We start from the raw sequence: 70,773 nt of genomic DNA on the forward strand, positions 1-70,773 counted from the left end.
TCCTGTGACCTCCCACATGAAAAGGGACAACAGGAAAAGAAAGAGCGCTTGAGGCCAAGGATCCTTTGGTCCTTTGAGGGAAGCCTTCCTTCTTAGCCAAAGCCCAAATCCACAGCCCAAGGAAAGAGGCATCTGAAACGATGGAAGCGCTGGGCTCAGGGCCAGCAGAGCTGGGTCCAGTCTTGGGGTTTCCACTTACTGGCTATTTGATCTTGGACATGTCATTTACTCTCTCTGAGCCCCAGTTTCCTAAGAAGGGGCATGTGTCTGCTTCACAGGGCGATCATGGGAAAAGCCACACCAACTTCTTCAGGTACCTGTTTAAGGCCTTGCTGAGGGTAAAATGAAATATCTGGCCGCTGTGACATCTTATACCATCTCCCTGGAAATGGCCAGTTGCTGTCTGCTATTATATGCTTCAGTCACGTCCTACTCTTTGTGACCCTGTGGACTGTAGCCTGCCAGAGGCTCCTCTGTCCATGGGATTCTCCAGGCAAGAATACTAGAGTGGGTTGCCATCTCCTTTTCCAGGGAATTTTGCCAGCCTGGGCACTGAACCCACATCTCCTGCATTGCAGGCAGATTCTCAACCCACTGAGCCACCTGGGAAACCCATCTTCTATTATTGTTACTATTATTTATGTTCCTGTTTTTAAGGTCTTGAGTTCAGCCTCTGTTCTCATGCAATCAACTTCACCTAGAGACAAGGAGGTTTATCCCGAAGCTATAGACACTGCCATTCCTTTGCACTGTTGGATAAATATTCACTTGCCTGTTCTACCCACAGAATAAACTCCTCAGAGATGAAGAATCTGCCTTTCTCAACTATTTCCAGGAACTGGTACAGTACCAAGCACACTGTAAACATTTAATAATCATGGCTATTGTTTACTGTACATTGTGCTAGTCACTTTCTTATATATCAGCTCATGTAATCCTTACAACAACTCTAAAAGGTAAAAATATCATCATTCCTATTTTGCAGATGTAGAAACTGAGGTTCAGAGAGCAAAATAACTTGTCCAGGGTAAGAAAGCTAGGAAATATCAGAATCAGGATTGGATAGAGGCTCACTAGCTTCAGAGTCTGTCTTCTTGCCATTCTTGTGGTTGACTCACTGCCATCCACCTCCACTGCTGGAAACCCCATCCTTCATAGAGCCATTTCTCTAGCTGAGAGGCAGAGGCTGGCTCTGATTCTCTTTCCTGTACTATCTGGGGATCTTACTCCTAGTTTTCCCAATAGCAGGATGAGCCACTTTTCCTCTTCCTTTCCTTATACCTGATGTCTGCAATGGTGGGGGCAAGGATTTCTTATCACAAGTGCATGGAGGCTGATGGGAAAAAAAGCTTCATCATGATTAAAATGATGAGGAAGTCAAGGGACACTTCAGGCTCCCGTCTGTCCTCAGGGAGGCCTGCATCCTAATCTGGACCAAGTCACTGACTCCCTCCCCAGGGTGACTGATGTGATTGTCTGTAAAATGATGACAATCACACTGACCCTTCTGGGAAGGAGGAGAGGAGGTAGGTGGGAGGAATTAAAGCTTGGACGTGAGGAGGTTAGAGATGAAAAAACAAGAGTTTCAGGCTGAATTTAGAGCATGATATCATTCTTTTTAGAAGCCAAGAGTCTCTTTTAACTCATGTTTATGAAACTGCTTTTTGGAGTTTCTTGAATTTCTCATTTTGTTGATTTCCTATCTCATAACAAGAGTCAAAAGGAGGGAGACTTAAGTCCAGAGGGTACTTATGATGTAAGCCTTCGCAGGAGAAACAAGAGACTCAAAAGGCTCACAAAGCCCTCCTACTGCCACCAAGGAGTGAAAGATGGTGACCACAGAAGGAGGAAGTGGTGACAGCTTGGAAGGTGGCTTTGGCTAGCTGCAGGTATAGGAGAATTTTTAGTGGGAGACAAACAGGTCTTGGGGGAGGGGGAGAGCTCACTCTGAGCTAGGGAGGGGTCCTTCAACACCCATGTATTCCCACAAGCCCACGGGTGGACCACAAAAGCTGACACTGTCGTCTGAGGGCTTGTGGGCTCAGCAAAGATAAAAATGGTACTTAACAGAAGAGAGAAAAAGGCATTGAACACTCAACCCTAGTTATGATTTAGACGCAGCCGTGGGCAGAATAGCAATGAGCTCCTTATTTTAAGCAAGTGATAAAGAGAAGAAAATAGATCAAGTGTGTTGAATCAACGCAGGTTTTTGCAATCAGTGAACTGGATCGACCACACCCTTCTTAGAGAGAGAAGAGAGAAATATGAGGAGTCTTTCTTGAAAAGGAAGAGCCTCTCTTTTCAGAGTGGAGTGTTCCAATTGCTGCCGAGTGACTTTCACCTAAATCATCACTGGAGAAGGTGTAGACCCCTGGTGCTGAACTCAGAAAGGGAAAGAGATTCTAGTCCCTCCCTTTGGGCCTCTGGATCCAAGTAACACAGTCCAAAAATAAGAGAATCCTGGACTGGATAGACCCTCCAGGTCGTGTAGCAAAAGCTATGACAGTGTTTCCCATGTATGGTTTTGGTGCCAGTTACTTTATACATATTATCGCATTCCAACATCCTCATAAAGTAGGTATTTTACTTGCATTTCCGTAAATGGAGAGACTAAAGCTCAGGGTAAGGATCTAGCCCAAGGTCACACAATTAAAAGTACAGAGCCAAGATCTGAACTTAGGCCTGTCTGACCCCCAAACCCCTGTTTTCTCTACTACACCACAGAGATCTCTATTCAACTGCCACTTCTCAGTGAGACCTTCCCTGACTCCTGAAGTAAACAAGCGCTGCCTTCTCCCTGGCACTCTCTATGCCCCTTCCCTATTTTATTTCTCATCTCAGCACTTAAAAGCATCTGGCTTGTGTTAGTCATTCAGTCATGTCCAATTCTTTGCCACCCCGTGAACTGTAGCCTGCCAGGGGCCTGTGTCCATGGGATTCTCCAGGCAAGAAAACTGGAGTGGGTTGCCTTTTCCTTCTCTAGGGTATCTTCCCAAACCAGGGATGGAACCCAGGTCTTCTGCATTGCAGGCGGATTCTTTACCATCTGAGCCATCAGCACTTAAAAGCATCTGGCTTACTCTAACTTTACTTGTTTGTTTATTGTCTGTGTTCTTCCCCTTACAACCTAGCCTCTATGAAGGCAAAGACTTTTATCCATAGTCCCAGTGTGTCAAGGAACAGTGTCTGGAAAAATGAATGAATTATTCAGTGAATAAATGAATGTGGAATAACCTCTTGCCTGACTTTCTACTGGAATGCTGGCACCAATGCCCTCCGCTTTTGATAAAAAGCAACCCAATGGTCCTTTAGGAAACCTGAAGGTTCTAGATTCTGACAGACTAAAAGAGAGAATAAACAGACAGCAGGCCTGCATTTTAAAAGAAAGGGCATTTATTTGAGGAGCTGACATCCAAGCTGTCAAAGTGGGTGAGATGCAGATACGAGGTGCTAGTTCACAAGTTAATTTGAGTGCACACAGGGATCTGTGTATGAGAAAATAAAACAGGTAATTAGAGATGCTGGGCAGACAACGGAGCTCAGTCTCTAGGAAGAATTAACAAAGCCATTCCACAGCTTTGTTTGGCATGGATCATGTGTATGTTCACTTGTTGCCAATAAATTTCTTCTTCATTTAGGAAGATAAAATGGGGGGGGTGGTGCGGTGCATATAAGACTTCCCTGCAGCACAGACATTGGCGGTACCAGAGAAGAGATTTACAGAGTCACTTTTTTCCCACCACGCCACATGGCTTGCAGGACCTTAGCTCCCCAGCCAGGACTCCAACCCAGGCCGCAGCAGTGAGAGCTCTGAGCCCTAACTACTGGACCACCAGGCAATTCAGTGAAGTCACTTTAAAGCAGTAGTTCTTTAACTTGCCAAAACTGATAACTTGGGGAAAAGTTTCTTAACCTCAGGGGGGATTATATGAAATAATGTATGTAAAACCCTCAGTACAAAGCCTGGACCCTGGGGGCCACCTGATATTTACTATTAAATTAATATCATTTCTTGATAATCCAATAAACACAGCAAACGTTCCCTCCAGAAAAATGTACATTTGACCATACACGCAAAACTTTGCATATACTTTCAGAGGGCATAGATGCCTTCCAGAGGACCACTGAATCAGGAGTTGAGGACCAGTGCCTTAAAGAAACAGATGGACTCCCAGGCCAGCAACATTTGGCTGTCACTTGCTAGAATATATTCAAACACATCAAGAGACAATGTAGTATATAGAACAGGGTTAGTAAACCTCAGGAGCTCAGAAATGGAGACCTGCAGAGGCAAATGTAGGCTGGCCCCCTTCAAGCATTACTAAGTGAAGGGTGCACTGGTCCAAACACCCATCTGTGGGACTTCCCTGGTGGTCCAGGGGTTAAGAATCTGTGCTTCCACTGTAGGGGGCATGGGTTCAATCCCTAGTTGGGGAACTAAGATCCTGCCTGTCACATGGTGCAGCAAAACAACAGCAACAACAAAAACCCATTTGTCTGTCCCTAGTAGCGATGGTTTAGCCCTAACTGTGGGGACGTGTGCGGCAGTCGTTACGCCTGATAGCTTTAACATTTGCACCATGTCACCCAATTCCCCTTGCTCTAACTGCATCCAATCACCAATCAATCTTCCAACTAGAACATGGCTTTACCTCTGGAGGGCCTATAGGGAGCGAGAGGGAGGACCTGGTCCCCTCCACTCACATTTCTCACTGTAAATTAGCGAACAGGCATTCGGGATTTGTGGAACAGTCTATGAGTATGGCTAACCCACTCCTCCTCTGCTAACACAAAGATCAATTTTCTATGCCCACAAGGCTTCTTGGGTGAGAGTCAATAAACCCCAAGGTGCTGTGATAGAGAGCTCTGAATTTTCTTAAGAGTAATTTCTCTCTTAGGAATCTACCCTAAGGAAATAACTAGGAGTTGTGATGTATACATGTACATACAAAAGAGGTCCACCGTAGTGGATTTACAGAAACTTTTTATTTCGAGTTAATTTTTTAAATTGATGTGCAGTTTTAAGAAATAACATTAAGAGATTCCATATGCCCCTATGTGTAACTGTGTCAGTCTGTTCAGGCTGCTAGAACAAAAATACCATAGACTTGGGTGGTTAAGTGTCTTAAGTGGCTAAGATGCTGAACTGTACACATGGACATCACCGAATGACCAATACTGAAATCAAATCGATTACAGTCTTTGTAGCTGAAGATGGAGAAACTGTGGTGGTGGTTTAGTTGCTCAGGCATGTCCAACTCTTACAACCCCATGAACTGTATCCCGCCAGGCTCCTTTGTCCATGGGATTCTCCAGGCAAGAATATGGGAGTGGATTGCCATTTCCTTCTCCAGGGGATCTTCCTGATCCAGGGATTGAACCCAGATCTCCTGCATTGCAGGCAGATTCTTTACTGATTGAGCTGTGAGGGAAGCCTGAGGAGAAGCTGTATACAGTCAGCAAAAACAAGACCTGGAGCTGACTGCGGTTCAGATCATCAGCTTCACTAGCAAAATTCAGGCTTAAATTAAAGAAAGAGGAGAAAACCATTAGGACAGTCTGGTATGGCTTAAACCAAATCCCCTATGAAGATGCAATGGAGGTAACAAATAGATTCAAGGAATTAGATCTGGCAGACAGAGTGCCGGAAGAACCATGGACAGAGGTCCATAATATTGTACAGGAGGCCACGAACAAAACCGTCCCAAAGAAAAAGAAAAGCAAGAAGGTAAAGTGGTTATCTGAGGAGGGCTTACAGATAGCTAAAGAAAGAAGAGAAGTGAAAAGCAAGGGAGAAAGGGAAAGGTATATCCAACTAAATGCAGGTTTCCAAAGAACAGTACGGAGAGACAAGAAGGCCTTCTTCAATGAACAGGGTGTAAACTAGAAGGAATCAACAGAAGGGGAAAGACTAGAGCTCTCTTCAGGAAAATTGGAGATATCAAGGGAACATTTTGCCCAAAGATGGGCACAATAAAGGACATAAACGGTAGAGACCTAGTAGACGCTGAAGAGATCGAGATGGAAAGAACACACAGAAGAACTGTACAAAAAAGATCCAAATAAGCCGGATTGCTATGATGGTGTGGTCAGTCATCCAGAGCCAGACATTCTGGATAGCAAAGTCAAGTGGGCCTTAGGAAGCACTGCTGTTAATAAAGCTAGTGGATACAATGGAATTCCAGTAGAACTATTCAAAACCCTAAAGGATGATGCCTTCAAGGTGTTGTATCCAATATGTCAGCACATCTGGAAGACCCAGCAGTGGCCACAGGACTGGAAAAGGTCAATCCTCATCCCAATTACCAAGAAGGGTAGTACTAAAGAATGTGCTAGCCATCAGACAATCACACTCCTCTCCCACACTAGTAAGGTCATGCTTAAAATCCTGCATGCTAGGCTTCAGCATTATGCAACCAAGAACTTCCAGATGTCAAAGCTGGGTTTAGAAAAGGAAAAGAAACCAGAGATCAAATTGCCAACATTTGCTGGGTCACAGAGAAAGCTAGGGAATTCCAGAAAAACATCTACCTCTGTTTCATCAATTATGCTAAAGCCTTTGACTGTGTGGATCATGACAAATTGTGGAAAGTTGTTAGTGATGGGAATACCGGACCATTTTACCTGTCTCCTAAGAAACCTGTACGTGGGTCAAGAAACAACAGTTAGAACTCTGTATGGAACAACTGACTGGTTCAAGATTGAGAAAGGGGTATGGCAGGGTTGTCTGCTGTCACCCTGTTTGTTTTTGTATACCCCAGTGTACTTGTATCTATATATTGAGCACATCATGAGAAATGCTGGGTTAGATGAGTTACATGCTGGAATCAAGACAGGTGGGAGAAACCTCAGATATGTTTGGATACTAGAGTGGATGAATACCATTCTAATGGCAGAAAGTGAAGAACTAAAGAGCCTCTTGATGAGGGTGAAGGAGAGTGAAAGAGCTGGTTTAAAACTAAATATTAAAAAAACTAAGATCATGGCATCCAGCCCCATGGCAAATATTTACTGCATGGCAAATAGAAGGGGAAAAGGTGAAAGCAGTGACAGATTTCCTCTTCTTGGGCTCTAAGAAGGTGTGGAAGGTGACTGCTGCCATGAAATCAGAAGACATTAGCTTCTTGGCAGGAAAGCTATGACAAACCTAGACAGTGTGTTGAAAAGCAGAGATATTACTCTGCCAACAAAGGTCTGTATAATCAAGGCTATGGTCTTCCCAGTGGTCATATATGGTTGTGAGAGCTGAACCGTAAAGAAGGTGGATAGCCAAAGAATTTTGCCTTCAAACTGTGGTGTTGGAAAAGATTTCTGAGAGTCCCTTGGACAGCAAGGAGATCAAATCAATCAATCTTACAGGAAATCAACCCTGAATACTCATTGGAAGGACTATGCTGAAGCTGAAACTAGAGTAATTTTTGTCATCTGATGTGAACAACTGACTCACTGGAAAAGTCCCTGATGCTGGGAAAGATTGAGGGTAGAAGGAAAAGAGGGTGTCAGAGGATGAGATGTCTGGATGGCATCACCGAATGCAATGGACATGAACTTCAGCAAACTTTAGGAGGTGGTGAGGGACAGGGAGGCCTGGCGTGCTGCAGTCCATGGGGTCACAAAGAGTTGGACATGACTGGGTAACTGAACAACAACAACTGTGTCAGTCTGTTCAGGCTGCTAGAACAAAAATACCATAGACTTGGGTCATTTAAAAAACACACACTTGGGACTTCCCTTGTGGTCCAGTGGCTAAGACACTGCACGCCCAATGCAGGGGACCAGGATTCTATCTCTGATCAGGTAACTAGATCCGACATGCTGCAACTAAAGAACCTGCATGTCACAGTGAAGGTCAAAGATCCCACATGCTGCAACTAAGACCTGGTGTAGTAAAATAAATAAATATTTTTTTAAAACCACATTTCTCACAGTTCTGGAGACTGGGAAGTCCAAGATCAAGGCCATTTTTCTTGATTCATAGACAGCTGTTTTCTCACTGTGTTTTCACACAATGGAAGAGGGGGAGGAACTCTCCGGTATCTTTTTATAAGGGCACTAATCCCCATCATGAGGGCCCCACCCTCCTGAGTATCCTCTTAATCATCTCCCAAAAGCCCCACCTCCAAACACCATCATATTGGGGATTAGATTCAATATGTGAATTTTGAGGAGACACAAACATCCAGTCTATGGCAATAATATCTTGTGTAACCACAATCAAGGAATTATTCAAACAATCCATACACTTTATTCAGATTTCACCATTTTGTGTGCACTCATTTGTGTTTATGGAAGCTTATCACATGTAGATCTGTGGGATCACCACCATAGTCAAGACATAAAATAGTTTCATCATAAGAAGTTACACTAATTTTTACAGTAAAAAAGTAAAAACAACTTTCAGTTCAGTTCAGTCACTCAGTCATGTCCGACTCTTTGTGACCCCATGAATCACAGCACGCCAGGCCTCTCTGTCCATCATCAACTCCCGGAGTTCACTCAAACTCATGTCCATCGAGTGGTGATTAGCATCCAGCATTAAGAGATAGATTACACAAATTGTGGTACAGTTATAGAGTAAACTATTATTCAGTCATTTAAGATGGTGAGTACATAAATATTATAAAACGTTTGTAAAGATTATTTAGTATGGGAAAATGTTTATAGGGCTTCCCAGGTGGAGCTAGTGGTAAAGAACTCACCTGCCAATGCAGGAGACTTAAGCGACATGGGTTGGATCAATGGGTCAGGGAAGATCCCTTGGAGGAGGGCATGGCAACCCACTCCAGATTCTTGCCTGGAGAATCCCATGGAGAGAGGAGCCTGGTAGGCTACAGTTCAAATAGTCGGACATGATTGAAGCGACTTAGCACTTAACACAAAGTTACAAGACACAAAGTTTTATATATGATATGTATGTATATTTTAAACTAAGTGTTGAGGAATACTTGATGGAAACATATCATAAGTTTCCAACACTATTTGCCTTTTGACAGTAGACTAGGTTATGCTTTTCCTGTTTTATTTTTGTGTATTTTTTGAATATTTCTATAATAAGCCCAATTGTGGGTTGAATGTGCTGTTCAGTCGTTAAGCCATGAGTGATTCTTCATAACCCCATGGACTGCAGCACACCAGGCTCCTCTGTCCTTCACTATTTCCCAGAGTTTGCTCAAATTCATGTCCATTGAATAGGGTGGGATGTTAGAAAACCCACGGAGGAAAATAAAAAAAGGAAACTCAAGGCAAAAAAAAAAACCAACAACTTGATAAAAATAGTGACTCAAGGCTGAGACTCTATCATGAAGAGGGACTGCTCTCAGGGGAGGCAATTGCTGTTTACATCAGGGGTCCAGGGATCCAGGGGGCTGTGGCCTCTTTTCCCAGGCACCCAGCGCAGTTTAGAGGAAATCTTACGGGCTCTGCAGCTAAACTGGGTCCAGCATTGGTGACGCTATCTAACTAGATCATCCTCTGCTGCCCTCTTCTCCTTTTGCCTTCAATCTTTCCCAGCATCAGGGTCTTTTCTAATGAGTCGGTTCTTTGTATCAGGTGGCCAAAGTATTGTAGCTTCAGCTCTAGCATCAGTCCGTCCAGTGAATATTCAAGGTTGATTTCCTTTAGAATGGACTGGATTGAATGTATCCTCCCTCCAAATTCACATGTCGAAGCCTTAACTCCCAACGTGCAAGTAGTTGGAAGTACTGCCTTTGGGAGGTAATCAGGTTTACATGGGGCCATGAGTGTGGGGTCCTCACGATGGGATTAGTGACTTTATAGGAAGAAGAAGAAGAGAGAGAGAACACAGTGAGAAAGCAACTGTCTGCAAGACAGGAAGGGTCCCTCATCCAGAATCAAACCAGCTGCCACCTTTATCCTGAACTTCCAGCCTCCAGAACTGTGAGAAATACATGTTTGTTGTTTAACCCTTTCAGTCTATAGTACTTTATTACAGCAGCCTGCTGACTAAGACAGCATCATTTAATCAGGAATAGGGTGGGGGGTGGAGTGGGATGTGGGAAAAAACATGGGGAGGGGGGAAACAAAGGAAAATCAAAGCAAAACCTGATAAAAATAGCAACTCAAGGTTGAGACTCTATGGTGAAGAGGGATTGCTCCCAGGGGAGGCAACTGCTCTGTTTATATCAGGGGTCCGGGATCCAGGGGGCTGTGGCTTCTTTTCCCAGCCACCCAGCGCAGTTTAGAGGAAGTCTTACAGGCTCTGCAGCTCCCAAGCCTAAACTGGGTCCAGCAGGAAAATGAGAAAGTGAGGGCATCCTCATATCTTATGAGGATATGGGTTTTATCAAAGACAAAAGAGGCTAAGAGCCTGAGTGGCAGGGCTCAGAGACTTGGGGCTGGGGGTGGAAGCAGCCAGCTGGTTTACCCTTGCCCAGTCCATACTCATCGTCCAGATCTGCAATGCTGGAGGGAGAGGAAGGGAGTGTGGAAAGTGAGACAAAGGATGGGTGGAGCCTCTGCTCTGGCCAACTGCTCAGGCAGAGACCTGCGGGAGACAAATGAGGGCAGAGCCTGGAATCTGTCCGGCCCTGGCCCATACCCAATTGGCCAGGACACTGTGCCCTATCTGATAAGAGTATTGGCCTGGGAGTCAGCCATCTGAGTTTCAGGCCAACTGTGCTTCAAAGCAGGGCAGTTTGGCAAAGCCAATTTGATATGGGAGATATTCTGATAGAACTGAGTCAAAATATAAAATTACCATTTAGAAAGTTATCAAGTAGCTTATAAAAGACAAATCCAATTCTTCCTTTCTCTCTGATGCTCACCCTACCCCTGACTTTCATTCACCTTGACTCCACTCCTAATTCTTATCATGTCACTGAGCCCTTCCCATCCTGGATTTCCAGAGGCAAAAGCTGGCACTGAGTGGGGCTCAGAGTGGAATTGAGGATGTCTGCTTAGCATGGACCACTTGAAAGTAAAATATACATATAAATTTAATGGTTTAATTTTACGGTAAATTTCCTCATATGAATATAGGGCTGCATCAAAGCATCCATAGTTGAATGGCTGCTGGAAAATCTGCCAAAGGGATTGGAAGTGCTTTCTAAATAAAGTGAGAGCTCTTAGGGAGGATTTCTAGGTGAAAATGCCAGAGGTCCCAGAAGAGAAAGAAAGAGATGATGCCATCTGGGAATGAAATACCCTGGAATTCTTATGAGGATATGGGTGGTCTGTCTGTCTGGAACTTTGCCCTTAGAGGGTTCCTGGCCCTTCTGCCATCCCACATGTTTCTGTAAATAGTCAATCACAGTGCCATGCCTGCCCTGGGCATCAGAGGGGGCCATGGCTCAGTTCAGTTGAGTTCAGTCGCTCAGTCGTGTCCGATTCTTTGCGACCCCATTAATCACAGCACGCCAGGCCTCCCTGTCCATCATCAACTCCCGGAGTCCACCCAAACCCATGTCCATCAAGTCAGTGATGCCATCCAACCATCTCATCCTCTGTCATCCCTTCTCCTCCCCCCTTCAATCTTTCCCAGCATCAGGGTCTTTTCCAATGAGTCAGTTCTTTGCATCAGGCGGCCATAGTATTGGAGCTTCAGCTTCAGCATCAGTCCTTCCAATGAACACCCAGGACTGATCTCCTTTAGAATGGACTGGTTGGATCTCCTTGCAGTCCAAGGGACTCGCAAGAGTCTTCTCCAGCACCACAGTTCAAAAGCATCAATTCTTCGGCGATCAGCTTTCTTCACAGTCCAACTCTCACATCCATACATGACCACGGGAAAAACCATAGCCTTGACTAGACAGACCTTTGTTGGCAAAGTAATGTCTCTGCTTTTTAATATGCTATCTAGGTTGGTCACAACTTTCCTTCCAAGGAGTAAGCGTCTTTTAATTTCATGGCTGCAATCAGCATCTGCAGTGATTTTGGAGCCCAAAAAAATAAAGTCTGACACTGTTTCCACTGTGTCCCCATCTATTTCCCATGAAGTGATGGGACCAGATGCCATGATCTTCATTTTCTGAATGTTGAGCTTCAAGCCAACATTTTCACTCTCCTCTTTCACTTTCATCAAGAGGCTTTTGAATTCCTCTTCACTTTCTGCCATAAGGGTGGTGTCATCTGCATATCTGAGGTTATTGATATTTCTCCCGGCAATCTTGATTCCAGCTTGTGCTTCCTCCAGCCCAGTGTTCCTCATGATGTACTCTGCATATAAGTTAATAAGCAGGGTGACAATATACAGCCTTGACGTACTCCTTTTCCTATTTGGAACCAGTCTGTTGTTCCATGTCCAGTTCTGACTGTTGCTTCCTGACCTGCATACAGGTTTCTCAAGAGGCAGGTCAGGTGGTCTGGTATTCCCATCTCTTTCAGAATTTCCCACAGTTTATTGTGATCCACACAGTCAAAGGCTTTGGCATAGTCAATGAAGCAGAAATGGATGTTTTTCTGGAACTCTCTTGCTTTCTCCATGATCCAGCAGATGTTGGCAATTTGATCTCTGGTTCCTCTGCCTTTTCTAAAACCTGCTTGAACATCTGGAAGTTCACGGTTCACATATTGCTGAAGCCTGGCTTGGAGAATTTTGAGCATGACTTTACTAGCGTGTGAGATGAGTGCAATTGTGCGGTAGTTTGAGCATTCTTTAAGTACTAGCTCTTGTTAATTGAGATCTCATTAGGACTTCCCTGGTGGTCCAGTGGTTACGAATCCATCTGCCAGTGCAGGGGACATGGGTTCGATCCCTGGTCTGGGAAGATCCACAACAGGAGAAGCCACTGCGATGAGAAGTCAACACACCACAAAACAGAGTTGCCTCTGCTTGTGGTGACTAGAGAAAACCTTCGCACAGCAACACAGACCAAACAGCCAAAGGTAAATTAATTTAAAAAAGATCTCATTACACCAAGTCATCCAAAATCACACAGCTGATAAGTGTGTGTCTAGGATGTGAACCAGTTCAGTTCAGTTCAGTCATTGAGTCGTGTCCTACTCTTTGCGACCCCATGGACTGCAGCACGCCAGGCTTCCCTGTCCATCGCTGAGATTCTCTGATTCCAAAGCCCAAACTCTAAACCACTGGGCTCTACCTAATAACTACCATTTACTGAGCACAGTGCTCTATACTCTGCATTCCTTATCTCATTTAAATTTCGTAACATCCCCAAGCTGGGTGTGACTATTTTACAGAAAAGGAAATTGAGGATTATTTAACCCACTTGCCCAAGCTCACAGCTCCAGTACCCTCTCCCCAGCAACACACTGGGAGTCAGGAGGCTCGGGCCCCAGTCCCAGATCTGCCACTGATTAACCTGGTATCACTGAGCCTGTTTCCTCATTTTTTTTTTAAATAACAGAAGCTAGGTTAGAGAACGGTCCCTCTGGTCCCTTTAAGCTCTACTGTTCTGGGAAGGTGGATTTAATGAAGTCAGAGAGCGGTCCAGGAAGGAGGGAGGGGTGTGTGTGTGAGCCAGACAGGATCCCCATCCCCAGCTGACAGCATGACATCCACCAACAGAGATCCAGAGGCGCCAGGGGACAAGCTCAGGTCTCCAAAGCATGAGTCATTGTCTGCTCCCACTGCCCAGGGGCCCAGCTGGGAAGCTGCTCCAATTATACCGGGATGATGAGGGACCTCTAGGATGACGACAGGGTAGGAGAGGAGATGTCAAAATACACAGTGGGGAATCTCCTCCCTTATAAGCTAGGAGAAGGGAAGACAAGAAGGGCCAGTTTTCAAGTCTCCAGTGAGTATGGGGGCTGGGTGGAAAGGTTAAGACTTGGGCTGTCTGAGACCTGGGCCCTAGTCCTGGCTCAGCCACCAGCAAGCAGTATGACTTCTGTTTGACAAGTTACTTCACCACCCAATCTTCAGTTTCCACACTAATAAGTTATGGGAATAACTTTAAAAAACACTCCACCAATTTATACCAAAAAAAAAAAAAAAGTGTAATATTACAGCCAAAAACAACTAGAAATGCTCAAATACCCTGGCAACAGAGAACACTTGTTAAGCAGGCCTGGGGGTGGGAGAGGTGTTGATGTAACAGAATGTTAAAATGCCATTTGAGACACTGAATAATAACAAACATTGATTGAACACTATTTGCTAGGTGCTAGGCAAAGGCCCTGACACACATGACCTCATCTAACTAACATCTTCAGGCATCTTCTGAGGGAGGCGTTATCACCATCTTTCAGATGAGTTAGCTGAAGCCCGGAGAGGTTAAGTCACCCAACAAGTTAATAAATGAGGTCCGCAGGACTTCAGTCCAGAGGTCTACCTGATTCAGAGGGCTGAGACTCTGACCTTTACACTCACTGCCTCATGGTATGGGAACTATGCAGAAATAGGGAAATGTATATATAAAGGTTAAGCGAAGGGGAAAAAACCCTCCAGAGTGATTATGTTAATACAAGAACGTTGTCCTCAATGTTTGGTTCGGAAGTTTATAAAAGTGGGCAATTTAGGATGCTAAGAACTTATTTAGGAGCGACTGAACTGAACTGAACTGAAGTTTAGCTATTTCTGCTTAATTTTTGGTCATAGAGACGATGAAACATATAATACCTGACAGAGCAGGTGAGCACACCCCGTGTGCCGCTACTGAGTCTGACACCCTCTCCCTCCCCAGCCACATCATACCACTTAGCACACAAGGCCTACTTGTGACTTGCCTATTTTGCCCACTGCATTCCACTCCAGGAGGAAAGCGGCAGCCACAGTGCAGGCTTCAGTAAGCACACACAGAATGAAAGAACACACATGAGAATGGCTACCTGAGTTTAGCTCAGGAGTCTTCCCTGCAGAAACCCCAAGGTACGCTGACCGGAAATCATGGATGTCATGGCAGATGGGTCCTGATGATTTCCTTAAAAATTCAACAAAACTCTGGCACCCATGGGTATATCTAAAGCACTAGACTGGAAGTCAGAAAATCTGGATTTTAATTCTAGTCTGTCAACTACCTGCTGAACTTCTCTGAGCTTTGGTTTCCTCTTGGTCCAAGAGATATAAGGGCTCTTCCAATTCTAAAATTTAACAATGCTTACTTTCAGTTAACTATTACTCCTGGTCCACAAAAGAAGACAAAATAGACTAATAGTGTTAAACCATAGCCAGGGTTTTCAAAACTCGTGTGTATCAGAAACAACCCTGGAGTTATTTTCTCTAACACACACACACACACACAGACACACACACCCTGGAGTTATTTTCTCTCTCTCTCTCTCTCACACACACACATACACCCTGGAGTTATTTTCTCTAACACACACACACCCTGGAGTTATTTTCTCTAACACACACACACACACACACACACACACACCCTGGAGTTATTTTCTCTAACACACACACACACATACACACCCTGGAGTTATTTTCTCTAACACACACACACACACACCCCTAGTTCCCACGTTAGACCTTCTGAATCAGCTTCTTTGGGTCTCTGGACCAGGGCATCTGTATTTTTATATAGTTCCAAGTGATTCTGATATGCACCTACAGCTGAAAATCATGAATATTCAAAGTGAGGGTGAGAGACTTAAAAAAAAATGTTTTTTCTGCCAACTGGTTGGCTACATTGTTTACAGAGCACAGTACTAATGAATTTGCTCCCTGAGCTGTCAACTTATTATGAGGTGGATGGATGGATGGATGGATACAGCCAGGCTACTGCTACTGCTAGGAAAGCAATTCAAGATGTGTTGTTAGGACTCAGCTAGGTCTTCAACAGAAATGACTCTTGGTGTGACCCAACTGCTTAAGACATATACTGGAGATCAAATTATTGGGTATTTTAGCTTCCACGGGGTAAAGAACTGCTTTCTTTTTGTTAGATAGGAATGAACAAATATTAAGAGCACGGACTTTGGAAACCAACGGTTTAGGTTCCTGGCTCTTGCACTTAACTTACAGGCTGGGTGACTGCGGCTGGGTTAGCAAATTTTTCTGAACTTCACTTTCCTGATCTGTTGTATGGGGTGACATGCACTTCATTATAGGAATGCTGCTGCTGCTGCTAAGTCGCTTCAGTCGTGTCCGACCCTGTGCGACCCCATACACAGCAGCCCACCAGGCTCCCCCGTCCCTGGGATTCTCCAGGCGAGAACACTGGAGTGGGTTGCCATTTCCTTCTCCAGTGTGTGCAAGTGAAAAGTGAAAGTGAAGTCGCTCAGTCTGTTAGGATTAAATGACACAATGTATGTAAAACACTTAGCACAATGTCCGGCACAAAACAAGCGCTCATTAAATAGTAGCACACTACGGCAAAACCAAAATATGGCCCTTTTATTATTAATGGCAACATATATTTGTCTAGTGCTTTATAAGTTACAAAGTGCTCTTACACCAAAACCCTCTCATCCCCCCAAATCCTGAGGCAAGGCAGACATTAGTGACCCCATTTTACAGAAAAAGAAAGGCTCTGAAGGGTTCCCTGGCTCTAGATCATATGGCAAAAAAACGTGTCAGTGTCTGAATTCAGACTTGGGTGTGATTCCATGAAAATGAATAATTATATATGCACACTTGGCAGGCTGAGCATCTAGGGACCATCTGGCTTAGCAGGCTGAGGAGGGCTGCATTTCTGAGCAGCTTCTTTTTTTAGATGAAAGCAAGATGGAAAAATAAGCTGTCAAACTACTTTCCCTCATTTTCCACATCGGTGAGATGTGTGCTCAGTTTTGCCCTCTTTTAACTCTAATACTACACGTCTGTGAATCTCAGTTCACTCCACCTGTCTTTCGCTACTTGGTCACTGACTCTGCCCTGGGCCCCACAGCTGGGATCTGGGAAACCCCTCTCCCCCTCAAAACAAGGAAGCAGGGGCAGCTGGACACATCTGAGGGTGGGCGCGCATCAGCTGTTCCCAAGTCTGGATGGGGAACAAGAAGCCTGCTGATGGGGGGATTCTGAGGGGGGACAGTGATCCTTGCTCCCCGTGTCAGTCAACAGGCAGATGCTTTTCCATCCAACAGATGGGTCCTGCTCCAGGAATAATGTAGCAAAGTGTAATACTAACTACCGCCCAGAATCTGGAGCAGGAGGCCAAGAGATCAGATGTTAACAGAATCTAATCAAGAAGGCTCTTGCAGGCAAAGTGGAACTCAAAATGAGCCTCAAGGAAGAGCGGGTGTTTGGATATACAGATGGGAGACTCGGAAGGCCCTGCAAGCAAGAAAACATTGTGAGAAAGGGCACACATGTTTGTTTGGGGGATGGGTAGGCATATTAAGGGAACGGAGGAAAAAGAAGGCACAGCAAAAAGCAGAGAACCCAAGAGGTGGGGCAGGAGTAGCGAGGGGAGGAGATGCAATTCTACAGAGAAAAAGGAGTCCCAAAGATTCTTGACAACCCAAGCGATGGAGACTCGACCACCAGCCCGTATTCCAACCGACAGGGAGACTGAAGTCATGAAAGGAAGGCACGCACACGGGTCACAGAGGGAGAGGGGGACAGGAACCTGGGGCTCTGGGCAGTCAGTTTGCCACCTCTCCGTTAGACCGCCCTCGCAGGCTGCTGTTGTGCTCAAGTGGTGTTTCAGGCAGATCTGGCAGCAGAATGCAAAGGAAGAGAGAGGTTTGAGTCCGGGAGACTGTAAAAATTGCTCCTGGGTGAGTTGATGGAGTGACGAGATCAAGTGAAGTGGGGAAGATGTGCTGGGTGCGAGGATCATGGCAGAGAGAAACAGGAGGACCTGGCAGGAATCAGACCTGGCTGTAAGGGTGAGAGCCGTGGACAGGTCATTTGTGGCAATCCTCAGGCCTGGGAGTTTCTCCTGAGGAGGTCACAGGACACTTTAACTCCCTGACCTCAGTCTCAAAGGCAGCAGACAGAAATTCACCAACTAGCCTCTACAACCAACTCCCTATCCCCAGATCCTTTTCCCTTTCCCACCCTTTACACAGACCTTCTTTCTGAGTCTTCCGCTCAAGATCTCCATACCTTCGGTTTACACCTGCTGCTTAGGTGTCTGTATTCGGATGACAAGGTGTGAAACTAAAACTCAAACCAGGACCTAAGAGTGCAGACTCTCCCTAGTGGTGAAGAAAACTGCAAAACTAGAACTGCGCTGTGAACTCTTGTTTTTGAGGTGAGGAGCAGGGAGATCAGAGCGGAGAGAATGCAAAAACTCTTCACCTAGCTCCACCCTCCCATGACAGTGGGGCAGTTAGCAGGGAGCTCACTGAAACTGGAGAAGCTGGAATGAGAATTAGACAAAGACCATCTTGGGCCACTCAGCACAAGGACAGATGATCCCTAAACTTACAGGGATGTAAGAAGGACCAAATAAAACAATAGTTATGACAGCTAACTTAAAAAAATTATTTATTTGGCTGTGCAGGGTCTTAGTTGTACCATGCACTCTTAGTTGCGGCGTATGCGATCTAGTTCCCTGACCAGGGATCAAACCTGGGACCTCTGCATTGGGAGTGTGGAGTCTTAGCCACTGGATCATCAGGCAAGTCCTCATGGCTGTTATTAAGCCCTTAATATAGACACTGTGCTAAGCACTTAACATACATTATTTCATTTCTCATTTAACTATTACAAGAACCCTAAGATGTAAATACTACTGGAATTTCCATTTTACAGATGAGGAAGTTGAAGCTTGTAAAAGTTAACAGATTAGCATAAAGTCACAGGACTAATGGAGAAGGCAATGGCACCCCACTCCAGTATTCTTGCCTGGAAAACCCCATGGACGGGCTGCAGTCCATGGGGTCACTAAGAGTCGGACATGACTGAGCAACTTCACTTTCATGCATTGGAGAAGGAAATGGCAACCCACTCCAGTGTTCTTGCCTGGAGAATCCCAGGGACGGGGGAGCCTGGTGGGCTGCCGTCTATTGGGTGGCACAGAGTTGGACACGACTGAAGCGACTTAGCAGCAGCACAGGGCTAATAGTGTTGGCGCTGTCTAATTTCAAATCATGTTCTTCGACCCTGAACTGCTTTCCTCATCTGTCAAATCAACAGAGCACCTGGCCCAAAGTTCTTGGCAAAGCTCATTTCTCCTCCAAACCTGCTTCTCAGGATGTCATTAAATCTCAATGCAAGTCATATAGAAATTGCTAGGGAGTTTAACCTTCTTGATTCAATCTCATTAAATTACATTCCTTATAACCTGAGCGTTTAAGGAGAAGTTGTGTGTGTGTGCTTAGTTACGTCTGACTCTATGCGACCCCATGGACAGTTGCTTGCCAAGCTCCTCTGTCCATGGAATTTTCCAGGCAAGAATATTGGAATAGATTGCCATTTCCTACTCCAGAGGATCTTTCCGACCCAGGGAATCAAACCTGTGTCTCCTGCATCTCCTGCATTGGCAGGCAGATTCTTTACCACTGCCCTGCTGGGAAGTCCTTTTAAAGAGAAGGGTTATCTATGAGGCAAAACCAAGGTTATCTATTAGGCCATGGGGTCTAGTGATTAAGAGTTTGGATTTTGATGCCTGAATTCCAGTTTTGTCAAATTCTTTCTGTGAAAGCTGGATCAAATAATTTCTCTACATCCTGTTTCCTCACACATAAAATGAGGCTAATACCATCTGACCTCATGGGCTTACTGTGAACAGCAAATGAGATGATGATGCCCGTAAAGCCCTGGTCACAGCCTGGGACACACAGTAAGGGCCCAGTAAGTGTTGGCTATTATGATGATGATCATCATCATCGGTGCCATCAGTTTCCACACAGCTATGGCCAGGGACACTGGGCTTTTGCATCCAGCTTTGATGGGACAGAAAGTGAGCTTCCTACTGAGGCTCGGTCTCAAGTACAGGGTGGGGCCTCTTCTGTCCCTCTGTCACTTTGCAGGCCTAGGTATAAGTGGTGACCCAGAAGGAAAAGGGGACAGACAAAGGTTCCTACAAGGCCAAGACACAGAGTTGGAGTCCATCAACTGACATTACAAGAGCCCAGTGGTCTTCCTGAAGAAGGGCAAGCAGGACACATACTGGAAAAGGGCTTGGGAACCATTGAGAGCATAACAAGAACCCAGTCAGTCTAAACTGACACGTCCAGGAATGGGGAGGGATGGGGAATCTCATTCCATCCCGTATTTACTTACTGTCCTTCCTGATGCACCACCCTGCACGCAGCAATGTTATAATATACCTTACCACTAGAATGCCTCCACAGGTACGGTCCAGCGATGGGATGGGGAACAAGAACATGCAAAAGAAACTCAGGACATCTTTGCTTTTGGAAAGGATTCACTAGAATGCAATTTAGGAGCACATACCAGTTACTGTGCAGGATTACTTTACTTATCTAAAAGGCCATTTAACTGGTGCCCTTCAATTTGCTGAAAGCTAACAAAACACTGGGACAAAAGACCAAAGACCTGTGGCACCCACTCCGAACAGTCAAAGGAAGGATTCCAAAGTCTAAGCACTAAAGGCTGTGCATTCCGGTTGCAGGAGTGTCCCTGAAGCCCTCTCTCAGTGACTACTCAGTTTTACTTTGTTGTTATTGCTGTCCAGTCGCTAAGTCATGTGCGACTCTTTGGGACCCCAGGGATGGTAGCACGCCAGGCTCCTCTGTCCTCCACTCTCTCAGGGAGTTTGCGCAAACTCATGTCCATTGAATCAGTGATGCCACCCAACCACCTCATCCTCTGTCAACCCCTTCTCCTCCTGCCCTCAATCTTTCCCAGCATCAGGGTCTTTTCCAATGAGTCGGCTCTTCACATCAGGTGGCCAAAGGATTGGAGCTTCAGCAACAGTCGTTCTAATGAATAGTCAGGGTGGATTTCCTTGGACTGACTGGTTTGATCTTCCTGCAGTCCAAGGGACTCTCAAGTCTTCCCCACCACCACAGTTCAAAAGCATCAATTCTCCAGCACTCAGCCTTCTTTATGCACCAATTCTCACATTTACTTTAGATGGTTGAAAAGCAATGAAAAGAATTAAGAGGCTAGCAGCTGGGAGCCTGTAGCAAAGATGCAAACAGCTCTCCACATCTTCACAGACCAGAGGGCGCCATTGAGCCGATAACAGATCTGGACACAGGTTGTTTTGTTCTCTGGGGACTGAATGGAATGTTAGCTACAGTCAGATGACTAGCTTTGACCAATGAACTGTGAATGGAAATGATGATGGTCACTTCAGCGCAGGAGCTTTAAGGAATTAGTGGGTGCTTCTCCACTCTCTTCCTGCTCCACCACAGCCAATGGGAATACCTCCAGAGAGTGGCAGCTCGGCCCGCCTGGGTCCCCAGGTGAAGATAAAAATGACACCAAGGAGAGCCTGAGCCATCACACAGAGGACAAGTGGCGTGGGCAAGAAGTGAACTTTTATCCCTCTGGGGTCTGTTTGTTCCTACCATACCATCTAGTCTATCCTGATGGACACGTCCGAAGAAGAGGTCAGATCACAGTTAGAAGTATGACCGTTATCTTTCTGGCAAATGACTGTTCAAAATAGTCAATACGGCATTTTGTGACTTAAAGGATCATTTTCAGTGGGGAAGACTCCTCTACTCCAGTGACACCGGATCAATGAGTCATTGCCAGAACACGAAATGAATGGAGGAGATGGGTCCAGTTTCTAAACAACTTCCTTTAGGAAGTTTCAGGTCTTCACAAGATATACCCATTATCATGATGGGTCTAAGGGAGACGCTGGGTCTCAGGTGCTCATGCTGTTAGCACTGACTTCTCAGCATCTGCACAACCATCCCCAGGCTCAAGGGAAGGCTTCTGCTGGTTCTGTGAGTGCTGATGGGCTCTGGTCCCTGTTTAGGGTTTGGAAGGCACTTGTATGCGATCTCACAGAAGGAAATCCATAATGTATGCTTGAGTAAAACAGCAAGCCAAAAAAAACCTCAGAATGTACAGTGTTACTAAGCAGCCATGGAGCATTTACAAAATTGACCTCACACTGGGTCAACAAGCAAGTCTCAGGATAAAAAAACCATGTGGGTCATTTTCTCTGACCAAAAGCAGTTAAGGTAGAAAACAGCTATAGGGTAACAACAAAAATCTCCCAAGTTTGGAAAGTAGGAAACATACTTTAAATAACACATGGGTTATACATCCTTTCACTTGATTCTAAGTATGCAAAATGCAGATCCTCATTTTAGAAACGCAGGAACTGAGACTGAAAAGACACTGTGGTTTGCTCCAATGTACGCAGTGAGCAGCGGCAGAGCCTGGCTACAGGAAACCAGGTTATAGACCTCTGCAGACTGGGGCTTTCATGACATCCTCCTCACGCCATGTCTCACTGGAATCCACAGATGCTTCCCAGGTAGGTCCGCAGCCTCACTGGATGTGGCGCTTCACCTCTGAGAAAGAACAGCTGTCGACAGACGGGAGACACAGTCCCAGCTTGCTCTGGTGACACGGACCTTGGACCTGTTGTATAGAGTTGCATTTCCCTCTTTCTCTTGCCTCCTCTGGGGTCTCCCACTTGGACTGAAGTGAGAGGTCTAGAGTAGTGGAGAGGGGTGTCTGAGGTTGATGTTCCCAGACAGTTTTGAACTAAATCCCTAGGAAGACTTCCTTTCCTTTTAAAGATAGTTTTCCACACTGGCATACGCGGTAAGCAATCAAAGAAAGACAGAAGGAAAAGTGACTTCCAGATGGCTTCCCATCTTGCTGTAATGAAGATTAAATATAGAAAATACTCCAACATATCATTAGGCAAACATGAGTATTAATATCATTCACATTACAAATGGGACAAAACGGAAATGCAGTCTACAGCTTGACTTAACTCTGAGGCTAGGACCTCAGAGCCAGAAGACAGACCACCAGAGCACCCTGATTCTGAGCAAGCTGGGGGCTCACCATACCTGAGGTAAGAGGCGAAACCAGTGTTTCTAGAGATGGCTTCCTGCATTCGAACTGACCAAACTCTCTCCCTTTTGCAGGGAGGGCCTGTTCAAATGGCTACTTACCACTGTTATTCTACTTTCTCCATCAACCTACTTGTGCTGTTTCCTGTCAAGCGAGATTTTCAGCAAAACTCTGACATCCAGAGCTTATGGGGTACCCCTTGTCCCTCAGCCTCTCTCCCTGTGCTATCATGACAAGGCTATCTGCCCCTTCTACAGGCTAACAAGTATACCTTCTGACTAAATGCCCAGGGCTATGCTTCATGCGATGAGAAGGCTTGAAAAGAAACAGAAAAATCTGATGGTGGTCCAGATCCTAGAAAGCCACCTAAAGTGCTAAGAACTCACCAAGCAGCCCTGGGGAGGAGGGAATGGCAGAGAAGGAGGAAGAGACAGTGCCAAGCTGGCTAGAGGTCTGGATGGTGGGAATCTTCCCTCCGTCCTTTGGCTTCATTTCTTCCACTGCAGAAGCCACACCGGCCCAAGGTGAGGGTGTTTGCTGGCTGGGTTAATAGGGCTCATAGTGTTCAGCTTAGGGCTTAGGTCTTCCCCAGCCCCACAGCACTGCTTGTTCCCCACACCATCCAGGCTCAGTCCTCAGAATGTCCGTTTGCCCATCAGTAAGTGACCCAAGTCCCAACAGGAGTTTAAGATCGACAAGTCTGAGATTCAAGTACCCCGTTACCAATCAGCAGTGTGATTATATCCTCTCAATCAACGCAGAAGGGTCATGGCAATCACTTCTCGATAGGAGGCCAAGGGTATCCCTGGGCAGGCCCCAGGTGGGAACTCAGCTCAGTGACCTTCCACCATGACCAGCTGTGCCTACAGGCTGGACAAATGGTGTGGGGCCCCTGGGGTTAGTGATGGTCCAATGCCTTCAATGAAGTCGTTCCACTGCTCATAGTCCTCTTTCAGGTCTGAATGGGGGAAAAAATAAAACGCAGAAAGGTTAGGTAAACTTGTAAAGCTAGACCAAAGAGTGGCCACCATGGATTTGGCGGGTCATCCTAGAGACAGGAGCGCCTGGGGCACGGCAAGGACTGGCTATGGTGGCCGCGGCAGTAGGAGCAGTGATGATAACTACTGTTCTTTCAGTGCTTTTATGCATGTGCTTCTTATACAACTTGCTTAACCCATAACGACTCAGTAATGACAATAATAACAGAAGGGAGCACTGGCTCAAGGGCCGTTCATTCCAGAAACTTTGCTAAACATGCACTGTTTCATTTAATTTTCATAATATTGCTATATGTCAAGTACTGTGTGCATGCTAAGTTGCTTCAGTTGTGTCCAACTCTTTGCGACCCCATGGACTGTAGCCTACCAGGCTCCTCTGTCCATGGGATTCTCCAGGCAAGAATAATGGAATGGGTTGCCATGTCCTTTTCCAGGGGATCTTCCTAACCCAGGGATGGAACTTGCGTCTCTTAAGTCTCCTGCATTGTAGGCAGGTCCTTTACCACCAGCACCACCTGGGGAGCCCTGTGTCTTGGCCCAATTTTACAGCTGAGGAAACAGGCTCAGTGAAGCTACCAGATTCATCCTATGTCAATACAACTGGTTAAGTGGCAGAGACAGAGACAAAACTCAAACCCCAGCGAGAAAGGGTGAGAAAGTGGAAAACCCACTTCCAGGCTCATGGATGTTGCTGAGCAAGAAGAGATCCTCCACAAGCCAGCCAGTGAATATGAATGCATGGCCACCTCAGTGAAGGGCAGAAAGAACAGGACAGTAACATCATGAAGCAGCATAAAGTAGGTATGATTCCAGAGAGGGCCCTGGGACCACAGGCAGATGGAGCTAACGACACGGTGAGAACAGTCAGGAAGGGCCCAAGGCCCAGGCTTAGGGAGCAGGACACAGCTGAGCAGGCAAATGGTATTTCTGTTCAAAACAAACAAAAACCTGGGACATAGGCAGCAACCACTCTCCTTCATCTTCAGATCCCCAAGGCCCTGCCAAGGACCTGGCGGGGAATACGTCCTTGACTAACAGTGTGCCATATTCATCACTTAAAAAATGAAGAGCACACTGCTGTGTGCCACAGTTTGTTCCTGATGCCTGAAACAGAGCCACAGACAAATAGAAACCCTCATCCTCATAGAGTTCACAATCGAGGAAGTAGAGATAACAATAAACAAAACAATCTACACAGGATATGAAAAGGTGAGCAGCGCTGTGGCAAAAAAGCGAGCCAGACAGAGGCAGTGCTGGTGGCCGGGGACCAGGGGTGAGGGGAGGAAGGGATGGTACAGTATTTTTTAAAGAGGGTTGTCAATGTAAGCCTCCCTGGGAAGGTGAGATGTGAGCGAAAAAGTGAAGGAGGTGACAGTGAGTCACGAGATTACACAGGAAGATCGTTCGAGGCAGCAGGAACAGCAAGGCAAAGGCCTGAAGCAGGACTGTGCCTGGGACGTGGAGGCTGGTGGAGCGAGAGGGAAGCGGGCCTGGGGAAGAGCCACAGGAGGGATGCTGGGCGTTGACTTTGCCTCTCAGAGAAATAGGAGCCACTGTAGGATCCTGAGCAGTGGAGTGACAAGATATGGCTTCTTTTCTAAAAAGGGGCTTCCCTGGTGGCTCAGCTGGTAGAGAATCCGCCTGCAACGCGGGAGACCTGGGTTTGATCCCTGGGTGGGGAAGATCCCCTGGAGAAGGAAACAGCTACCCATTCCAGTTCTGGCCTGGAGAATTCCATGGTCTGTATAGTCCAGGGATTACAAAGTGTCGGACTCTACCGAGTGACTCACTTTCTTTCTAAAAGGATCACTCTGAAGGCTCGATAAAGAAAGGAGTGTGGGGACTTCCCTGGTGGTCTAGTGGTTAAGAATCTCCCTTCCGGGCTTCCTTGGTGGCTCAGTGGTAAAGAATCCGCCTGCCAAGGTAGGAGGCATGGGTTTGACCCCTGATCTAGGAAAACCCCACATGCCATGGAGCACCTAGGCCTGTGCACCCCAACTACTGAGCCTGTGCTCTGAGAGCCCACCAACCACAACTGCTGAAGCCTGAGAGCCCTAGAGTCTGGGTTCTGCAACAAGAGAAGCCACCGCGATGAGAAGCCCACACACTGCAACTAGAGAGTAGCCTGCATAGCAAAGAAGACCTAGCATGGTCAAAAATAAATTCTAAACATTTTTTTTTTTAATATGCAGGACTTCCCTGGTGGTACAGTGAACAAGAAGCCACCTGGCAAGGCAGGGGCATGGGTTCGATCCCTGGTCCAGGAAGATTCTACATGCCTCAGAACCACTAAGCCCGTGCACCAGAGCTACCAAGTCCGTGCTCTAGAGCCTGCAACTACTGAGCTTGCAGGCCACAACTCCCGAAGCCCATGCACCTAGAGCCCGTGCTCTGCAACAAGAGAAGCCACCACCATGAGAAGCCCGAGGACTGCAACCAGAGGAGCCCCTGCTCACTGACACTAGAGAAAGCCTGCACACAGCAATGAAGACCAAGGGCAGCCCAGAATAAAATAAATGCTTTTTTTAAGGTGCAAAATCTCAAGGCACAAAATACAAAATATTATTAGAGAAAAAAAAGAAAGAACCCACATTCCAATGCAGAGGACATGGCTTCGATTCCTGGTTAGGAACTAGGATCCCACATACCATGGGGCAACTAAGCCAGAGCACCACAGCTAGGAAGCCCATGCACTGCAGTGAAGACCCCACATACCACAACTAAGACCCGACACAGCCAAATAAATAAATAAAATAGTTTAAAAAAGAAAGGATGGACTGTGTGGGGACGCAGGGGTGGCAATAGGGACTGGGTAGCCCATCCCTTCTCCAGCAGACCTTCCCAACCCAGGAATCAAACTGGGGTCTCCTGCATTGCAGACGGATTCTTTACCAGCTTAGCTAACAGGGAAGCCCTTAAAAAAGAAAGGACTATGTGGGGAGGCAGGGGTGGCAATAGGGAGACCAGTTAGAAAGCTCTTAAGTGAGAGACGAGTTGGACAGGATGGTAGCTGTGGGGGTGGTGACAGATGATGACTTTCTATTTGTATTCTGAAGGTAGGGCCAATAGGATTTTCTGAGGGACTAGATGGGAGGTGTAAGAGATGAGACAAGAATGGGACTTTGGCTTGAGTAACTCGAAGGATGGAGTTACTATTAACTGAGAAAGGGAGGACTGCAGTTGAAAGCTGTTATTATGTGTGATTCCCCTTAGAAGGCCAAGTAGAGATGTTGAGTTAATAAATCTGATGCTCATGGGCAAGATTGAACTGGAGACGAACTGGAGACAAACTGGAGCGTTTTCAGCATGGAGATAGCATTCAAAGCCAGAAGACCAAATGGCATCAGGGGATACAGGTAGAAAAGAGGTCCCTGGAGGCAGCAAGGCAGACAGAGGAGGGGCAGACTCTGAGACGGCAGAAAATCTGCAGTGAGGCGTCCTGGAAGTAAAGACAGGGCTTCACAGAGAACGGCCTCACCAACTCTCCCAGAAGCTGCTGAGAGTTCCAGTAACATGAGGCATGAGCGGTGACCACTGGATTTAGTACTGTGAAGGTTTCACGGAGGAGTGGGATGCAAAAGGCTGACAGGCATAGGTTCAAGAGAGAAAGGGAAGAGAAGGAACAGAGAAAGTGAAGACACTCGTGTGAGGAGTTCTGCTATCATGAGGGACAGGGAAACAAGATGGTAACTGGGGGCCAAAGTGTAGGGTCAAGACAGATTTTTTAAAAGAGAAATTTCAACATGAAATGAGCCCACAGAGAGGGAAAAATTGATCTAATGTAAAGAGAAAGAAAATTGTTGACACAGTCCTCTTGAGCAGACCAGAGGGTGAAATCCAGTGTGCAAGTGGAGGGGTTGGCCTAGTAAGATGACTGAGTAGGAACCTCTAGGAACCTACTATGGAAGGCTGAGTCTCTGCAAGAAGGTAGGGAGATGTGGTGTTGGGGTTGGAAGACGTACTGATGGCTTCCATTTTCTGAGTGAAGTGGAAGACAGAGTGAATCAGCTGAGAGACCAGATAGGGGAGGAAGGTAACAGAGGTTTCAAGAGAAAGAAGAAGGTGTGAAATTGTCTTCCAGGAGCGAAGGAGGGAAGATAAGCAGGTGGGAACAGGAGCTGCATGTAGTTAATATGTAAGATGCACCAAATCTTCTTAACAGAAGGTAACACAACCCCTGTGCCAGCAGAAAGCTGCTCTCAGAGGCAATTTTTAGGATCAAAGGTAATTTTTTTTTTAAGTTTTCTATTTTATTTTTTTAATTTAAGCATAATTGCTTCACAATTTTGTGTTGGTTTCTGCTGTACAACAATGTGAATCGGCTATAAGTATACATATATTCCCTCCCTCTTGAGACTCCCTCCCACCCACACCCCTCTGGTTTATCACAGAGTACTGAGCTGAGCTCCCATGATAAGAGAGATTTTTTAGGAATGGTGAGAGGTTCAGCTGAGCCACTTACAACCTATTTTAGTTTCCCACATGACCCGTACTGTATTGCCACCATACAGTGGTGGCCTTTCAGAGAAAGGCTTTTCTCTCTTTGCAAAACTAATTCCCCCAAGCTGAGAGTCTTTGCCTTTTTTCACCGTCTTATCTCTTACCAAGTGGATACTGCAAGAGCTCCTACCTGGGCTCTTTCCCTCTCAACCCATCCCATCTCGCCCATCCTCCACGATGCAGTCAGCCTACAAGCACAAGTCTAATGATGACAGTCCCCTGCTTATCCACGAAGGGCACTCACAGCCCATGGAATAAAATCCAGACTTATTTCAGGCAAACATGGGCTTCCAGATCTGGCTTCTGCCCACTTCTCTACCTTTATTTTCCAACCATTCCACTATCCTGAATGCCAAATACACTAAACACAGCTTCGCAAAACTGCCCAGGCCCACACCAGCCTTTGTGCCTTCTCTAGAAGACTCTTGCCTGCTGAGCCTTACTCATCTCTGACATTAAAGACAAGTATCATTTTGTCTAGAGAGGCTCCTCTTCTGGTTGTCCTTTCCCTCCCGTCAGGGTTAGGATCTATCTTCTGGGTCTCCTGAAGACTGAGAGTATCCCTGGGAGCCACTGGCAAAACAGTGCAGCCATGAAGCACCGGGGCTTTCCAATCAGACAGCCTAGCGGGCATTCTGGCTTTGTTTAGTCGCTAAGTTGTGTCCGACTCTTTTGTGACCCCATGGCCAAGCTCCTCTGTCCATGGGATTTTCCAGGCAATAATCCTGAAGTGGGTTGCCATTTCTTTCTTCAGGGGAATCTTCCTGTCCCAGGGATGAAACCCACACCCCCTGAATTGGCAAGCAGATTCTTTACCACTGAGCCACCTGGAAAGTCCCAATTCTTGCTTTGCCACTTACTAACCAGATAACCTTGACAAATTACTTAAATTCTCTAAGCTTTAGTATCCTCATCTGTAAAATGGAGTTAATAATATAAGTACTCATTGGAAAGGGCCACCTTCAGGATTATACATGCTGAAGTAACTAAAGTAGTTTAGCGAAGGACTGGTATCAAGCCTGTCCTCAACAATCTTCTTCAGTCTAAGACTCTCCTAATCATCTGCTGGTCTCCAATAATGAGTATCTTGGTTCAGAGGACATGGCTACTCAACAGAATCCAATCATGCCATGGAGAGGGCCCCTGTCAGCTTTAATTTTTTTTTTTAATTTTTATTGGTCTCATCATGAGTCATGTGGGATCTTAGTTTCCAGACCAGAGATTGAAACCATGCCCCCTGCACTGGAAGCACAGCGTCTTAAGCTCTGGACCACTAAGGAAATCCCTCTCCTGTCACCTTTAGTTCTTCCCTAATGATACGGTTTTCAGTCTGTCTGCCCTCTGATGGAGAAGGATCGTTTCCCGTGGTCGTGTGTGGATGCGAGAGCTGGACCATAAAGGAAGCTGAGCTCAGAAGAACTGATGCTTTCGAACTGTGGTGCTGGAGAAGACTCTGAGAGTCCCTTGGACTGCAAGGAGATCCAACCAGTCCATCCTAAAGGAAATCAGTCCTGGGTGTTCATTGGAAGGACTGATGCTGATGCTGAAACTCTAATCCTTTGGCCACCTGATGCGAAGAGCTGACTTGTTTGAAAAGACCCTGAAGCTGGCAAAAATTGAAGGCGGGAGGAGAAGGGGGCGACAGAGGATGAGATGGATGGATGGCATCACTGACTTAGTGGACATGAGTTTGGGTAAACTCCGGGAGTTGGTGATGAACAGGGAGGCCTAGCGTGCTGTAGTCCATGGAGTCGCAAACAGTCAGACATGACTGAGCGACTGAACTGAACTGATCTGAATGATATGGTGCCTAAGAGGAAACAGGGAAAGTGAGTAGCAGACCATGTAGTCAGGGCCCATTAAAGTCTTGAGACAGATCCATTCTTCTCTTACCAAGTGATAAGAATGATGCTCTAAGGTCTCTACTAACCCTAAAGGCTTCTAAACTCATGCTAGTATAATGGTTCATGATGAGCAAGATGAAACAAACAGGCATAAACACTGAAACACAAATTTAAACAGTCAATACATTCAAAACAGGACAGATTCAGAGACTTCCCTGGTGGTCCAGTGGCTCAGACTCCACACTCCCAATGCAGGGGGCCTGGGTTCAATCCTTGGTCAGGGAACTAGATACCACATGCTGCAACTAAGAGTTCACATGCTGCAACTAAGGTTCAGCACAGCCAAATAAAGAAAGAACAGAATAAGATAGATGCATTTTTAAAGGAAACTCAATCCAAATCAATTTTTTTCAGCATTTGGTGGAACGGTTAATACACTCAGGCCATCCAGCTGGAAGTCTAGTGTCCAGAACACAGAGGCAACAGTCCCACAGTACCAGGCACTGGCCAGACCATATCTGGCATGATGTATTCAAGTCAGGGCAGCACATATTCAAAGGCACACCAACGAACAGCCCACTCAAAGGGGGAAATTTCACAGGGAACTGGTGGAGGTACCAGGAACATTTAGCTTAATGAACAGAAAACTCAAGAGAGGACACCAGAGGTGACTTCAAATATCTAAAGAGCTGTCATGTGCAAGGCGTCTGAGGCTTCTCAGGGTGGTTCTTGAGGGGATACGAGGGCAAGTGGGGCAGATTTACAAAGACTCAGGTCTTGGGCTTAGGTTAGAGTTAGGTCAAGCCTTAGAATCCCAGGCCGGCATGGCTCCCTTCTGAAGGACGCTGCCTTCTGCACAGCACCTGCTGAGGGGTCAGCCTGGCATAGCAGGGTAGCCTCCTCCATTCTGACTGGATCAAAAAGAGACATTTGATCAAGAGAGCTCCGGGCCCAGGCTGGGCAGGGGCCTACAATATGTTTTGGCAGGTAAAGATGGGCTGGTACCACCAAGCTGTCCCTCTTGGGAATCTGGTCTAAGAAATTCCCGAAAATGTGGCGGTGACCAGTAGGAGCTGAAGATGAAAGGGATGCCATGAGGGAGAGGACAAGATGCAAGTGGTTCAAGCCGACCAAAGTGATGAGGAAGTAGAAACTACGAATAAGCAGATGTTCTCAGCAAGAGTGAAAGCACAGCGGAGAAAGTACAGAGGAAACTGGAGTAAAGAGGAACAGAAATATCACGGGAGGAAGAGACAGAGAGGCTGAGCCCAAGAGAGAGAAGTCAGTCCTGCAAGCTACCTCCGTTCCTGTACATTTTCCCTTCCACCTGGCCAGGGGCACTCTCGTAAACAAACTCTTCTTTTTCCTCGAGGTAAATTAGTGACTCTCTAGTCCTTGTAACCAAAAAGCACCTAACTAGAATATCAGGTCTTCAAAGTATTAAAAGTCTCTAGGGACGGAGCGGGCTGACCCTTGAAGCAGTGTATTCCCCATGCTGCATGACCACATGGCAGAGAAGATACGAGAGGATGTCTCCCTTGGGTGGGAGGCTGGACCAAAGACTCCGACAGGCCTGGCCATTCGCTGGCCAATGATTTATGACATTAGTCATCACCCTAACCCACAAATGTAGCCCATCTATCATCATAACCTCCTCCACAACACAGATAAGGTGAGTGATAATGAGTTAGAACAGAGGGGGTAGAGTACAGCGGGGTGAATGATTCATCGACAATGAGGAAACAGAGGCTCAGAGAAGTTAAATGACTAGGCTAAGGTTACTCAGGTCCAAAATTTCAGCTAAGTGTTCTTTCTAGAATCCTATGCCATTCTGTCACTCAGGTTTTGCCATAAATCTCCCTGATCCAAGACATGTCAGAATAGACCACTGTGCAAGGATATCTAAGAGACCCCTCCCCGCCAGCTGCCCCATAAGCTCCAGTTCTCTCCTTACCAAGATGCTTCTGCAGGAAGGCCAACATGGCCCGCACCACGGTCTCCTGACCTTCATAGGGGTCCAAGCTTCCACGGGTGTGACTGGAGAAGAATTTACTAATCCAGTTACCAGCCACAAAAACAAAGTCAGTTAGACTCCGATGAACAGAACCACTAGAAGAAGAAAAAAACAAGTATCTGGAAGGGGTCTAGAAGCGAAGGCACACAAATATTTAAGCACCTGCAATGTGCTTTACATGCATTATCTCACTTAATTTTCACAACAATCTAGTAAGGGAAGTATTTTCCCTTTGAAAGAACCAAAGGAGAGAAATGATCTATCCAAGTTCACACAGTTAGTAAGAGACAGAGCTAAAGTTTGAAAGCAGGTGAGCCTGGCTTCAAAGCTGCCTCAGCTCTGAGACCACAAGGCCTGACCGTGCAGGGAAAAGGCAGAGTCAGCTGGAGAGGGGTCAGGGCAAGGAGGTAAGGTCTGGAGCCCCTGCCACTCCCATGTTATTATGAACTATCACCCCATGGCCTTGACCCCATGACTTTTGAACATTCACAGAACATATCAGCTCTTTCTTTAGCTCAGAACTGCACCACAAAGTAAACCAGAAAAAAAATAACTTGCTTTTAAATAATCAGGAAAGTTAGGGCAAGTGCTTATAAAAGAGGGCTTCTGGATTACAATTTGTCATTTGATATCAAATGCATTTAATTTGTGCCTAGAAAATCCCATGGATGGAGGAGCCTGGTAGGCTGCAGTCCATGGGATCACTCAGTCGGACATGACTGAGCGACCTCACTTTTACTTTTCACTTTCACGCATTGGAGAAGGAACTGGAAACCCACTCCAGTGTTCTTGCCTGGAGAATCCCAGGGACGGGGGAGCCTGGTGGGCTGCCGTCTATGGGGTCGCACAGAGTTGGACACGACTGAAGTGACTTAGCAACAGCAGCAGCACTTAATTTGAAAGTGAAATTCTCACTAGGTTCATTTCAAGCTAAATTACTCAGAACTAATTTACTAGTCAATTCAATGAGGGAAGGAAGATCTAAATGCCAAACTCTGTTTGATATGGTGAAGAAAAGCTGACTTTAAAATGTATTATTTAAGGCACATGGGAAAGTATAAAGAAAAATATAATGGATACTTTGGGTATCCAGCACTCAGTTTAAGAAATAATACTTTGTCAAGAGTTAAATCCATAGTCCCTGCATACCTTTTTCCAACTGTTCTCAACCCCACTTCCCTCTAGAGGTCACAATTATCCTGAATCTCAATGACTTGGGGAAACTCTCCAGCAGTTCTCTGTTGCCATGAAATCAAAATGAAAGGGGAGAGGCTGGCCCCAGGGAAGACAGCATGGACCAACGTGGGCAAGGGAAGAAGCCGTGGCCTACTGAGCAGACCCCTAGCGGTCCAGCCCTCGGATCTGGTATTTCAACCACCTGAATGAGTACAGAGGTCCATGACACGTAGTTACTTGTTTTGCTGATTTGGGCATGTGTTATTTGGCTCAAGTACAGGGCAGGATCGAGTCGGAGACTTATCAGTGAGACTTTAGCCCTTCTGCTGCTGCTGCTGCTAAGTCACTTCAGTCGTGTCCGACTCTGTGTGACCCCATAGACGGAAGCCCAGCAGGCTCCCACCTCCCTAGGATTCTCCAGGCAAGAACACTGGAGTGGGTTGCCATTTCCTTCTCCAATGTGTGAAGGTGAAAAGTGAAAGTGAAGTCGCTCAGTCGTGTCCGACCCTTAGCGACCCCACGGACTGCAGCCTACCAGGCTCCTCCATCCATGGGATTTTCTAGGCAACTGTAGCTATAAGCCACTTCCTAGGTAAAGTTCATTTCTTAAAGTCACTCAAAATCTTCTGTCTGTGAAAAATGGCTCCTAAATCAAACCATCTGATGGTGCTAATGATGGACGTGAAAAGAATGTGGTTTTTCTAAGGCAGAAAATAGATGGTTTATGGAAGATACCTGACTTTAGGTATTCATGAAGGTCTCTAAAAATCTGTCTTGTGAATGTCATAGATCTGCTATCTCCACACTCTCCAAAAGACTCAATAAAATTCCCAAAGGAGATTAGAGATTCCTGGAGTCCACCCAGACCTACACCTCTTCCTCTGCAATGCATAATCCCACGATATCCTTTTCCAGAAAGCAAAAGGTAAATCCTGCCATAAAGTCATACCGACTAGTGAAGAAATCACTGCAGGTAGAGCTAAGTGGAGAAGGACAGATATGAAATTTGAAAGGCAATAAGATTTTGAGATACAGGAGGTATTTAGACATTCTGTCCATGGGTAGAACTTCCAGATTATTTAGAGGGAGCCACACAGCTGAGCAGAAAATGGAGCGGACCCTGGAGATTAGGCATGACCTTGGGGCTTACTCACAGGACAGTTATGATCCTGGATTGATCGTGCTGGTTACAAATCTTCTTCATCAAGTTGACAGTCTCCACTGTCTGGAACTTCTCAGCATTGATAAAGAAGATAGGGCCTCGGGCCATGGGGTAAAAGTCACGCTCCAGAGGAAACATCCAAGCATCCAAAGCCACAGCACACCTGGAACAAGACCAGACATGTGGGACTGCCATGGAGAAACCCAAGCAAGGACAGTTAGGGTAGTGAGGGGAGAGTGGAGTTCTCCCTTTAGTGAGGCAAAGGCTCAGAAGGCCAAGAAGGGGAACCAGGGCCCACATCCTTCGGTTAGGATCTTTTTTAGAGATCACTTTTCAGTTCAGTTCAGTTCAGTTGCTCAGTCGTGTCTGATTCTTTGCAACCCCATGGACTGCAGCACGCCAGGCCTCCCTGTCCATCACCAACTCCCAGAGCTTTCTCAAACTCACGTCCATTGAGTTGGCAATGCCATCCAACCATCTCATCCTCTGTCAGCCCCTTCTCCTCCCATCTTCAGTCTTTTCCAGCATCAGGGTCTTTTCAAATGAGTCAGTTCTTCGCATCAGGTGGTCAAAGTAATGGAGTCCTTCAGCATCAGTCCTTCCAGAGAATATTCAGGACTAATTTCCTTTAGGATGGACTGGTTGGATCTCCCTGCTGTCCAAGGGATTCTCAAGAGTCTTCTCCAACACCACAGTTCAAAAGCATCAATTCTTCTTCAGCGCTCAGCTTTCTTTATAGGCCACCAAAAAATCCTTCTAGATTTTTAAACTCTCTGAAAGCAAGGATCTGATCTCCTTCTTCTCTTGGCTCTACTTTCAGGCAGCAGACTTGCATCACACAGAATGACACGTCATTCATCACTCACTCTCATTCCACTCATCCAGTACCTACTCTGTGCTTAAGCCTTACGTTGTGGATCCAGAGATAAATGACAGTTCTGGGAGCTCCGGGAGCAGTGGAGACAGAACACACAAGGCAGCAAAATATAGCTTAGTGCCCTGATAATAGAAGCTGCTAAGTCAGCCCGGAGCATACATGGCAGGGTGGTCAGGGAAAGCCTCCCTGGGGCCACAACTCGAAGTCATGGCCAGTTTGTCAAGCAGTAATCTCTGTCACCAAGGGCAAAACTAAGGTCCTAAGATTAGCATCCTACCCCCCCACCCCCGATGCTCCCCCTTCTCTTCCATCTCAATAAAGGACGATCATCTTCCCTTCAAATGATGGGCGCACAAATGAAAAACCTTGATTCCTCTCTTTCCTTCTCTCATTCATCACTAAGTCTGGAAAATTCTAAAACCAATCCTGACTCCATCACTTCTCTCCAGCCCACCTCCTCCATCCTAATGCAAATCCCTCATCTCTCACCTTGACTCTGAAACCGCCTCCCTCTAACCAGACTCCTTGTTTCCAGTCTTGTCCTACAGCCGACTCTTCACATGTATACGTGTGTGCTAAGTTGATTCAGTTGTGTCAGACTCTTTGGGACCCCATGGACTGGAGCCTGCCAGGCTCCTCTGTCTACGATATTCTCTAGGCAAGAATACTGGAGTGGGTTGCCATGCCCTCCTCCATGGGATCTTCCCAACCCAGGAATTGAACCTGCATCTCCTGCATAACAGGCTCTTTCTTTACCGCTGAACCATTGGAGAAACCCCTACTCTTCACAGAGCAGTTTTTAAATGTAAATAAGATTTTTCTATACTTAAAATTTTTCAGTGGTTTCCCATCACACTTAGAATAAAATCTAACTTCCTTACTCTGGCCAAAAGGCCCTGTGATCTGGCCGGTTTATCTCCCTAATCACATAGTCCCCCATTCTGCGTGGTTCCCCTTATCACCCCCTGCCCCTGCCCCCTGTATGCTCCTCCCACACTAACACAGCACGCTTCTTTCTACCTCAGGGCCTTTAGCTGTTCCCCCTGCCTAGACTGATCTTCTAGACCTTCATGTAGGTTGACTTCTTTTCCTTAAAGTCTCAGCTTTTGTCACTTTCTCAAGGAAGCCTCCAGATACTCCAGTTTATCAGCCTGTTTCTCTTCCTTGCACTTGCCTGCTGGGGATCTGATTACTTGTTACTTTGTTTATCTTGCTTTCTTCTTCACCACTGAACCCTCACCTCATAAAACAGTGCCGGGTACATAATACTTGCTGAATGAACATATGGCATGTGGAGCTAACAGCAGCATCACTGGGAAACTCACCTAAATTGCGTCTCCTTGGCCAAGGCCAGAATAGCTGTGGACCCTCCAAACGAATGTCCCATTACAGCCACGCGGCTCACGTCAATGCTGCCCTGAAGGAAGCCAAGTCAGAAAGGCAGGGGTGCTTTTTTAGGGACTCCTTGGGGCAAGAGGAAGAAACAGGCAGACGATGATACAGAAGCACAATACAGTGGGCAAGCCCTCCAAAACCACGTTATTAAGCGCCTCTTGCCCACTGGAGAGCAGCCACTCAGGCCATCCCTGGACCAAACAGCCTTCTCTAGGCAGGAATTCTGAAAACCATGTCTTTCACCTTTATTTTTATAATCTAACCACCTGTAATAGCTGGACCAGGTAGATACTCGAATATCTATAAATAAATGAATAAACTGAAATTATGTGACCAATCAGTAGAAGAGCACATTAAGGATGAGAATTCCCTGACAGTCCAGTGGTTAGGACGCAGCACTTTCACTGCAGCAGCCTGGGTTCAACCCCTGGTCAGGGAACTAAGATCTTGGAAGCCACACAGCGCAGCCAAGAAAAAAAGAATAAGAATTCTCTTCATCTAGATCCTTGCCTTACAGCAGGAGGGATGATACATGCACCAAATCAAGGGCAGAATGGGGGCGCTCCAGCTGCCCCTCCACTTCTCTCTGAAGCAAGGGCTGCTTGTACCGAAACCATCTCAGGTTCTACTTCCTCTGATATCTGTCCTGACTTTTATCCAGCAGAGTGAGTCTGCTAGCTCTAACAAGCTCTGCACGCATCTATTTCTGGTTGTCCCCAGAAGCCTTCAGGACACAGTTATATAAACAGCCACTGCAGCTGCCTGCTAAAGGGCTCAGGAAATCTCTCTCGGATTCACTGTCCAGCCTCTGCCCTGAACCCGTGCCTTCCTCTGCGCTCTGCAAAATCTAGCCCAAGATTTTGTATCTAAATTCTCCCCTTCATGGGACTTCCTTGGCGATCCAGTGGTTAAGACTTTGCCTTCCAATGCCAGGGGTGCAGAATCCTGGTGGGAGAGCTAAGATTCCCTCATGCTTCCAGGTCAAAAAACCAAAACATAAAACAGAAACAATGTTGTAACAAATTCAACAGAGACTTTGAAACAGCATTAAAAAAAATTTTTTTTTCTCCCCACTTTGCTAAATTCCTTCAGATTGGTCCAGGCCTCTTCAGCTTTTTTAATGGTAATATATTCACATAACTCTAAAATCAGGAGCATACAAAAGTCTTCCCTTTCCACAGAGTTACCAACTCCCTGCCCAGACAGGTGAGTTTCTTGTGTCTTTGCAGAGCTTACTTATCCTATACAGGTACACATGAATATATACTTTCTTGCTTTTACATAAGTGATACTGTACCTTACTTTTTAATATAAGAATATTAGCATATCAAGAGCTTCCTTATCCTTTTTTACAGCCACATTTGATTTCACCATGCTATAGACCACTGCTGCTGCTGCTGCTGCTAAGTCGCTTCAGTCATGTCTGACTCTGTGCGACCCCATAGACAGCAGCCCACCAGGCTCCCCCGTCCCTGGGATTTTCCAGGCAAGAACACTGCAGTAGGTTGCCATTTCCTTCTAGTGATCACCAAAACTGTTCTTCTTCCTGGACACATAGCTAGACTCTATTTTCCAGCAGTGAGATGTGGCCTTGTGATTGGATGTGAGTGGTAGTGGTTTTGTGATAGAATGTGAAGTGATTATCTCCATTTCCAGGCCTGGTCTATAAACACTCTTCCATACCGACCTCCACACCCTTTCCCACTCCTGGCTTAACGGATATGGTGAAGGTGGGTTTCACAAGTGGAGGAGAGTAGAGCAATTAGAGGAAGGTATCCTGGATCCCTGAGTCAGTCCTTGCACAGAGGCACCCATTTTGGACTTCATGTGGGAGAGAAATAAATCTCTCCTCGCTAAGCCACTAAGATTTGGGGCTTACATGTTATAGCATTTACTTCCAAGTGACTCAGGGGTAAAGAACCCGCCTGCCAATGCAGGAGCTGTAGGAAACTCGGGTTTGACCTCTGGGACAGGAAGATCCCCCGGAGGTGGAAATGTCAACCCACTCCAGTATTCTGGCCTGAAAAATATCTCATGGACAGAGAAGCCTGGCAGGATACAGCCCATGGGGTCGCAAAGACTTGGACACAACTGAGCGAGTGGGCACGGATGTTACAGCAATTAGTATTATCCAAAATAATACATCCATTGTTCCATAATCTATTAAACCAGTTGTGCTCACTTATGGGTGAACATTTAGGATACTATTAATCTTCTGTTACAACACACAACACTGGGATGAGTAACCTTGTACACACATCATGTTGCAAGTGTGCAGGGATATGTAAAATAAATTCCCACCATTGGAAATGGCTGGGTTCAACACAATGTGCATCTGTGCTGTTGACAGCTATTGCCAAACTGCCCTGCAAAGGACAAGCTTCCCTCTTACCTGTAACAGAGCAGCGCCTACTTCCCCACAGCTTTGCCAACAGGGTGAGTAATCAATTTTTGGATCTTGCTCAATCTGACAGATGAAAATTTACTTAGTTTTTTTTTTTAATATTTATTTTATTTACTTGGCTGCACAGGGTCTTAGTTGCAACATGCAGGACGTTCTAATTGGGGCATGCAATTCTCAGTTGCGACACGTGGGATCTAGTTTCTGGACCAGGGATTGAACCTGCGCCCCTTGTATTGGAAGCACAGAGTCCTAGCCATGGAACCACTAGGGCATCCCCTTCTTAGCTTTTTATTTTAAACTCTCTATTTCTCCAAAAGGCTGCCTCTGGAACTAATCCAGCAACACGTAGCCTGCCATCCCCCGATGACTGTTTCAGGCCCACAGGCCTGAACTGCAGTGCCTGGGCCCTGCTTCTCCAGTGGGAATTGACCATACACGCTGGTAAAGTTCTCTGGATTTCAGGTCCTGCCTGATGCTGATCCTTCTTCCCGGAAGACTTTATCAGAACCTTTAAAAGATATTTTCTAAAGAGACTCTGGGGCACAGAGCATAGGTTTTAGAGTCAAAAAGCCCCAGTGTAAAGTTTGACTCTACCACTTACCTAGCTATGTAACCTGGGGCAGTTACTTGGACTGTTGGATCCTTGGTTTCTTTCTATGTAAAGAGATAACAATGTGTATGTATGTATGAAAAGAGCTCTTATGACAGAAAGTACTCATAAAGGACTCACTGTTATTTTTTATATATATATACATACATACCATTTTATAAATTTACCATTCTCATTCATACAATGGAATGTTACATGGCTTTTAAAAAAATCACACCACAGGAAAATATTAACTGGCATAAGAAGACATTCATACTGTTTTGCTAAATGAAAAAAAGGCCACAAAATAGCTTATATTAAATAATAACATTATTGTATTTTTAAATGCATTTTTAAAAGATCTAGAAGGACAAACATCAAAAAATTCTGTTTCGTTTTCGTTCATGCTTTTGTGTGCTTTCTTGGTTCTCGAAATAAAGGTTGAGCTACTTTTCAGATTTTGGGGAAAAGGATAGGATGGGGGAGGAAAATACACTTTTATAGGCAACAAATGTCATAGCGAGGACAGTTTCTCTCCTCCCAGGAGTTCTTCAGTTCAGTTCAGTTCAGTTCAGTCGCTCAGTCGTGTCCGACTCTCCACGACCCCATGAATCACAGCACGCCAGGCCTCCCTATCCATCACCAACTTCCGGAGTACACTCAAACTCATGTCCACAGAGTCGGTGATGCCATCCAGCCATCTCATTCTCTGTCGTCCCCTTCTCCTCCCGCCCCCAACCTTTCCCCAGGAGTTCTTAGGATTCCCTTAAAAGAAGGAACAAGCCTGCAGTAGACAGCACAGCTTGTTCGCAGCTCCACAGCCCTTCCTTTGTGAATGACCCCTCTCTCCCTCATCCATGTGGCCCTGAGGGACGGTCAGTCCCGGTGCTCAGGTTCCCCCAGTGCAGAAGTGGGTGTATATCCTAGGCAGGCCAACCAGAATACCCTATCCCTCTGACACAGTGACTGGCTCAGAATGCGGATATGACCCAAGCAGAGCCATGGCCTTTCCAGACACTGGAAGCTAAAAAGTCTCTTCTCCTTTTAAATCTACAGCTGAGTTGAAATGAAGGCTTGGAATGCCAGCAACCACCTTTCTTGCCTGACAGAGAAAGTCTGGTGAGAATGAAGCCCATATACACAGAATGGAGCTGAGCCAGGAGAAGGGAGACAGTGCCAAGAGCTTTGATGACAATGCTGGAGACCCTGGATCTAGCTACACTGGCCTAAAGCCAATCTGCCTCTGGTCTTCCTACTTATTTGAGCCGATAAATTATCTTTTGGTTGAAGCTAGTGAGTTAGGTTTCTGTTATTTGTAACCAAGAAAGTCTTGATGAATAATATATGTTCCGGGTCATACCAACTGCTGCCATACCTTCAAGGTCACCAGATCCAACCCGCCAGGCAAGATGTTGAGAATGGTGTGCCCAGCAGTGACCTCTTGTAGGATCTTCAACACCCTCACACACTCGCTTACTCTCTGATGTACCTGCAACAGAGACAGTCCGGGTGGGAGTGGAATACCACGCAACCAACCAGTGGGAATCTCAGTCCGCCCCAGAGCCAAGGAAGAATGCAGGGACGGTGTGCCCACCCACATCTCAGGAAGCACTGTGGGCCCCACATCCTGAGAAAGCCTCAGCTCCCTCACAGCCACTCACGTCAGCCCCACCTAACAGCACAATGGAGTCAACCCAGCTGTTCAGACTCTACCTACCTACCCATGGCAAACAGAGGTATAATATGATATTACATGTTGGGGAAGAAATTGGGGACAACTCCCAAATAGCCCTATTCTCTTAGATGGTGAGGGCAGACGTGCGCAACCTTGTAAGGTAAGCCAGCCAGTAGGTGAGACCAATCAGCAAGGGGACAGAAATGACAGTGATCCAGTGGTCCTGTCCTTCCTACAGTCTGCTATGGAAACCAGCCAATTCTCCTTTTTGCGGAACAAGCTTGAGTTGGGTTTCTGTCACTTGCAATTGTTAAGTGTTTTGATTAAGATCTCATTTCTCGGCTGTGACAAGCTCAGGACCACTCTGAGTGAGATTTCAAAAGAAGTTAGTTCAAAGTCTCCTTAGTGAGTGTCTTATACAGGAGACAGGCTTAGTAACTCTCCCTCCCTATTGCCATAAGCCTACCTGGTAGTTCCGAACATAGAATTCCTTCTCCCCTTCCTCAATTTGACGGTGGGGGATCCATTCCTCCTCCAGGGCCTCATCATCAGGCTGGCTCTCCTCTGGAGTCTGCTTGCAGAAACAGGTGGCCGCAGCTGACCCATCCCTGCAATACATGTGCCCCCAGGGACTTATTTCTCCCCTTTACCAAATCCTCCTTTTCAGCCAAGCCATTCAAGCTTATCCTCTAGCTAAATGGGAAACAGATAGGGGACATACATAGGAGAGTAGAAAAACATGGGGATTTGGGGGACTGACCTGGGTTTGAACCCCAATTTAGCTGTGTCACTTCCAACAATGTTAGTCAATATCTTTGAACCCTGGTGTCCTCATGTTTCAAAATGAATATAATCCCTACCTTGCCTAACACTAGGACTGGAAATAATATATCCACAGGAAACTAGCCTATACCCACACCCGGGACAGCAGGCACCTGACCCATGATGGTTCGTTGTGACTGTCATCCTCACCTGTGCTCTGGTACAGCAACCACAAAGCCACGAGAAGCCAGCTCCATGCAGAAAGCTGAATACAGTGTCCTAGAGATCCAGGAAGGAACCGAGAGAAGTGATCAAAGAATGGCCTGCCCTTAGCCTCCCATCTATGTTCTGCTAGTAGCCATCACAAAAGATGGAATGGAGGAAGCTTCATTTGCAGCAGCCCTTCTTCAGGAGTTTTCCCCAGCCAGCATACCCCAACTCTCACCAAAGCTCCAAGTGTTCTCCTCCAGGGGGCATGTGCAGATTGATCCACCATGTTCTGCAATCCCATACACTGATTCATCTTTCCATCCCAACCCCAATACAGTTTGGCTACTTCAAACAATTGCTTTTTTATTGTCTATATATTGTGCGTGCTGCGTGCCAAGTCGCTTCAGTTGCATCTGACTCTTTGCAACCCTATGGACCACACCCTGCCAGGCTCCTCTGTCCATGGGGTTCTCCAGGCAAGAATACAGGAGTGGGTTGCCATGCCCTCTGTATATTGTACATCTCTCAAATTAGTTGGTAAGCTCCTTGAGGACAGGGACTCTGGCTACTTTTTGACATGCAAATACGCATCTGTGATTTAGCACGTGGGTTCTTTTGGTCTGTCCTCCAACATTCAAAAACAATATGGCAGACACTGCTAACTGCCTACTCCAAACACCTATTTTTCCCTTCCTCCTTAATAACAGAATCTAATTTTCAGCTGAAGACACTCTCATGGATCAAAATGACATTTCCCAGCCTCTCTATAGCCAGGTTTGTCTACGTGACTAAGTTCTAGTCCAGCAACAGGAATGTAATGCTACTCTAAGCGATTTAAAATGTTCTAGTAGATATATTTTAAATAGTGAAAAGAAACAGAATTTTTTGGATATTTTGATGTTTGACCTTCCAGTTAATATAAGCTATTTTGTGGCCTCTTTTTCATTCAGCAAAACAGTATGAATGTCTTCTTATGCCAGTTAATATTTTCCTTTGGTGTGATTTTTTAAAAGCCATGTAACATTCCATTATGAATGCGAATGGTATATGTGTGTGTGTGTGTGTGTGTGTGTGTGTGTGTATAAAATAACAGTGACTTCTTTATGAGTACTTTCTATGATAAGAGCTCTTTTCACAATAGGCCAAGTATCTGCCCAAGGTTACATAGCTAATGAAGTGGTAGAGTCAAACTTTACACTGGTGCTTTTTGACTCCAAAACCTGTGCTCTGTGCCCCAGACTCTCTTTAGACAATATCTTTTAAGAGCTCTGGTAAAGTCTTCCAGGAAGAAGCATCAGCCTGGATGGTTAATAACCCAATACAGCTAAAACATTATCATTTCAACATATAATCAAGATTTTTAAATTAACAAAACATTTTATTGCACTATCTTTTTTTTTTTTTTTTCATATGAAGTCTTTGAAATCCAGTGTGTGTTTTATGCTTACAGCATATCTCAGTTTGGACCAGTCATACTTCAAATATTCAATAGACACATGTGGCTAGAAGTTACCATAACGGACAGGGCAGCTCTAGTCAATGGTATGTAAGCAGTTGTGTTATATAGAACTTTCAGGAGAGTTCTCCCTTCCTGTGGCATGGACTGTGGATATAATGGCTAGAGCTAAGCAACCTCCCTGGGTCATGAGATATTCTTAGAAGCAGAAGCCACACACACAGAGCAAGATTATAAAACAAGTCTGGTTTTTTACTTTATAGAACTACCATATTAGCTCTGTCTAGTTTTACTTTATCTGAGCAAAAAATAAACTTTATATTATTTAGGTCACTATTGTTTGAAGTTTTTCTATTAAATACAACTTGCCTGTACCCTAACTGATTCAGGAAAGTCAGTTACTTAAATTTCTTTTCACCTTCTCTCACTTCTCTTGGGAAGGCAATGAACAGGATTTAAGAGCTAGAGATTTCTGATCCCTCCCCACTTCAGACTGTAACCTTGAGCAAGTCTGCCTTTCAGAGTTTGTTTGCTCATCTGTAAAATATTCTTCCACCCACCTACCTCATAAGACTATGTGGGAACCAAAGAAGACAGAGGCATATTACAAATGGTTAGGTAATATTTAAAAATACACACGCCTCCCTGGGATGGAAAGTCACAAGTCTGTGACCCATGAGAAGGATTTTAGATCCTGAATTAACCATAGATACAATGAGAGGAAACCATGTCCCTTTACTTCCCTGCCTTTTTTTCTTGGAATTTCACTACAGTTAATGAAGAGTATTTATAATTGATTCACCCAAGTCTATTTAGATGTGAAGCCTCAAGACAGAGTCTTAGATCAAAAAGACCACGCTAAAGTCATGTGCTCACCTATTCTCTCAAGAAAATACCTGTGAGCTTACGAAAGAGTATTTCTTAGCTTCTTTTCTCCACTAGACTACAATCTGAAAGCAGGGGCTCTATCTCATTCACTACTGAACACCCAGCCACAGCACAGGCCCTCGCACATGGCAGGTACTAAATTTACTGAATACGAAAGCAACATTGAAAACCATCTTGCTGTCCTTCTAGCCTCTTCTCTACATCTGCTCTCCACTTCCTGCCATGGACTATAATCATGTTCATCTAGATGCAGCCTCCTCTAGTGGATGAAAATTCCTTGATTTGTTTTATTTCTATATGTCCCACCCTTTTTTCATGCCAAGAAACTGGCACAGAGTAGGTGATCAACAGAAATCTGCTGAATGTATGGAACCTAGCAAAACATAAATATTTCTTGGGAAACTACTGTTTTCCAGGTACTGCCCTAGACATCGAGAAAGACAGAAGACAGACATGGTCTCTGCCTTCATGGAGCTTACAATCTAGTAAAAAAAGACATATGTTAAAGAATAATCACATAAATAATTAATTCATTACAATTATGTTCAGTACTGAGAAGTACAGATTGCCTTATGAAAGCATGTCAGGATGGATGTCCATAAGAAGGTGACACCCAAACTAAGACCCTGAAGGTATTTGGAATTAGCCAGGCAAAAGACTAAAGGTGGAGAGAAGAAGAGAGGAACAGAACAGGAAATATTCCAAGCAAAGGGAACAGCCAGAGCACAGCACAGATGAAAACCCTAGGGCAGACATTTGCAGCATCATGGGTGGACTGAGTGAAGTGAAAGGTTGTTGCTGAGCCGTGAAAGACGCCAGGATTCTTGGCCTCTGGAGAAGAGTTCAATCCCGGGCTAGTGACAAGGCTTGATTGCTCAAAGCTTTTGTGTAATAAAGTTTTATTAGCATATAAAAGAGATAGAGGAAGCTTCAGACAGAGACATCAGAAAGGGGGCCCCCCTGCTAGTCTTTAGCCGGAAGTTATATAGCTACTGCTGCTGCTGCTAAGTCACTTCAGTCGTGTCCGACTCTGTGTGACCCCATAGACGGAAGCCCACCAGGCTCCCCCGTCCCTGGGATTCTCCAGGCAAGAACACTGGAGTGGGTTGCCATTTCCTTCTCCAATAGCAGTCTGCTAATTAGAGAAAGGAAATGTCTCAAAACTCAGAGAATGGCACCAGGCACCTCACCCACAACATGCATTTTGAGATAACATCAGCACAGGGTGAGTTGTCCGGGCCATAACATGATTGACAGGAATCTTGAAGAAAGGCAGGTTTCCAAGCAAATACAGCCTCATTAACATAACTTGAGAACATTTGCATGAGTAAAACAAACTGGTTCTGAGTCTTAGTCGGTACCAACTAGAAGACCAGTCTAGAGTAAATACAAAGTTCATTAACATAGCTTAAGACAAACATTTCCATAAGAAAAAAAGCATGGGTTAGCTCAAGGTTTGAGAAAAGTTAAGTTCTGTGAGAGTTGGACTATAAAGAAAGCTGAGCACTAAAGAACTGATGCTTTTGAACTGTGGTGCTGGAGAAGACTCTTTAGAGTCCCTTGGACTGCAAGGAGATCAAACCAGTCCATCCTAAAGGAGGTCAGTCCTGAGTGTTCATTGGAAGGACTGATGCTGAAGCTGAAAATCCAATACTTTGGCCACCTGATGCAAAGAACTGACTCATTAGAAAAGACCCTGATGCTGGGAAAGATTGAAGGCAGAGGAGAAGGGGAAGACAGAGGATGAGATGGTTGAATGGCATCACCGACTCAATGGACATGAGTTTGAGTAAACTCCAGGAGTTGGTGATGGACAGGAAGGTCTGGAATGCTGCAGTCCATGGGGTCACAAAGAGTTGGACACGACTGAGTGACTGAACTGAAGTTCTGGTGGAACCAGGTGTCCTCATGTCAACACAGAATTTTAAAAGATAACTCTTTTTAAATTTGTATAGAGAAGGGGAAAAAATGTAACACTTGTAGTTTGTTTCCTCCTGCCACTTAAGAGAGAGATAAAAAATGTCTGACACCTGCTGCCTATTTCCTCCATTTGGAGACCCCTGGCTTTCCTGCCTGTTACCCTCTCAGTAAGACAAAGAAATACTGTTAATTATATGTGGAATCTTAAAACAAAACAAAAAGATATAAATGAACTTATTTATAACACAGACTCACAGACTTCAAAAACAAAGTTATGGCTACCAGGGGGAAAGGGACAGTTAGGGAGTTTGGGATTGACGTGTACACACTGCTATATCTAAAATGGGTAAGCAACACGGACCTACTGTATAGCACAGGGAAATCTGCTCAATGTTATGTAACAACTTGCTTCTGCTGCTGCTGCTAAGTCGCTTCAGCGGTGTCCGACTCTGTGAGACCCCATAGACGGCAGCCCACCAGGCTCCCCCGTCCCTGGGATTCTCCAGGCAAGAACACTGGAGTGGGTTGCCATTTCCTCCTCCAATGCATGAAAGTGGAAAATGAAAGTGAAGTCGCTCAGTCGTGTCCCACTCTTAGCGACCTAAATGAGAAAAAATTTGAAAAAGAATAGATACATGTATATGTACAACTTAACTGCTTTGTTGTATAACTGAATTGCTTTGCTACACACCTCAAACTAATGCTATAGTGTTAATCAACTGTACTCTAATATAAAAAATATAATTTTTATAATTAAAAATTTATAATTTCTTTATTTTATAGTATTTTATTAAATATTTTATAATATTTATTTTATTAAATAAAAATTTTATAATCTAATTTAAAAAATAGAGCATGTCTCAAGGACAAAAGCAACACTACGAGCAGTGGAGGTGATGGAATTCCAGCTGAGCTATTTCAAATCCTGAAAGATGATGCTGCAAAAGTGCTGCACTCAATATGCCAGCAAATTTGGAAATCTCAGCAGTGGCCACAGGACTGGAAAAGGTCGGTCTTCATTCCAATCCCAAAGAAAGGCAATGCCAAAGAATGCTCAAACTACCGCACAATTGCACCCATCTCACACACTAGTAAAGTCATGCTCAAAATTCTCCAAGCCAGGCTTCAGCAATACGTGAACCATGAACTTCCAGATGTTCAAGCTGGTTTTAGAAAATGCAGAGGAACCAGAGATCAATTTGCCAACATCCGCTGGATCATGGAGAAAGCAAGAGAGTTCCAGAAAAACATCCATTTCTGCTTCACTGACTATGCCAAAGCCTTTGACTGTGTGGATCACAATAAACTGTGGGAAATTCTGAAAGAGATGGGAACACCTGACCTGCCTCTTGAGAAACCTGTATGCAGGTCAGGAAGCAACAGTTAGAACTGGACATGGAAAAACAGACTGGTTCCAAATAGGAAAAGGAATACGTCAAGGCTGTGCATTGTCACCCTGCTTATTTAACTTATATGCAGAGTACATCGTGAGGAACGCTGGGCTGGAGGAAGCACAAGCTGGAATCAAGATTGCTGGGAGAAATATCAATAACCTCAGATATGCAGATGACACCACTCTTATGGCAGAAAGTGAGGAGGAACTCAAAAGCCTCCTGATGAAAGTGAAAGAGGAGAGTGAAAAGGTTGGCTTGAAGCTCAACATTCAGAAAATGAAGATCATGGCATCTGGTCCCATCACTTTATGGGAAATAGATGGGGAAACAGTGGAAACAGTGTCAGACTTTATTTTTTTGGGCTCCAAAATCACTGCAGATGCTGATTGCAGCCATGAAATTAAAAGAAGCTTACTCCTTGGAAGGAAAGTTATGACCAACCTAGATAGCATATTAAAAAGCAGAGATATTACTTTGCCAACAAAGGTCCGTCTAGTCAAAGCTATGGTTTTTCCAGTGGTCATGTATGGATGTGAGAGCTGGACTGTGAAGAAAGCCGAACGCCAAAGAATTGATGCTTTTGAATTGTGGTGTTGGAGAAGGCTCTTGAGAGTCCCTTGAACTGCAAGGAGATCCAACCAGTCCATTCTAAAGGAGATCAGTCCTGGGTGTTCACTGGAAGGACTGATGCTAAAGCTGAAACTCCAATACTTTGGCCACCTCATGAGAAGAGTTGACTCACTGGAGGCTGGGAGGGATTGGGGACAGGAGGAGAAGGGGACGACAGAGAATGAGATGGCTGGATGGCATTACCGACTCAATGGACATGAGTTTGAGTGAACTCCGGGAGTTGGTGATGGACAGGGAGGCCTGGCGTGCTGTGATTCATGGGGTCGCAAAGAGTCGGACACGACTGAGTGACTGAACTGAACAAGGACAAAAAAATAAAAACTCCAGTATCTTCAAACAAAGAAAAAAACTCAAAAACTCGGAGGCAGAAACTAACATAGTACCTTTAGGGCTGTTTGTCTGGAAAGCTGGAGGTGGGCAAGTCACAAGGAACTAGAATGGAAACTTTGTCCTGTACCTGCCTTCAGATAAGATCATGACAAGAGGTGAATTAAGTTCAAAGGGCTACTAAATATAAAAAGGAATGCATCTGAGTTGGTTCTAATGAGGTAGATGAACCTAGAGGCTATTATACGAAGTGAAGTAAGTCAGAAAAAGAAAGACAAATATTGTATACTAATATATACATATGGAATCTAGAAGGATCGTACTGATGAACCTATCTACAGGGCAGCGATGGAGATGCAGACATAGAGAACAGACTTTCAGACACAGTGGGGAAGGGAGGTGGGATGATTTGAGAAAGTAGCACTGAAACATACACAACCACAAGCAAAATAGATAGCCGGCGGGAATTTGCTGAATGACACAGGAACCCAAAGCTCATGCTCTGCGACAGCCTAGAGGGGTGGGGTAGGGAGGGAGGTGGGAGGGAGGCTTACGAGGGAGGGGACATTGTATACCTATGGCTGGTTCATGTTGATGTATGGCAAAAGCCAACAAAATATTGTAAAGCCACTATCCTTCAATTAGAAATAAATATTTTTTTTAAATAAATAAAAAGAATTTACTGATGTTCCTCAGAGCAGGAATATGCCAAAGCAAAAAATAATAATAATAAAATAAAATAGACCTCCCTGGCTACAGTGTAGACAATCATTCCAGTGGAGGTGGGATGTGCAAAGGCAAAAATAGATGACTTTGTGCAACACTCTTGGACATAAACTAGACTTATATGTTGATGAATGAACATACAGTGAGAATATTCACAAGCTTAAACAGGAGCCACAGGCACAGTAGTTAATACATAACTACATAACACACCAAGGGGCAGACATAAGAATTCATGGGGGGAATTGTGAATGGATATTGACTTGTAAGGGCTTCCCTGATATCTCAGCTGGGAAAGAATCCGCCTGTAATTCCGCCTGCAATGCAGGAGACCCTGATTCAATTCCTGAGTCGGAAAGATCCGCTAGAGAAGGGATAGGCTACCCACACCAGTATTCTTGGGCTTCCCTTGTGGCTCAGCTGGTAAAGAATCCGCCCACAACGCGGGAGACCTGGGTTCGAACCCTGGGTTGGGAAGATCCCCTGGAGAAGGGAAGGGAAAGGCTACCCACTCCAGTATTCTGGCCTGGAGAATTCCATGGCTGTATAGTCCATAGGCTCACAAAGAGTTGGACACGACTGAGTGACTTTCACCTTCAGTTTCACTGACTTGTAAAACTTAGGCCAGCGTTCCCTGAAGTTGAAGATGAAGGGGGTCTTACAGTTCATCACCCCACAGTCCTCCACACAGAGAGATGGGGAGGAGTATGGGCATAAGTGTGCACCTACTCGGTGGCTCATCTGAGTCCGTTTGACAGATGAGGAGATATAGGCTCAGAGACTCCTACCATGGTCCTGAGTTCACACAGCACAGTGGTATGGTTGAGATTAACCGCTGAGGCTGCAAGCTCCACGGGAGCAGGGAGCAAGTCTGTCTTCATCACTGCTGTCCCCAGTGCATGTTGAGTAACTGACTCTCTGAACATAAAGCTGAAGCTCCTTCTAGTACTTCTGGGCTGTTACAGAGGAAGAAAGCTAAAACACATATTTATATAAATGCCAGAACATGAGAAGGGAAAGATATGAAGGCTGCTGAAAGGCTCCACCAGGTGAAAGGGGCTGGGGAAGGCCTTCTAAAGAAGGTGGACCCAGTGCTCTGGGATGAAGTGGATGATAGATAAGACAGCTGACGGATGGAAATATGGGTCTCTCTGTCTTTTGAGAACATGCTGAGAGTCAGCAGCTGCAACCAGGCAAGGAATGTGACAAGATCTGGGGGAGAGCAACTCTTACCTGAAGGCTCCCATGCCATGAGAGAAGATGATCAAGGGGTATCCAGAGTCCTTCGTTTTAAAGGGGCCATTCCAGCTAACAGGCAGGCGACAAGATCCTAGTAGAGACATGGGATATAAAATCTCTGGCTGCCCCCCCAGACTGTAATCCCAAGGGCAGCCTGAGCACAAGCATGGTGGGGACCTAATGGCCCTCCTCTCAAGCGACCCACCTTTCACCCGAGCAGCCCAGGAAAATCAATCATTTATTCTTTCCCTTTTTCTCCCCACGGGAGCATGAACACAACAGAAAGTGGGAAAAGAAATCCAAAGCGGAAGTACTGAACAATTTACGGGGTAAATCCCTGAGATGCTAAGGCAATCGGTAGAGTTCCTAACAGTGAGGTCTTTGGGGGAAGTGGATGACTCAGTGTGATCTGACCCAGAAGAGGGAGGAGCTAGAGGGGTAACTGCAGGAGATGGTATGCTCCTTGGTAGTCAAGAGCGTTTCTTTAATCTACGCTATAGTTGACATGGAGTGGAAATAATGCATGCTGGATAAATGAGTAATAGCTGCCACCTATGGAACATATTCTACATCCCAAGCACAGCACTAGATTGCATCTTTTATATACGTCCGACATTACAATCCTGCAAAGGTAGATGTTCAGACACATTAAGTAACTGACCCAAGCCCCACAGCTAGTAAAGGATAAGGACTGGATTCGAATCCAGGGCAGTCTAACTCTATAACTAAAGCTCTTCATAAAAAAACAAATAAATAAAGCTCTTATGTTTGTAATTCTCTCCACTCTCCATACCAAACTGACTAAGAGATGCCCCACTACAAAAGGGCTGGACAACACAAACTATAAGGTACTGTGTCTGCCTGGGGATCTCCAAGGGACAAAATAAAGCAGCTGGGAGAGCACCCAGGGGTGAGGCCAGCTCTTACCCACAGCCAGGTTCAACAGCAACCCCCCCCAGCGCTTATTAAACTTCAGGTATTCGGCCAAGCCAGCGCAGTACTCATAGCGGGGAATCCACAGGGGCTGCTCCGAGGTCTCCTCTGCCTCTTGGCAGGGGTAGAACAGTCGAAAGAAGCTGCCCTGTAAGAAAAAAAGGACAGCAGCTGCTCAGAGCAAGAAGCCCAAGCATGGCTACATTTCCCAACAGAGACGTTCAGCAGTTGTTTGGGGGTACCAGCCAAGTCCTAAAACAGGGAAACTTTACCTTCAATTCACATACCTGAATTATGCACTCAGAAAATCCAGAAAGAAGCAATTTTATGTTCGGCATTCATGTAAGGCTTATATTATTTCAAACAGCCAATTGTATTTTGAATTACATTGGAGGGGTACTAAAATATTACCAGTGCGTGGGCTATCAAAAGATTTCAATTTGGCTGGAAGCCCAGGCCTGGAGGAGCCCCTGAAGCGAAGGAGTAGCTCTCTTGTTGAATGGGGTGACATTGGTGGCACCCAGGGCAACCCTGGAGCCTGGCCCCTGGGAAGCAGCAGCAGCACATTCACTCTGCATGGGGGTATGTGCTCTCACAAGGAGAGGGAGAGTTCAAGGGCCAGCAGATAGGAACTGAAGGAGGGAAAGTCCCGGAATAAAGTAGGAGGGGTAACAGACGAGAGCAGAAGAGGAGAAAAAGGAGACTGTCTTCCTATGCGGGGCCGGGGAGTCAAAGGTCAATGGCACAGAGCCCACTGCTCCTCCTCTCATACACTCAGATTAGGGCGAGATCCAAAACCTTTCCAGGATCAGGCACCTGCTCTCAAGACATCAGAGAGCTACCTTTGAAGTTAAAGGCCCCAGTTCCTCCAAGTTGGGAAAAAGAACCCATCGTCTCTCGTCTATTGAGATGTTTCTAATTGAAAAGAGGAGAAAAGTTCAGGGGAAAGAGACCTGGGTGCTCGACAATCAAACCGAGACCACCTCTAACTCAGGTTTCCCCCCAGCTGGAATTATATCATCAGACTTGCTGACAGAAGCAGTGGAGACATGCTGGAGACACTTACCTGGAGGCTCTGACCCTCCATCACATCCCCACAGCCTACGAGGTGGGGTCCTGTGACAGGTGGAAAGTTCACGGACTGGTTGACCCCCATCTCATCACCAGCTGAACTGAACAACGACTTGGGCAGTGGCTGAACTTGACAGCTGGAGGGTGGAACACAGAACAGCCTCTTGCTGGTTTCCTCTCAGCTTCCTGTTGCTTATCCATATCATCAGCCACCCCTCTCTACCCCTCCTCCGCGCCAGTGACGCAGCCAGGCTTCCGCACCATCCACCTTGCTACACTGCCTTTACTAAAGTTTGCTGTGCTGTGCTTAGACGCTCAGTCATGTCCGACTCTTTGCAATCCCATGGACTGTGGCCAGGCTCCTCTATCCATGGGGATTCTCCAGGCAAGAATACTGGAGTGGGATCCTCCTGGGGATCTTCCCAACCCAGGGATCAAACCCAGGTCTAGGGGGCTACCTTTTCTGTTGCTATTGGTGGAGAGGTGAGGAGAAGATCATGGGAAGGAAACAAAGCCTCCATACTCCTCAAAACCCACTAACAAATGTTCATTTAGCACTGATTATGTGCCCAGCACAGCAGCAACTGCTGCAGAGAACATAACACAGACCTTGTCCTCAGGAAGCTAAGAATAACAAAAACAACCACTAACATCTATTATTTACTATGTCTCAGCACTGACCTAAGATTTTTACAAACTCTGCATCGTTTTCATCCTCTCAACAACCATCTGAGGAAAGTACTCTTTAGGTCCTGTTTTACAACCAAGGAAACTAGGGCATGAAGAGGTTGAATAACTTTCCCAAGTCACACTGCTTCTAGGTGGCAAACTCAGGTCTGTCTAATCCAGACCTGAGCTCTTAACCCGCACTGATCCTCCTAGTGGGGAGACTCAATGACATACATACAAAATGTAAAAAAAAATTAAAAAATAAACTATAAAAGGCACTTACTTATCTGGGTCTTAAATATAAGGAAGATTTTAGAGGCAGGGGAGAGGGGAGCATTTTTATAAAGGACATAATGTAAGAGCAGAAAGGGTCAGAAATAGGTTAGAGTATAATGTGGGCAGGAGATCAAACAGGAGCCTTCCACGTGGCAGGCGTGCATGCTCTGACTAGAAAGTATCCCTATAACTTGGTTGCTTCTTGTTTTTTTTAAAACAAGGATGTCCTTTTTCTTTTTTTTGGACCGTGCTGGGTCTTAGCTGCAGCATGTGAGCTCTAGCTCCCCTGATCAGGCCCCTGCATTGGGAGCATGGAGTCTTAACCACTGGAGCACCAGGGAAGACGAGGTTACTTTTTTTAAATCGGGACTAACGCCACTGCTCTCCCTCCCTCTTCAATTACATCACCACCAGCAGCAGTAGCAGCACGCTTACTCTGTGCCAGGAACTACACCAAGGGCTTCACAAACATGTATTATTTAATGAAATCCTTACAATAATCCCCTGGGATATGAATTGCTAGCTCATCTTACAGATGAGGAAGCTGATGCTTAATAAAGTGAGGCAATTTAGCCAAGAACAGTGAACAGAGCCAGAATTTGATCATGGGCACTGTGGCTGTGACAGTACAGAATGTGGTCCAACTTCCTAACATTCATCCTATCCTTCCCTCCTACGAAGATCCCTTGTGATCTGGGTCGGGGGGGTGGTTGACACCTCCCTAATCTCTAGAGTTGGACCAATCAGCCCTACATATCCCCATCAGTATCTGGATGAAGAGTGGGCTTATGACATATATTGGGCCAACCAGGGCAAAGCCCAGGACTTTGGTTTGATGGTCAAGTGTGGACAAGTTCTTTCTTGTTTTGAACTAGCATGATGTGTGGATGTGAAGCCTTGAACTGTCACAGCCACTTTGTCACCTTGTGAATGAAAGTACCCGTGGAGGATGCAGAGCTCAGAGAATCACTGAGAAATGGAGTTATCTGTGAAGACATTAAGAATCTCTGGATTAGACTGTACCTGAAACTTGGCCCACTCCTAGACCTTCTAGTTACAAGAGCCAATAAATCCCTTTTTATTGTTTAAACCAACTGGGTTTAGATTTCTACTGCTTGAACCAAAAGAATCTAAACTGATCCACTGAGTCCTAGGCCACATTTTCAGTCATTGCATCATTCTGCTTTCTTTAAGACGCTCTGGGATGGATTAGGTAGTTCAAGTCAAAACATTTCTGGGCAAGAAGAGACCTCAGGGATCACTTCTCCCCACAGCCATCCCCAGCACCACCACCCCAACTCAGCTCAGTACAGAAATGTGCTTTACTGATGAAGAGATCAAGGTCCTAAGAGGTTAAGTGAAATGCTCAAGGTCACCAGAAATATTATTACACATAGATCTCCTCACTGCCAACTTCCAATTGTCTGGCCTAATGGAAAACTCCAGACAAGCAATAATCTTGATGCCATTCTACTTAACTTTGGAAGACAATAAGTGACATTCTTTCTACTACAGAACTGCTTCATCTTGTTTCTCTGAAGCAAATTTAAAAACCAAATTCTTTTTAAAAAGAAGCTAAGCTCCTGATGTAGTCGGTGGGCTATTTAGCCAAAGGGAAGTTGAACGTGTGCCGCTTAGTCTCAGACCCTGACCTTTTCCGCTTGAGGGCAAATGCACAGAGGACCCACGGCGGGAGGGGAGGAGGCACAGGACAGGTCACCCACAAGACAATGAAGCAGCTGAAGTTTTATTAATATTTGCTGATTGAGTGAAAATGAGAAACAATAGGATTTGGGCAACTAAGTGGATTTAGGGGGTTATGCAAGAAGGGACAGCCAAAGTGAGTCAGGTTTCAGGACTGGGTGACCAGATTGATACTAGCTTATAGGAAGGGACGCTAATGTTAATCTAAAAACTGAACACTGCATGAGATAGGATTCGGGACAAGGGCACTTGAAAATGCCTATAACAGAAGGGGAGCAGAACTCTCTGGTAATCCTGGGAAGTTTCTGGGAAGGCTATCAACTAAATTGAATTTGGAAATGAATAAAAACTAAAGAAGCTAACTGGACAGAGTGAGGCTAACATGAAAATGGATCTGCATTCTCTGGGCTCATATTGACTGATGCCCAAGTAGAATGGGGAGATGGGAAAATCCAATCTAACTTGCAAATTTTTGCCTAAGAAACATCCACACAGAGCATCCAGTGTCATATCTAATAAATGCCAAGGAATTCTCCAAGGAAATCAGTCCAGGTGTCTCTACCTACTTTGGCTCACCTTATCTAAACAATTTGGGGTGATGTCTATCTAAAAGCCTCTCTACCTACCCAAACCTGCCCCACCCATCAAAGCCTAGTGAAATCTCTGGTACTCTGTGAAGCTTCCCAAGTCCTTCCAATCTTCCCTCCTCTCCATTCGAGTATGTCTGCATCACTCACTTGATAACCGATCACAGGCTGCCTCTGGAGAGCTCTTGAATTAGTACCTACTCTAGCAGTGGAAAGAGTGACCAATTTTATTTTCTTGGGCTCCAAAATCACTTCAGATAGTGACTGCAGTCATGGAATTAAGACACTTGCTCCTCAGAAGAAAGCTATGACAAACCTAGAGAGTATATTAAAAAGCAGAGGCATCACTTTGCCAACAAAGGTCCATATAGTCAAAGCTATGGTTTTCCTGGTAGTCATATACGGATGTGCGAGTTGGACCATAAAGAAGGCTGAGCACCAAAGAATTGATGATTTCAAATTGTGGAGCTGGAGAAGACTCCTGAGAGTCCCTTGGACTGCAAGGAGATCAAACTAGTCAATCCTAAAGGAAATCCACCCTGGATATCCATTGGAAGGAATGATGCCAAAGCTCCAATACTTTGGCCACCCGATGTAAAAAGCTGATTCGTTGGAAAAGACTCTGATGCTGGGAAAGACTGAAGGCAGGAGGAAAAGGGGGTGACAGAGGATGAGATGGCTGGATGGCATCACCAACTCAATGGACGTGAGTTTGTGCAAACTCCAGGAAACAGCGAAGGACAGGGAAGACTGGCGTGATTCAGTCCATGGGGTCGCGCAGAGAGTCAGACACGACTTAGCGACTGAACAACAAGTAGCAGTTTTCAGTCAGTGACTTGCCTCCAAGAAGTGGTCCAAGTGGAATCCAGATCAGAGGTTCCTGAATCTATTATTTCACAATCACCTGGAAAACTTTTCAAAAACAAAGCTTTTAGGGCCCCCATTGCCAGAGATCAATTAGTTTATAAAGCTTCCCAAGCTTTCTGATCCCCAAGGTTCGAGAACCTCTGGTCCAGGTGGTACCCAGGATTTTTCTTTTTTTCAGACATGTGCATACAATAAATATTTACTGAGTGGATACGGTATTCCAGTCCACCATTTTCATATTAATGAAAAGATAATGATTATGATATCACTTGGTTTAATCCCCATGGCCACCTAGAAGCATGTTCCTGTCAGTTCCTGGCTTAATGTAGTGATTTGCATAGAACTGGTCTCAGTAATCAACTGATCCAATGAATGCTATTTAATTTTTTACACACTTATGCCTTATCTCTTCAGATATACTATAGAGGTAGAAGGTGTTTTACATTTCTTTGGAGAATAAACCATCTATCCTCATGCTTTCCCCACAAAGAGGGACCCCATCAATCCTTCCTCTATTTGGCTTTGATTTAAACCCTCTCAATTCTTTAATTGATGTCTTTTTGATCTAAAAATTAGACGACATGGTACAGTGGGAAAAGAAAGGCTTTGGTGACAGTCTGAATTCCACCTCCACCATTTAACTGGCTGTTTAACCTTGAGCAAGTTCTTTCAATTCTAAGCCTCTGATAATTTTTCCACATGATAGAAATAACAGTCACTCATGAAATTGCTGATGAGGATTAAATGAAAGTATGTTGAACACCTAACATATAGAAGGCACAAAAACCATAACTAGCTACATGACCTCTTAGCCTAAGTTCCTTGGAGTAAAATGAGGACACTTCATGAGCGAAATTTAGTAACAAAAGTGATATTGCCTAGGGTCTGGTACATTTTAAGTGCTCATAAAATGTTATGTTAGGAATTAATTAATTAATTAACAATGTTATGACTCTCTTTCATTATACCCAGCCAAGCTTTTTTCTTTGGGGCAGGGGGAGGGAGGAGGATTTGTGGTTTTCTGGATTAAATCCTTTGACAAAATGGTTTCTTTCCTTCCAGTCTTATCAGGTCTGAGACACCATTTCCAAAATCAGTCCCGGGTCTCCTGCATTGCAGGCAGATTCTTTATCATCTGAGCCACCAGGGAAGCCCTAAATAGGCCCAGAAGAGCCCAAAGGGAACAGAGTGGGCTTACATTGCAGCTGTCCATCTCCTGCTGGGGCCCCGATTCCAGTGAGCAGGGACCACCCTTCTGCCAGCTGTGTGGACTTTTCATCCCTGGCTATTTCAGGACATTGTCCAAGATAAGCACTTCTCTGGGCTTCGATTCAGACAAAGCTCTCATTAGTCTGTGGTCTCTGGGGAAGTGAGGAAATATCATCCTGTTCTTAGAGAATGGAGACACCAAGCACTCAAGGGGCAGGTTTGAGCAACAAAGGGGCAGAGCTATAAAAGGAGCCAAGATGAGAGTATTTCAGAGCATTAATAATTACAGTAAAAATAATCTCTCTCGCTTGTGTAGGCTTTACAGTTTACAAAGTACTTTCAAACATATTAGCTCTTTGGCTCCAGAACATAGCCTCAAGCTAAGACTGAGAGCAACTGTCATGTCCATTTTGTAGATGAAGAAAGTGAGTCCCAGAGAGGGGGTATGGTCTGCCCAAGGTCACACAGCAAAGGAGTTGCAGAGCTGCAATAATAAAACCCAGCTCGCTGAATTCCAGTTCTGACCAACTCCGTGGATTGGGAAGAAGGAATGGTGACCTTTGTTCCATTAGCATGAAAACCAAGAAAGTGAGGGTAAGAGTGAAGCACACAGAAGGTGCGGAGCACAAAGAAGCCCAAGTTTCAGAGAGGGGATGCTGAGAAGTTTCAGAGTGGGGCTCCAGGAGCGCCAGGAGTGACAATGCAACATGACAGTGCGAGAATAAAGGCTGCGGGTGGCTACTGGAGGTGTCTCAACAGGAAACAGAAAACGTGAAAGACTAAGGGGGAGCTCCTGGGATTGAGAAGAGGCGCCCCCAAACAGCGCTGGAATGTGACAAAATCCGCAGACACCTCAGTTCAGAATAGAGGCTTTCTCCAAACTTACCCAGTCACGTTGATCCCTCAGAAGCAGCCCAGACGGTCAACTCGACGGAAACAAGAAACTGCCCAGGAGCCGGTGGCCCTTTGGTAATTGTAGTTTCCAGAACTCGACATTAGCACTTAAAGGCATTCCCCGCCTCTGTCCAGAACTATAATTCCCGAGGTGCACCGCGAAAATTGCCCATAAGATCCCAGGACTACAATTCCCAGAGTTCTACACGGCCCCTCTTCGTTGTGTGAAGCCTCCCGAAGTTCGGAATGAAGTACGATTCCTCCCCCTGGTGGTCGCGGAGCCGCCGCCAGGACGACAAAGCTCGAGCGGAGGATTACTGTTTATAGTCCCGGTTAGTAACCCTCCGCCTCACCGTTCCTCAAATAATTCCTGGGTGTGCCTGGAGATAGGGATTAGCTTTATTCACAGGGGAGTTGAGGAAGAGATCTGAGCTTGTTTTGTGTCCTTTACGAACCTGTACCTTTTGACACGTGTGATATTCAACTGTCCTTCCGAAACTCCTGGCCAAGAAATGAGAGGAAACTGAGAAGGGTCCTCCCTGTCCCTCTATCCCTAGCCCCTGCTCCATCCACCCTCACTTTGCTGGCCCTGTGCTGGTTCTCAGAGACACCCTGGTGAACGAGTTAGTGTTGCTAACCTCAGAAGAATTCACAGTCCAGCGAAGGATCCCGACAAACGAAGAATTACACAGCGATAGCTGCTCTAACGGCAAGCCACTCCAGTACTCTTGCCTAGAAAATCCCATGGATGGAGGAGCCTGGTAGGCTGCAGTCCATGGGGTCACTCAGTCGGACACGACTGAGCGACCTCACTTTCACTTTTCACTTTCATGCCTTGGAGAAGGAAATGGCAACCCACTGCAGTGTTCTTGCCTGGAGAATCCCAGGGACGGGGGAGCCTGGTGGGCTGCCGTCTATGGGGTCGCACAGAGTCGGACTCGACTGAAGCGACTTAGCAGCAGCAGTAGCAGCAGCAGCTACTCTAATGGGGAAAGCACAAGGGGTTATGGAGCCTTCTTGAAAGGGCGAACCTGCCCAGGCTTGGGGGAAATAGGACGGTGTCTTCAAGGCTTCGTAGAGATCTTAGAGAAATGTTAAAATTGAGAACTGAAGGAATAGGACTTGACCAGGAATACAGAGAGTGTGAAGAATATTTAACCCTCTGGCTGGAGCTCAGAGTGTGCGGAATGGAATCACGAGGCACACCTGAAGGGGGAGGCAGGGCCACGTCCTCAGGAGTGTGGTAAACTTCATAAGAAAATTGGATCGTCCGAGCAACTTAGAGAAACTTTCAAAGACTTCCTATTCCTCGCTGAATGAGGTCCCAGCTTCTTAGCTTGATATTCTAGGTCCTCCCCAACCTGCCCCAAACCACCACTCACTGAAGTGTTGCTCATGGTTTTTGTTTTTTTGTTTTTTTTCTGACAAGAATCGCCCTTCTGCCTTGCCCCCAGCTGCGTTCATCCAGTCTCAAGATGTTGTAGGCTGTCATTGTTCCCTCCACACTTTTATTCACGCCCTTCTCTCCACCACTCTGCCCTGCTTTGTGGCTATCTAATCCAGTTCTTCCTTTACAATTCCTCTCGATCCACCCTCTCCACGAAGCTTCCCTGATTCCCCTCCAGTCCAAACGACCTCTGCCCCCTCTCAGTTGCTGGGATATTTGTGTGCACCTCTCATTTGGGGGCTTACCTCACACTGCCCTGTGCCATCTCCTCAGGAGGAGGTCTTTACTCTCCATTAAACTGTGAGTTCTTTGAGGTCAGGTGGTGAGTCCTACAGCTAATCCCTCCTCCCTCCCAACCACATACCCTCAAATTGCCAGTGTCCAGATTCCATGCTTCAGGCTTCTTCAGACCCTCCTCTCCTCCTGACACACTGTCACCATCACCATCCTTCCAGGAACCAAAATAAAGTCATCGGGGAGAGTGATTGTAGCACCACACTGTGGTAATCAAGCCCAGATTTAATTAAAGCTGTGGTTGGTGGCGGTGATGGCAGAACATAAAAAGCTTAGTGCACATCAGAGATGGTTCTCTTTGGCTAATTAATTAGTGCTCTGCAGCTGGCACAGAACACATGACTAATCAGAGTCCCTAGTTAGGAGAGAGGCCACTGCAGCTTGTTTCTCTGTCTCTGACTCCCAGACTAGGCCATGCTGAGGACATCTGCTGGCCAACTAAGTTTTAAACTTCCCAGGAAGAGGAATGTCACAGCCTCCTTTGTCAATGTTAGGAAGATATACCTTGGGCCCAAACTCCTGTTGCAAAATAAAATACTTGAGTTCAAATGCATTTCCTTCCAGTCTAGTCTTTTTGGAGATAAACAACTCAAATGCTTTAAGGTTTTAACAAGTGGTTAATTTCCCAGGCTTTCACTATAGATCCCATCTTCCAGTCGTCCAAGGATCTCTTCTGGTTGACTACCATCCCACTCCAGCCTTTACCTTGTTGCTGAATTACTTAATTCATTTTTAAACATTTGTTTATTCGGCTGTTCCAGGTCTTAGTTGCAGCACTTGGGATCTTCGATCTTCATTGCAACGTGCTGATTCTTTGGTTGTGGCATATTTAGTTGTGGCATGCACTCTTAGTTGAGGCATGTGGGATCTAGTTCCCTGACCAGGGATTGAACCCAGGCCCTCTGCATTGGGAGCTCGTACTCTTAACTACTGGACCACCAGGGAAGTCCCTAAGTTACTTTAAGTTGGCATCTGAGTGACCAGTTTTGGATTTCCTCTTCTCCTCCCTACCTGCTGAAGTTGATGGACAACCCTTTTCTATATCAAACTATAACATGCATACAATAAAGTGTGTGAAGCGCACTCATACTAACTGTGCAGCTCAACCTTCAAAAAAAAATTGATGTAACCATCACCCAATTTGATATGTAGAACATTTCCAATAGCCCCAAAATGTTGTCTCTGTCCCTTCCCAGTTTACAATCACTCATCCTCTCAAGGGAGCCATCACTTTGTCACTATCATCTCTGGACCCATTTGGAGTCTGGATGAATCCTCTTTTAACGTCTTGTTAACAGGCAGAGTATATACGTTTGATAAAGATCAACATGACTTAGCGACTGAACAACAAACAGAGTGTATATGCTTAATAAAGATCAAGAACAGTAACTGTCCTTCTCTAGTATTGTTGCCATAATAATAATAGGATCTGTTATTGTTACTGTAGGAACAAAATTAAGTGCTGGAAATAGGGCAGCAGTAAATAGATTAATTCCCTACCCACAGGTACTTTCATTCTATTGATGGAGGGCAGATAATAAACAGATAACCAAGGTAATTGAATACTCTTTAAATTGTATTTATTTAATTTTGGCAGTGCTGCATCTTGACTGCTGTGTGTGGGCTTTCTCTAGTTGCGGTGAGCAGTGGCTACTCCCCAGTGGTGGTGTGTAGGTTTTTCATTGTGGTGGCTTCTCTTGTTGAGGAACACTAGCTCTAGGCTGTCAGTATTCAGTGTTTGCTGTCTGAGGGCTCAGTAGTCATGGATCATAGGCTTAGGTGCCCTGCAGCATATGGGATCTTCATGGACCAGGGATTGAACTGGTGCTCCCTTCATTGCAAGGTAGATTTTTAACCAGTGGACCACCAGGGAAGCCCGACTGCATACTCTTAAATGTTAGATAAGATGCTTTGATAGAGAATAAAAGGAGTAAGCTATTCTCGATGAATGATCAGAGAAGGATTCTCTGAGGACCTGGCATCAGAGCTGAGCCTAACTATACCTACCATTTCTTTTATCTACTACATGTCAGACATGTCATTCCATTCCGTTCAGTCGCTCAGTTGTGTCCGACTCTTTGCGACCCCGTGGACTGTAGCCTACCAGGCTTCTCCATCCATGGGATTCTCCAGGCAAGAATACTGGAGTGGGTTACCATTTTCTTCTCCAGGAGATCTTCCCGACCCAGGGATTGAACCCAGGTCCCCCACATTGGAGGCAGACGCTTTAACCTCTGAGCCACCAGGGAAGCCTAAGGACTTTAAAATCCTTTAGGGAAGTATGTCAAATCCTCCTGGGAAGTATGTCATAGCCTTTCTGTTTCTCAGACAAGAAAACAGAGGCTCAAAGAGGTAGCAGCAGACAGCATTGATCCCTCTCTCCTATCCCCTCATCCGCTCTGAGCCCCAATGCCAGTGTGGTGGTCTCCAGCAGCTGGGAGCTCCTCTACTCCAAGTCCCTTTTCTCTCTGCTTCCTTGATTTGAGGGTTTTCTTAGGCTTCTACGAACGAGGAAGGGAGAGGCGTGTGTCCCTTACCTCCAGGGAAACCTTCAGCCATCACAGAAGCTGATGACTCCCCATCCTTAGATAGGATGATTCTGAGATGCAGTTTACACTGTCTCTTAGAGTTTCCAGGGAACTGAACCCAGCTGCTCACAGCAACAAGCTGGATATGTATGTTCCCCATCTTATTTTCTCCCCTCCTTGCCTTACTTTCCCCATGCTCTTCCTTCTGCTTCTTGAAATCACCTTCCAAATAGATCATGAGCACCCAAGTCTCAGGGTCTGCTTTTGGGGGAACTCAAGCCACCCTTTGCTCCAAGCACAGCAAATTAATTGAGTACATATCATTCTCCAACTGTGCCACGTCCTTTCCCCCTCCATGCCTTTGCAAGTGCTGTCTCCTCTGCCAAAACATGTGTTGGATCCACTGTGGTCCATCCAACACCCACTTCACTCCATCCCTGCCACCCTCGACCCAGTCACCTCCAGCTGCCAGTGTCCAGAAGCGGTAAGAGTGTGTCTGTGCCAAGCGCTTGGCAAACCCTACCTCATTCAGTTAGCACAGAGATTCTGAGATGCCAGTAGGAAACTGCGTTTCACAGAGGCCAGGAGATTTGCCCAAGTTTTGCAGTTAATAACAGGCAAAGCCAGGGACCTAAATGCAGATCTACGTATTAACTCTGGGCTGGAGAGAAAGGGTAGGAATCAGGGTCTCTGAAGTTGTTTCAGCATTTCCTGCCCATCAGATTCACTCCTCCATCTCACCCACAGTGACAAGCCGTCTGTGGACCGGCATGCACTCAGCCACCCACATGTGTTTGTTTGTGCTCTTTCCATTTGCTGGTGCTATGTCTTTCCTGTCTGCTCTCTGACCAGTCTTTCAAACTGAGCAGAGATGTCAGTTTCTCTGGGAAATCCTTCCTGGCTCAGTCCCTCTGGGTTTCCCTGACACTCACTGGCATCCCCATGACAGCACACATCACAAGGCTGTGAGGTGCCCTGTGTGCCTATCTCCTCTGAACACAGCCTTGGGCTCTGGAGGGCATGGATGCCATCTTATTCATCTCTGTGGGCCTGGCATGGCACCTGGCACAGTGGGTGTTCGTTAAAAGATTGAGTGAAGAACTTCCCTGGCAGTTCAGTGGTTAAGACTCCACTCTTCCAATGCAGGGGGAACAGGTTCTATCCCCGGTCAGGGGACTAAGATCTCACATGCCCTAAGGCATGGCATATATATATATATATATATATATATATATATATATATATAAACAAGTGAATCAGTAAGAGGCACCCAGTAGAGATTGCAAAAATGAATGCCTTCAGGGTCCAAGCAAGTCAGGTAAATTGGTGCAAGACAATAGGAAGCAGGAGGGGCTACAGCAAACTGGACAGCCAGTGGCTCACCTGAAGTATTCATAGTCAATTAAAGAACGTGGGTGGGTGAAATTCAGCCTCTGTTCAAAACAATAGTAAAAATAGTAGTTATAGTAAACATATTCTGCACCAGGAGATGAAGTGCATGATTCAGACTGTGTGTTCTGAAAACTGGCTGCTGGACTTGAATCCCAGCTCGCCTACCTGTTAGCTGTGAGACTTTGGTCAAGTCACTTAACCTCTCTGAGCTACAGTTTCCTCACTTGCAAATGGAAATAATTATACCTACCTTACAGAGTTGTGAGGATTCAGAGAGTAAGTACATGGAAAGTATATAAAATGGTGCCTGGCACATGGAAACACCCGAGACAACAGGCTATTGCCATTCCTTGACAGTGAGTGCTCAGAGAAGGCCTCCCTGGGGAGGTGACATGTAAACTGAGCCCTGCATGTCAACAAGGAGCCGCCCTTGTTGAGCTCTGGGAGAAGAACATTCCAGGCACAGGGAACAGATGGGTGAAAGGTCCTAAGGCAGAAATGGCTTTGCTGGGTCTGGAGCGCAGTGGCCAGAGAGGGGGCTGGAGACAAGATCTTGAGAGCAGACAGAGCCCAGATCACGGAGGGTCCTCTAAGCTGTGAAAAGAATATTCTTGTGATGGAAGCCACTGGGGCAAGTTAGTTTCAAAACATAGGTTTTATTATTATTTAGGTGCTGTGAGGCTGACAGACCAGGAAACCACTACCATTGAAAAAACAGTCTGGGACTTTCTTGGCAGTCCAGTGGATAAGACTTCATGCTTCTACCTTAGAGGCCACAGGTTCCATCTCTGATCTGGGAACTAAGATCCCACATGTCAAGCAATGCAGCCAAAAAAGGAAGAATAAGAAAAAAGAGTTTGTTAAACACAGACAGCAAGAGGAGGGGGCACACCAGGCCACAGAGGGGCCACATGGGAAATCACCAGGGTCAGTCAGGAGGCAGAGGCAGGGAGAAGGGACACAGGCAAGGGCCTCACTGTGGTTCCACGGGAGGAGTTGGTGAGTGAGCAGGCAGGCTTAGAATCGGCTGGTATGAATAACTTCAGCGGACTCCGAGGCATGGGAACTGTCTCCAGTTGTTTCTGGTACCTGACCCTGGAGTGCATAGGGCAGTGGGATCGTGGTCCTGAGGGCGAAAGCCCAGTAGAGGATGTGAATGATTCAGTTCAGTTCCGTCGCTCAGTCGTGTCCGACTCTCTGCGACCCCATGTACTACAGCACGCCAGGCCTCCCTGTCCATCAACAACTCCCGGAGTCCACCCAAACTCATGTCCATTGAGTCGGTGATGCCATCCAGCCATCTCATCCTCTGTCATCCCCTTCTCCTCCCCCCTTCAATCTCTCCCAGCATCAGGGTCTTTTCCAATGAGTCAGTTCTTTGCATCAGGTGGCCATAGTATTGGAGCTTCAGCTTCAGCATCAGTCCTTTCAATGAATATTCAGGACTGATCTCCTTTAGGATGGACTGGTTGGATCTCCTTGCAGTCCAAGGAACTCTCAAGAGTCTTCTCCAATACCACAGTTCAAAAGCATCAATTCTTCAGCGCTGAGCTTTCTTTATAGTCCAACTTTCACTTCCATACATGACTACTGGAAAAACCATAGCCTTGACTAGATGGACCTTTGTCTGCAGTGGTTGGTTTTGCCTGGATTGGTTGGGGTTTTTATTTTTTTGGATCGGATTTGTCCAAATTGATTGCGTTTGAAAAGCAGGCTCAAGGACGAGCTGTTCACTATCTGTAGGAACTAGCTACCCTAGAAGGGGGAGTCCTTTCCGGGTCAGCAAGGCCCTGATATCAAACATCAAAACACAGAAACTAAAATCACAAGGTTAATTCACAATTACAGTCAAGGTGGCATGGGTTTTACATTTTATCAACCCCCCCTGGCTGCTGTGAGGGCACAGTGAGCAAGAGAAAAGCAGAGACCAGAGCCCAGTGCAATGATCCAGGTGTGAAATGATGGTGGCCTGGACTATGGAGGACACAGGGGACACGGGAGCTGTATCACGGTCTGCGTGAGGCAGGCCACAGGACCTGATGGACATCCAATGAGGACACCTTTGGATTACAAGAGGAGACCTGAAGCCCATCTTTTTCTTATTTCTTGGGCTCACACCTGTGTTTCCTCCCCCAGTTATGAATTGTACTCTCACTTTTTTGATGTTGATGGTATAGCAGGGGGATTCTCAGAAATAATTAGAGTTGAAATAAAGTGTTCAACATAATGCCTGACACACAGTAGGTACTCAATAAACCAGTAGCCTTTTGTCCCATGAGGGAAAGTAAAAAGATCTGATGTCAAACAGATTGTGGTTTGGCCCCAGCTCTATCGCCCACTAGCTGGGTGGCTCTAGACAAGTGACTTCACCTCTGCATCTCCTGTCCCTAATCTGGAAGCAGAAGTAAGAGCCCCTCACCCTTCTAGTGCTTGTAAGAATTCAGTGAGGCAATGTACAATATGTCAGGGGCTCCATCAATTACAGCAATAATGATCGCATCTTTAGGAATGTCAGTCTAAGCCAGACCCCTGAGGTAGGGCCCAGACTCCAGGAAAAGGGGACTGAACCCCTTTCAACTCCACCTTGGAGCACCCCTAGGCTTGATCCCTGCCCCCAGCTCCCACCCCTCTGCTGAACATCTCCTCAAAGAGCCAACAGCAAGCTGTGTTTACTCTGCCAAGCAGCATCCCTGGGGAGGGAGGTGAGGACAAATAAATTTTCCTGCCTCAGCTCTGGAAAGCAGGCTGTTAGTTACCTGTGGTTCCAGGCAGCTTGCCTGCTAGGTAAACACTTGCTAAGCTGGCCCCAGTTGCTTAACCCCTTGGCACCCAGGGCTGAGGTGGAGATGTCCAGGCATGGACAGCTCTGGGAGACTCCAGGAACTAGAGGAGGCTGGGCTTCTGGAGCCTACAGAGAAGGTCTAATTCAGGTGAAATATTCAGGAGGATAGCACAGAATGACTTCAGAACTAGAGTTTAAATTGGCTTTACTTGGCCTGTCCAGATCGGCTGTCCCCCAGTCCCCACCCTCAACCCCTGCCCCAGGAATTCAGGCTCCAAAGGAGCAGCAGGAGATGAAAGCTCAGCCTATGATTTTCAGTAGGTGTTCTGGTTTGTGAGGGGCTGGACCAGAGATGCCCGCTCACCTCAATCTCCTCTGGCTTTCTCCAGGTAACAGAAAACCACCATGCAGGAAGCAGAGGCCTGCCTCCCTGGGGAGAGGAGCCAGACCCTGGGCCACAACTGGGTGGGCCAGGTAGAAGGCAGTCTTGGGCTGACTATCATTATTCATAGATGTGCATCCCTGTAAAGTTTGCCAAGCACTTTCCCACATGTTGTCTCATTTAAGGAGCCCCATAATGAAGCTGTGAAGCAGAAGTTAGCCCCTCTGTGATGTAGTGGTTCAAAACCAGGCTCTATTACTCACTAGCTGTGATGCCTTGGAGCTATCACTTCACCTCTCTGAACCTCATTAACCTCACCTGTAAAATGGGGCTGTTAGTTGCCCTGGAAGTTTTGCTGCAAGGCTTAAGTGAAACCATGGATCCATGGATCCATCAACAGCACCTGGCACGTGGTCAGCCAATCTGTAAGCCCTTCCTTTAGATTCCTCATTTTATAGAAGAGGAAAATGAGGCTCAGTGAGCTGTCAACTCACAGTCTTCGAAATGTTCTTTTAAAAAATTACTCAAATGAATAGTGAGGGGCTTTGCTGGTGGTTCAGTGGTAAAGAATCCCCCTGCCAATGCAGAGACTCGGGTTTGTATCCTGATGGGGGCAAGATCCCACATGCCGTGGAGCAACTAAGGCTGTGTGCCACACTGTCGAGCCTGCGCTGAAGAGCCCGGGAGCCACAGCTACTGAGGCCCTCGCGCCCTAGAGCCCTGCCTCTCCGCAACAAGAGAAACCACTACAATGAGAAGCCCGAGCACCACACCTGGAAAGCAGCCCCCACTCACCACAACTAGAGAAAAAAAAGCCCACGCGACAACAAGGACCCAGCACAGCCATATGTAAATAAATATTTTTTTAAAAAATGAATCACGAGCACCTGTCAAAGTTGTATTTCACTCATTCATGAGGAATCTCTCAGGATGACTTGCTGGCTCCAAGGGGTGCGTCCTAATCCACTTCAGTAGTGTTAGGCTCTGCAACCCCTAGGGATTGTAGCTCTCCAGACTCCTCTGTCCGTGGGATTCTTCAGTCAGACTACTGGAGTGGGTTGCCATGCCCTCCTCCAGGATATCTTCCTGACCCAGAGACTGAACCCACGTCTCCTGTGTCTCCTGCATTGGCAGGCGGGTTCTTTACCATTAGCACCATCTGGGACGCACCTGGTTGAGAGGGCTCATTGATCAGCAAAGCAAAGAGAAGTCTGATATAATATTGCTAGTCAGAGTCCCAACTGGCAAATGCCCTACAGCAGAGGTCCCCAACCTCCACGCCAAGGATGGTACCTCCTTGTCAGATCAGTGGCAGCATGAGATTGAAAGCAAAGTGCACAGTAAGCCTGGATGGGAGTTTGGAGAATGGATACATGTATATGTATGGCTGAGTCCCTTCGCTGTTCACCTGAAACTATCACAACATTGTTAATCAGCTATCTACAAATTGTTGTTGTCATTAACCCAGGGACTGTAGCCCATGAGGCTCCTCTGTCCATGGGATTTCCCAGGCAAGAATACTGGAGTGGGTTGCCGTTGCCTTCTCCAGAGGATCTTCCCAACCCACGGATCAAACCCGCATCTCCTACGTTGGCAGGCGGACTCTTTACCACTGAGTCACTGGGAAAGCCCATACCCCAATACAAAAGTTTAAAAATAAAGTGCACAATAAGTGCAATGCACTTGAATCATCCCAAAACCATCCCCACCATCCCTGGTCCATGGAAAAATTGTCTTCCATGATATTGGTTCCTGGTGCCAAAAAGGTTGGGGACTGCCACCCTACAGCACATGACTGTAAACTTTGGGGTGATCTCTGCTGGTCAGAAATCATTTGTATCACTCTTGGACAAAAGTCCTTTCTATCTTATCTGTTCTCTATAAGTTAGCATCTTAGTCTCAGGCTTATAAAACATCTGGACCCTAATACATAGGGAGTCACGTGACCCTCAGGGACTGTTAGATGATGCCCCAATGGACAGATGAAGGTCAAGCACTATCCCCATTGCCTCACTTCCAAGTTCGTATACTCTTCCTTAATAAAGTCAAGTGTTGACAGGATGGGAAAGGGAAGGACTGACCTGCAACCTATATTTGGATTACTTCTGAGTGAGAATTCCAGATCTTATTGCTCTGGAAAACCTAGTCCTGCTACCATATTAGGCTGATGGTGAGAAATTGAAGGCCCAGGAAGAAAGGGTGTGACTTGTCCAAGGTCACAAGGCATGCCTGGGGGAGAAGCAGAGGGCAGACCTGCTTTTCCCAACTCCCCTCCCAGAGCCCCTTGGGCTGCTCCCTGGCCCTCCCCCAGGTGTGAATTATCCGCTCTGGGCCTAGTGGGACAGACACATTTTAGCAGGAGCTGGATCGATACTGCAGGGCCCTGTAGGTCTTCACAACGGTTTGGGGTTATCTGTGCTCCAGCAAGTGGAAGCTGAGACCCCAGAGCCTCCCAAAGCCTTCAGCCCCCGCTCCTGTTAATTCTGCAGTGAGACACCCAGATGGTTCCAAGCAGGAGAAAAAAACACCAGCAGATAAGAAGCGGCAGATGGGTTTCCACGGTGATAGCTCCAAGTGTCTTTCTTCTGGAATGGAGATGGGCTTGCAGGAGGAAAAACACAGGGGCGGGAAGGAAAACCCAAATCCTGGCCCCAATCTACCCAGATGGACAGTTTGGAAATCTTTTGTGTAAATCATCTCCCTGCCCTGGGACCTGAGTGGGGACAGAGGACCTCATTTGTTGGGTGCCTGAGGGTCAGGCATGGTGTTCTGAAGCCA

General features: G+C 46.0%; 1 protein-coding gene across 2 annotated transcripts; it reads right to left on the minus strand.

Annotated features, from left to right (window-relative positions):
• Positions 1–16,238: 16,238 nt before the first annotated feature.
• On the minus strand, positions 16,239–59,271 carry PAFAH2 (platelet activating factor acetylhydrolase 2). 2 transcript variants are annotated; one of them, XM_055397205.2, is made up of 11 exons: positions 59,163–59,271; positions 52,960–53,101; positions 51,888–52,041; positions 50,955–51,051; positions 42,384–42,452; positions 41,878–42,019; positions 41,112–41,225; positions 36,674–36,765; positions 34,464–34,634; positions 32,074–32,228; positions 16,239–23,735 (listed from the first exon to the last, which is right to left on the minus strand). In XM_055397205.2, exons 2-11 carry the CDS (start codon positions 53,047–53,049, stop codon positions 23,641–23,643), a joined length of 1,179 nt encoding a protein of 392 aa, XP_055253180.1. In that variant the 5' UTR covers positions 53,050–53,101; positions 59,163–59,271; the 3' UTR covers positions 16,239–23,640. The 2 variants fall into 2 exon arrangements, with proteins under 2 accessions (XP_055253180.1, XP_055253182.1); XM_055397207.2 differs by lacking the exon at positions 59,163–59,271 and adding an exon at positions 58,266–58,657.
• Between the last annotated feature and the right edge of the window lie 11,502 nt (positions 59,272–70,773).

Source organism: Moschus berezovskii, chromosome 2 (assembly GCF_049115385.1).
Source record: "Moschus berezovskii isolate FMDL1 chromosome 2, NW_MosBer_1.0, whole genome shotgun sequence".
Taxonomy (NCBI): Eukaryota; Metazoa; Chordata; class Mammalia; order Artiodactyla; family Moschidae; genus Moschus; species Moschus berezovskii.

Bases quoted from the DNA above. Each gene is read 5' to 3' on its own strand.
- PAFAH2 (XM_055397205.2), bottom strand. From the start codon at position 53,049: ATGGGGGTCAACCAGTCCGTGAACTTTCCACCTGTCACAGGACCCCAC. The intron at 34,635-36,673 runs GTGAGTTTCCCA...GTCTTGTTCCAG, and splicing joins GCCAAGGAGACGCAATTTAG to GTGTGCTGTGGCTTTGGATG. The intron at 23,736-32,073 runs GTAAGGAGAGAA...TCCCCCATTCAG, and splicing joins CTTCCTGCAGAAGCATCTTG to ACCTGAAAGAGGACTATGAG.